This window comes from Lynx canadensis, chromosome A2, assembly GCF_007474595.2.
Source record: "Lynx canadensis isolate LIC74 chromosome A2, mLynCan4.pri.v2, whole genome shotgun sequence".
NCBI classification, from domain to species: domain Eukaryota; kingdom Metazoa; phylum Chordata; class Mammalia; order Carnivora; family Felidae; genus Lynx; species Lynx canadensis.
In genome coordinates, this window is record NC_044304.2 from 83,410,477 (window position 1) to 83,482,565 (window position 72,089).

Sequence of the window (72,089 nt, forward strand, 5' to 3'; positions counted from 1 at the left end):
TAGTCTAGAATTTAGAATGTTTTAATATATCTGCATTGAGTTTGGGAAATACTAAGAAAACTGGATGCATGAAAGCTAATGCCCATGTCATTCACCAATGTTAAAATAGTATGTCTATCCCAGCTCACATGTATGGACTTATAGTCCTTAGGTTGGCTGTTCATGAGCCTGGAGGGAGAACAATAAAAGATTAGAGACAAGAAAGTCTGGATAGTAGGCTTGTGGATGGACCAGTGGGGCTGGGCACTAAATGTGAGGCTCCATGTATCATATGCTAGGGCCTGCTAGGTTGCTTTCTCTATAGAAGAGTAATTCAATAACCAAACAGACAGAATGACTTGGCTAGTAGAACTCAGTCTGCCTCTGCCATCAGTCACTCACAATCTGACACAATGGGTTTATGAACAGAATAGCCATAGTGGCAAGCACTGGTCCAACATAATGGGTTCCCCTTTGGCAAGACTAGTTTAACTACTTCTGTGCCAAATGTTCAACATGCCAGCAAGAGACTAAAGCTGAGGCCATAATTCAGTACCATTTTCCAAGGAGTCTCAGGAAATACTTATGGAAAATTGATCACATTGAACCACTTCCACTCTTAAAAAGATAACATTCTAGCTTGATTCAGTATAGGCTTGTCTTTCCTGTCCATGGTACCTCAATCAAACCACTATTCCAGGGCTTATAGAATGTTTGAGTTATCAGTATTGGATCTTATATAGCATCACATCAAACAGGGGACTCCTTTACAGCAAAGGACAAGCAACTGTGGGTACTTGACCATTGGTTCATCCTATCCCATATAACTCTATGAGGAAGTTTCTGGGGAGACAGAGTAATGGAACACTCTTAGAAGGCACAGCCAAGGTCTTTGCTTGCATATGATAACCTGGAAAGATGTAGTGATATCTTCCAGGACACAGTATATTCACTAAATTAATTATAATACACCACAAATTAATATTGTGTCCTGTAGATGTTGAATAAATGGGTACAGGAAACAAAGGAGTAGAAGTTGGTGTAGCCCCACTTAGTGCAGTGTCTCATGGAGAGCACAAGTATGCTTTCCACCCCTGCATCTCTAGGCTCCAATGTGTATATGCATACATGTTTTTAGGGAGAAAATCTTTCTTTCTCCTAGGGCACATGGAAAGAATCTTATCAAACTTTAAGCTATAGTTGCCACCTAGTCACCAAGGAACCAGTAGGCAAGGAATGGAGTCATTATCCTGGACAGGGCAAATAACCTAGGAGAAGTAAGGCTCTTGTTATAAAATGGGACCAGGAAGGAATGTTTGTAGGGGAATCACTTTGGTATTGTCCTCACTAATTTAGACAACAGTCAACAAGTGCAGCAGTCATGACCTGAAAAGGACACAGTTATAGGGCTCGGACCCTTCATAAATGAGTGTATGGATCGTCTGCCACATATTTAACCTAGATCAATAGAGGTATGAGTGAGGGGATGGGCAGGTTATAGTGAGCAGCAGAGAAGAGAGCTGATGAGTATGAGCAACATGTGTTCTAGAGTGGATGCTCAGTGTCTTGCTCAGATCCTCTTTTAGGACTGAGGCACTCATTCCCGCCATTTTTAAGAGTGTTGGCAGTTAATGGTTCACCGCTAAATCTTTCCCAGAAAATTTCCCTGAAACAATGGACAGAGAAGTAAAAGTCTACCCTCTTGATTCAATTCAGAGCATTTCTGAGGGTCAGCTTCAGAGCTACCCAGCTGTTTTGCTGGGACTTCTTTTGTAATTGTGCATAGTTCAGCTTCTCCCTCTGCTCAGTTCTCCTTCTTTGTGACTTGTGAGTGTATTTTTCTGGGAGCATTACCTAAGAAAAAACTTGCATATAAATATTCACCTTGTAGTCTGCTTCTTGGGAACCAGACTTACTACATTAAATATTAATTATAAATTGATTTTATTAGTCAAACAAATACTATTATTTCTCAATTACTAGTCTTATTTAAAACAGGGGACTTCACAGTATATAGGAAGATATTATGATATTATGATATACTTTCACAATTTGTTAAACATTGACCTTTGAATGAAAGTGTATGTATATTTAAGTCTGTCCTACCAAATTAGCTTCATATGCTCAGTAATTCAGCTAAGAAATTAAAAGGATGTTGCAGGTGATATTTGTGTGAACAAACTTTTCTTCAGAAGACCACTGGAAGACACTGAAGATAATTGCAGAGAATCAAATGGCCATAGGGGTGCCTGGGTGGCTCAGTTAGTTAAGCGTCTGACTTGATTTCCACTCAGCGGATCTCATTGTTCATGGGATCAAGCCCCGCATAGAGTCTGCTCTGACAGGGTGGAACTTGCTTGGGATTTTCTACCTCCCTCCCTCTCTCTGCCCCTCCCCTGCTCGCTTTCTCTCTCTCTCTCTCTCTCTCTCTCTCTCTCTCTCTCTCTCTCGTGAAAAATAAATAAATAAACAACAACAACAGAAAAGAATCCAATGACTGTAAAATTGGACTTAAAAATAACGATATGAAAAAAAATTGCTTTATTTACAATGTGTCCTCTCATATGTTGAAGAAAAACTGTTTTATATGTCATAGTACTGGCAGTGCTGACAGCAGTTATCCAGTATCCAATCCTTAAGATACTTGACTTTTGACTTAAAAAACTCTGATTATGCTTCATTCTGTTATCACTTGGTTCATTCATCCAATACTCATTACATGGTGATTATGCTTCATGAGTTAAGACATTAAATAGCATATTACTCTCCAAAATGTAAATCTTTCCTTAAAATACCTACACATTGTAAATCACAGTTCAGCCTATGCACCATCATTACCAGCATCACCTAGCAGCTTGAGGAAATGCAGAATCCCTACCCCAGAACCTTGATAATAGAATCTACATTTTAGCAAGTCTTCCCTAGACGATTATACATTCCTTAAAGTCTGATGGCCATTGCACTAGAGAAGAATTAATTCAAGAGTTTTTCTATAGAAAAAGTTTTATGATTTTATTCAATGAAATTTCACTTGAAATGAGAAATTCCCTGGGGACACTGCAGGCTAACCCCAAATTAGGACACCTGGATATGCTACTTATTTCTGGAAGACTTAATGAAAACATTACTTCAACTGAGAAGTCTTCACTTCCCTTAAAAAAGTAAGAGCTCTTCCTTTTTCAGCACTATGTACTTCTAAAGATCCTATAGTTTCCTTATCACAAATTACACCACAAAAAATCATAGTCTGTCTTCCCTGAGAAATGGACACTCACTGAATAGCAGTCTTAGCCCCCTTTTCTGGTAACTTCTTCCTATTTCTATCTGTATGTTTGCAGCAGTAGCTGTGACAACCCAAATATGTGTCCCTTTCTCTGGCAGTAGAGAACTGAGTCTATGGTAAGCATCTCACTCAGACTCATAGGGCATCTTCTCTGGGAATTTTGTAACTTAGAACGGGGTGCCTGAAATATCACATATAAGCTGAGGGAACTATTTATGACACCTGTTCTCTGCTGTGAGATCTAGAAACAGCAGTCAATTTTCAACACAAGACAGAATAGATACTCACAAAGAAAAATGAGAATAAAGGTAATAGAGAAGGGTTTTGAATTTCCTAATATTAATCTGGGACTTGGATCCATTCTAAGGGTGCTGCATCCTTATTCTAGAGTCTATGGAGAATCCTAGTTTGCTGAAAAATTTCTCTCTTTTTTTACTTGATTGGCTCAAAATGGCTTTCTAGTGTTTGCAACTAAAACAATATTAATATACTGTAAAACACTGTAAGCTTTGTGAAGGAGGAATTTTGCTTATGGCTAGCTAAGTGCTCTAATCACAACAGCCAGAACAGTTCCTGGTGCAAATTAGGTGCTTGAAAAGTATCTCTTAAATATATGTTTAGTGAATAGATGATCTCTCTTGTCTGCGGTATTTATTATTAATGGTTTTATGGGTTTATAAAAGTGTGATTTACTTGAATTCTCCAAGTGAATTTTTATACTCTGGAGTGACACTCCATAATATGCCTTGTTTTAAATCTCTAACACTTTTATTGTAGTGCACACTGGTTCATTGTGTTGGCCTAGCACCCTTCCTCTGCTTTTACTAATGTGTCCCTATTTCCTGCGGGAAATCTATTTTATATGGATTAGGCTGTAATGACCCTGCCCTCTCCCCATTAGCCAGTGATGGACACAATACCCAAGGCTTGGATAACTAATTTGTATAACAGAGTATCCACTCCACATTAGACACAGCAATAAGTTAAAGAATGGGTGCAGGTCTTTGTTTGGGCCCATCAAGTCTTCCCTGATTGTTTTCCTGTAGGAACTAAAGGGAAAGATTCCCCCCCGCCCATAGGACACAAGTTAAGGGATAACACATAGATACTCTTGGTTCAAAATTTAAGCAATAGAATGATATGAGGTCAGTAAAAGCCTTGGTTCCTGGTGGGAGTGAGACCAGTATCATGGGTAATTGTGCCGGTTAGTTCCCCTTGGGCCCTAGGCTGGTTTGCATACAGCTTTGTTATCTGAAAGTATTCTGAAAAACATGTGTACTCTGCCTCACAATATTCCATTGCCAGTTCAAAGTATATGGCAGAGTTTCTGAGAGAAAAGACACAGTCTTTTATTGAATAAAACAACTTAATTTGTTTTGAAGAGATTCGTTGTGGAAATACAGTTTCAAAGGCATGATTAGGTTGGTATAAAAATGACAGGAAGATAACTTGTTTAAAATAAAGAATTTCTTATTTTGGGGAAAGTATCTACAGAAAATTTGGTAAGAGTCCAAAGGTATGAAGGGAAATGAGAGAAGATGGGAGTGGGAAAAAGTGTACAGACCCAGGAGGATGGCAAGAGGCTGTGAACCTAGGAGAGGAAGCCTTCAGGGAGAAATTCCCAGGGCAGCTGTGGCTCAGAGATTGTAAGAACAAGGGTAGCTAAATTTAAATTTCATATTTTATACTAAAAAATGTTTCACTGTAACTTTCCTCCACTTCTTCCAACCATCAAAAACAAATTCTAAACAAATATCCAGTAAAAATATCCTGGAAACAATACAGGTTGTCGATGATTTAAAAGATAATTAAAAAAAATAACAATTTGCCTGTATGCCAACAAGTAACCTGTTAGAAAATAAAATGAAAAAAAAAAATAGTGGCACAAGAATTAAATTCCAAGGAATACACTCAATAAGAAACTATCAGAAACTGTATGGATTAAACTTTAAACTCTATTAAGGAACGAAAGAAAGGGTTGACTATATAAGACAAAATGCCTCATTTTTAGAGATGTACTAGTCAAAAAGTAACAATTCTCTTGATTTAAACCGTGAAAACATCATTTAGAAATTTACAAAATGATTAATTGTTCAGTTAGAAGTGAAAACTGCAATAGTGGGGGGGGGGGGTGTAAATCTAGCGTGTTGAAGGTAAGACAACTAAAATAGTATAGATATCAGTGGAAGAATGTAGGATTGATAATTTGTTGTTAAGTATAGGATATTGGGAAATGTATCCCAATATGTGTGAGAATTTAGCAAACGGCAAAAGAGGACATTTCAAATTAGTGGTGAAAAATGGAGTACTTTATAAATGGTTTGGGATAACTAGCAAGCCTTTCTGAAGAAGACTTCGAAACAGAGGAAAAAAGGAAAGGAAAGAAAGTAGACAGGAAAGAATCTTTATAAAGTATATAATTTAATATGTAATCTGTCACATGAAAATATGTATTTATGTATTATATAGAAACAAAGCCACAGAAAATAAACCAAGAAGGTAAGATTTTGAGGATGTTTACCAACACCTGATGACAAAATGTTCATTTCCATTTATAAACAAAATTTTATTAAAAATATAGAAATAATAACTGCTGGAAAACTAAAGAATAGGAATAGGTAAGTCAACAACAAAAAATAAAAGTATTTAGTAAACATATAAAAATATGTGGCCATAGGAATTCATGATTGGTATTGCATTAGAAAATCTATTGTTGTAGCATTATTGAAGATTAGAAACACACCAGTGTCATCTCAATAGATATTGGGAAAGTATTTTATAAAATTTCCCTCTCACTTCTGATGAAAATATTTCACCAAGAATAGGAAGGAGAAAAACCTGATTTAGTCATTCTATCTAAAACCTTTAGCAAGCAAAATAAGTTGTTAAGAAACATTAGAAATGTCTCCAATAAATTTGGGGCTGTTTAAAAGAATACCACAAGATAACAGGATATGAGATCAATAAATGAAAAGCCAAAACTCTCCTATAAAACAGAAATAACTAATCCTAAATGCAAACAAAGTATATAAATCTCTTAAAACTAGCACCAAAATTTATGCATAAACTAAATCAGAAATGAACAAAACATAAGAAAATTATAAAAGAGACACTTTTAGACATTAAAGGAAAAAATTGAAATATTCTATATTTGTAGATACTAAATATGGTAACAAGATCAGTTCTCCAGTTAGCCTATAGACTTACTATAATTTTAATTGAAATTATTCTGGAGAGAAATGCCTGGGTTGCACAGCTAGTTAAGCATCCAACTCTTTTTTTCGGCTCAGGTCATGATCTAGTGGTTTGTGAGTTCAAGCACTACAGTGGGCTCCATGCTGACAGTGCAGATCCTGCTTGGGATTCTCTCTCTTTTTCTTCCCTGCTTTCTCTTCCCCTACCCTGCTAACACTCTTTCTTCTCTCAAAATAAATAAATAAACACTTTAATTTTTTTTTTTAATTTTCATGGATTTTTCATGGAGATTGGAGATTTTTCATGGAACTTGGCAAACTTATTGTAAAATTTATATGTCATCTTTGCAAGATTGGAAAAGTTCATAAAGAAAGATAGGGACTTGTCCTATTAACTATCAAATTATGTTTTAAGTCCAGAAAGTTTAGGGGCACCTGAGTGGCTCAGAAGGTCAAGCATCTGACTTCGGCTTAGGTCATGATCTCACAGTTCATGAGTTCAAGCCCTGCGTTGGGCTCTCTGCTGTCAGCACAGAGCCTTCTTCAGATCCGCTGTCCCCCTGCTCTCTGCCTCTTCCTCCCTTGTACTCTCTCTGTCTCCCTCCAAATAAATAACTAAATAAACTTTAAAAGCAACCCACAAATACTCAAAAAAATTCAGAATACCTAAAAAGTTAAATTTAAAACTTTCAAATGCTAAAATTAGGTATCTCTCTCACATCTTTCAGAATAGTGACTTTCATATATATTGGGAACATAAAAGGAAAAAAATTAAAATCAGGGAAGGCCATCCTCTGTACCACCCCACCACCACCAAAAAAAAGCAAGAGACAGGAAGTAAAATATTTTTAAATTGACAATTAAATGTAGACTTCTCTATGGTAAATTACATCACAAACAAATTTAACCGAAAAAAAAAAAAAAAAGAAAAAGAAATACAAAAAGAGAAAAGGCAAAGTAAAAATATAGGCTATACAGGAGAATTGTATTTGTAATACATGCAACAAAGGAACAGGGACTAGAATATACAGGTTTCTACAGATTGATTTTTTAAGAAAAAGGCACAGTATTCAAAAATGATATAGGACAAGGGATATTAAAAGGAAATTCATTGGAGAAGAAATTCCAGTGGTCAATAAAAAAAAAGTGCAAATGTTATTGATGTGAAATGTTGGGTTTTGGGAGTGGTCAAGAAAGAATTCTTGAGATGTCTTTCCATGCAAAAAGCGTGGTTTTATTCAAGCATGGGGACGGGACCCATGGGCAGAAAGAGCTGCATTGGGGTTGTGACAAGTGGCTGCTTAAACTTTAAAGTTGAAAAGGAAAGCAGAAATCTCCAAGGAATTTGGAAGCAAGGTTTCCAGGACCTTGAAGGAGCTAGCTGTTAGGATAAGGTCATTTACTACTGTCTAATAACACCTTAGTCATGAGGCCTTTTATTTGTATATCAGTTGCCATATGCTTGGAGGATGGTTGCTCACATATATGTTGGGGGGCAGGCAGAGATAAATGAAGTTTCCAAAGGAATTTTTACAGTATCCTGGAGGTCAGGCTACAGTTAAGCTAATATTGCTTTTTACTTCTAGCAAAGTATTAACATTGAGGCAGCTAAGCTCTTTGAGGAAGGTCACTCTGCCTGTCTCAAGTATTTGTCAATGTAAGTTCTAAGAAAATTTAGTTTTTTCTTTTGCCTATGTTCTCCACATCATTATCATTCTTTCTAACAAATAGGGAAAGACAGCAATAACCAAACCTTGAGTTTGATAACAACTGGTATATATGAAGGGGTGGTGAAGTTGATACATTCTATACTCTTATGGAGGTGCAAATTTAAAAAGGCATTTTGGCAGAAAATGTTGCAGCATGTATTTACATTTTACATATAAAAACCCAAAGGAAAATACAAAACGGAAACTAGATTTCCGTTAATGGGAGAAGTGGATACTTACAGAAGTGAATTTACTCAAGTCAGTTATGAAAAGCTAATTTACCACATGGCCAAATAGCCAAAGTCAGTCCAGAGAATAATCAATTTACCGAGTTTAAAATTTTAAAAATATTTCTAAAATTTACAACACTGTATATTACGTGGGAATTGTTAAGAAATTGTTTCAGATGGTTAATAAATGTTTTTTGTTTTGTTTTGTTTTGTTTTAACAGAATGTTAAGAAATGCCCAATCGTACTTCAGCAACTAGCAACTGTAGCTAAAGGAATTAGAACACAGAGAATATACTGCCAGGGACAAAAGGAAGAAAACAGCCCAGGGTGATGGTACATGAAAGCCAGGTGAGTGAGGGGCAGAGAGAAGAGTTGAAGGCTATATTTTCAGAATATGATCCCCAGCTTCTGAAATACAGAGTATTTGTAGTTCCTAAATTTGTCATTTTAAGTGTTGCGGAAATCTGCAAAAGCTAATGAAACTACCTATCCTCTTCACATTGTTGAAGTTAAAAATTTAGAAGGAAATATCGCAAAGTATTTATTTGACAAATTGATCATTTGGTGAAATGACTTTTCATGAATTGGCTAAATGTGCCACAACAATATGGAATAATACATTACAGTTTAAAAGACTGAGGTAGATAATATAGTGTGATATGACATATTATTTATTAAGTAAAAGCCACACTAAACAAAATGATACATTTCTGCATAAAGAGTTAGAAACATGTATTTTCAAATAATAATAGGGCTGTTCCTGGCAGAGGAAAGAGACTTTGGCCTAACATTCTAAAAGTAAAACTTATTAGTATAGTACTCAGATAATGAAAGGTGAATTAAATTTACCTTTATATGTAATAGAAATTTAATTTATATTTCCCTTTTCTCCTGGGGTTTTGGCTAAGGCCTTCATGCTGAGGACTTTGACTGATAAGGCCCCAAACATTCTATTTAAAAATATATTTTTTAACATTTATTTATAGATTTTTGAGAGACAGACACAGTGTGAGCAGGGGAGGGGCAGAGAGAGAGAGGAAGATAAATCCAAAGCAGGCTCCAGTCTCTGAGCTGTCAGCACACAGCCTGACATGGGGCTCGTACCCACAAACCACAAGATCATGACCTGAGCCTAAGTCGGAGGCTTAACTGACTGAGTCACCCATGTGCCCCAAGTCCCGAAATTCTAAAGAGAGATGTTAGAGCACAGGGCTTTCTGAGACAGAGTAGCAGGACTTGTTATCTTTGGTCCATACCCATCTGTAGGCTATACATGTCACTGAAGCATTTCAGAGGGTAATGTCTACAAATAGATTTTTGGTTCAAAACAGAAGGAAGGGAGGAGAAAGGAGGGGAGGGGAGGGGAGGAAAAATAAAAGAAAAGAGACCATAGCCATTTCCCTATGTTAGCTTCTCTTGTCTGTATCAGTCGTGAACTGTGGAAAAGCAGAGAATTTTAAATAGCTACATTTGTCTAGCCCCTTTTACATAGTATTACATATAAACACACACAGAGTTTGTTGAAGAATGAATTAGGAGGCAAGAGAGAAAAATTTTTTTACATTTTATTTCATAGAGGTAACTGTTTTAAAATGAGTTTAAGTGTATGTTCTATTTTTTAAAAAATAACATTAAAAGAAATATCTTTAGACATAGATGTCAATACTGGTGACATGAAAGAAAAGATAATTTGTTCTCCATTTCAGTCACCATGGGGCAGAGAAACCCACATGTCTATGTGAAGTGAGATGTAAAAGAAATCAATAATCCAGTTTAAGCAGGAAATGAGTAATTCAGTTTTATAAAAATTATAATGTTCTCAATATTCCCTAGTAATACTCATGTGGTATGGGTGAGGGTAATATGTTTCCTATTGAAGGAATAGCAATTTGACTCATTTTTATTTATATATTCTGGGACAAGATGACCCCAGGAACTGGAGAACTTTCTTGAATTTGAGTCTAAATTCCAGATGAAAATGTTCTGTTTGTGTGGTTTTTTATATTCGTTTCACTCTCTTCATCTGACATTCCTTCAGACTTCAGGATGTACCCAATTTCTACAGACAATTCAGCTATTCAAATGCTTAAATTATGTACTGTAGACTACCAGAGAACAAGGCTATTTAGAGTAAATCATTAATTCTGTGGCATCGACTGTAATTGCAAAGAGGTCTGCATAGGCTGAACATATGAGGGACATTTAAGCAGAGGGGAATAGTATGAGCAAATACATGACAGCTGAAATTGTGGTGTGCTTTTTGGAAGGTGAGGAGAGTAGGCTGCTGACTCCTTCATGGCGTCTTTGCCCTTGAGGATAAATGTCCTTTTCCAGATAAATCATTGAATAAAGAGAACAAAGACTTTTTATCCATCTTTGTCATTCACATTCATGTTCCAAGGCTTCACACTTGTTTGCTTCACAGAAGAAGATTTCCTTTTGTTGGAAAAATTTTTAAATTCCTAAGGCCGGGACGTATTCCCTCACAATGCTAATCTTCTATGAACCATTATTTGTGGTCACAAGGGGGTTTCTTTGTTTCTTGGATATTATAGAGAAGCCAGAATTTCAACAATCACTATGTAAGAATTGTTTAGTCTTGCTTGAGTTGAGTTGGCTACTTGGGAGGCTTAGCTCAATGCCTATCTGTTGAGGTGAAATGTGTTGCTTCTGTGATATGTCTGCAAGCTCATAGAACAGAAGACCTTCAGGGAACTAGAGATTCTGAGAACGAGGTGAGAAGATTTGTGCATGAAGACAGTAGGCTGCCATCCATGCTGGGGGCGGGTGAGATCTCCCTTTATATTATTATAAAATATAGCAACAGTAAGTATAGAACAAGTTGTCCCTTTCCAAAATGAGATTTTGGTACAAATTTTTCCCCAAGTTTTGTGTCCTGTGAAGGACTTATTTGACTTCCTTCTCTTACAGCTTATTTGGGCCAGAGAGTCTCCATTTTAGCCCCAGTGTCATGATCTTTGCTACTTAGAGACATTCCATTTTCACAACGTAGTGACATGCTTATCAAAACTAATGGACTAAATTGCTCAACAATTAATGTATATTAATTTTGAGAGATACATGTTAATTTGAATTATGTTAATAAAGACTGCTAGTTTGAGGTTGGGATATCTATCAAATGAAAAAGATTTTACTATCTTCTGCCAAAATAAAAAAACCAAAATAAAACATCATTTCCAAAAGAACAGATGATTTTGAAAGAGCCCAAGTATCTAAAAATCTTTTTAATTGAAATTCTCTTAATTGAATGGGTACTATATGGCAACACTGCTCCCAGGTGATGGTCATTCCTAAATATTATGACATTAAAACGTGGAATAAAGAATGTTTTGTGATGACTTTCCAATATACTGCATACACAAATCGAGGTAATGATAGCTAGGTATTTCGTACTAATGGATTCATTATATTGATGCATGGTATGTGAAACAGAGATCCCAGCTCTCCTTTTACTCAGTATCAAAAACTACAACTATTGTAATTACAAAAGGATACATTGAAATAAAAAGTTGGTGAGACTGTTTACTCTCCATGGTAACATTTGCATTCAAATAAAGTCAAATATTTCATTGAAATTCAAAATGAGAATAGACATGTTTGTGTGATTATAAATATGAGAGAATCAGAATTGAAATTCTGGCTTTGTCTCAGAAACTTTCAGACTCTCAATTTTCTCATTGACCCAAATGAAGACTACAGCACCTCTCCCCTGTGGTACTGCAAAGAGTAAATAAGTATTGTAAAGACTTATCCATAGTGTTTGGCGTTTGGTCATTATGGAATGGTGATTGGTATTAGCATTAATATTATTTTCATTATTATTATGTTTCCAATAGGCTCCATATATTACTATAGGGTTTTTTGTGTGTTATCTTTCAATGGAAATTGAAATGTATCTGTTAGCTATTGCTATATGATTAATCATTCCAAAACTCAGTAGCTTTAAACAGCAGTACTTACTATTGCTTACACACTGAGTGGAGGCTTGGATTTGGCTGATTTTGTCTGGCCTTGTCAGAGAGACTCTGCTTCTTACTGCCTATTTTTTGGGTCCCCAGATTACTGTTCTCCTCCTGGGGATAATGGGCTATGTGAGCATGTATTTCCCATGGAGAAGGCAGATTTGCAAGGGAGTGAGTGAAATAGCTCAGGCCTTTTAAGCCTGAGAGTCAGAATTGGCTCAATGTCACTGTTACCTAGCTTGTCATTGGTCAGACATGGCCAAACCCAACATCAAGGAGCAGTGAAGAGCACTCTGTACACAAATGAGGCCATAGCACTGTTGGGTGAGTGTTGAAGCCAAAAATTCAATTCACTTCAATTCATCCTCTTCAAGGAAAAAAAAAAAAAGCCCAGATGAAAGTGAGACCTCTGTATGTCTTACTGAACTTCCCAAGGCATCCAGTGGGTATTGTCCTAGTGTCATATAGAGTTTACTGTCTCTGCCTAAGAGGACCTAAGCCATGGTATTTGCCAAATTCCATACCCCTGGTCTTTGTCTATCTAATCTTGAAGCGTAAGAGGAAACATATCAGTATTTACTCAGAAGGCTCTAGGAATAAAAATAACATCTTCTGAAACTCTCTCTTGCCATGTTGTTCATGTGCATTAATTCTTGTCACTTTATTCATGTCACTATGGTTTTCACTTATGGTGTTTTAAATTATTGTTTTGTGTCATTTTTTCTCCATTTACTAATATATTAATTCATTCGTATGAATGAATTTATTTATTGGCTGTCTGCCATACATCAGAACTTTCCCTATGTATTATTAAAGGAGTTGAATGGTTGAAGGAGTTACACCAGCACCAACCCCCTTGAAGCTTGCATTTTAGCAGTGAGGAGAGACATTGGAAAATAAAAATTTGCACAAATAATGCTAAACTACAACTGGAAAGAAAAAGTGCTACAATTAAGAAGTAAAGAGCACAATGAAAGAAATGACAGAAGGAACTGAAGTAGTCTGGATATTTATAAAATACATTAGCAAGATTGACAGTTGAACAAATCCTCAAGCACTGCTTTCTAACAGAAATATAATTCAGGCCACATATTAAATATAAAATTTTTAGTAGCTATATTGAAGAAAGAAAACATTAAAATTGATTTTAATCTTGCATTTAACCCAAGATGTCTAAACTATTATCATTTGTACATATAATAATTATAAAAATTAGTAAGAAGATATTTTATGTAATTTTTTATATTAAGTGTTTGAAATTCATTGCATATTTTAGCACAATTCAAAGCACATCTCAATTCTCACTGGCCACATATCAAGTGCTCAATAGCCGTATCACTAGTGGCTACCTTGCCAGCCAGAACAGCTTTACAGTGTTAACCAGGCAAACTAAGGAAGAAAAATTTTGCAGAAAGAGAGAAGATTCTAGTAAATGCAAAATCTCTGAAGCAAAATATCAAAATGTATTAGAGAAACTAAAATAGCCAATCTTGCATAGAGTATGGGTTTCAGGCAAAGTAGCCCAAAATGGAGTTAAATCATATGGAGGCCATGGTAATGTTGTGTTTTTTATACTAAGTGTTATGAGAGGTGACTGAAAGACTTAAGCAGGGTATACTTGCTCTTATTTGCATTTTAAAGTGATTGTTTTTGCTGCAGTAAGGAGAATGAATTGCAGGGTACTGGAGACATGGAGAAAAACCAGGAGTGATAGCACTTGCTGTAGTATGGGCAAAAGCACATGACAGCATGGACTGAGGAATGTCAGTAAAGAGATGTGGATGGACAAGTTACTTAGGGGATAAAATCAATTAGCCTTTTTTGTTTGTTTGTTTGTTTAGAAAGAGATGACTTAGAAGGAAGAGAGAAAGATGAAAGGTATTTGTTTCTGGCATTTGCAGAGAGATAAACGTTACACCACGTTTGAGGAACAAAATTGGTTAACTCAGAATTGGTCCTACAAAGTTTTACGTGCCCCTTAAATTATGTAGTTGGGTAACTAGAGATACCTAGTGGGGAATTAGATATGTAGGACCCAGGGCTTAAGACCAAACAAGTGGTCTGGGCTACACTTTTGAATTTGAAAGGAACAAGCACCGTGCATTGCAGATTCTCAGTACCCGGAGGCAGCTCAGCTTTGCATCTTCCGGAGTTAGGGCCTTGTATGTAACTAATGCTCAGTAAATTTTTATTCAGTGTACTTTCTTATCCCCTCTCTTCCCATGATGGGATGGTAGATAAGACTGAGCAGCCAGACAAGCAGACTGTCAGCAGTATCAGATTGGTGAGCCTGTCATGTTACCCCCATTCTTACACAAAATTTTGTGATAATTAAAAATTCTGAGGCCTGGGCCATGGCCTCTGCATAAACTTTCCTGAGTCTAAATATGGGATAGTGAATTCACATTCCTCTTTGTGGTTATTAAAGTCATCAATACTTTTAACAAATAATTTTGACCTAGAGAACAACAAACTGGGATAAATACCACTAAAACTGAAATTACAAATTATATGTATAGGGAGAATAAAATCAATCCCAATTAATTCAGTCAGTGAAATTGGATCAATACAAATTTTGATCTTGGTCATTATGGTTTTAATCTTAATAACATTCACAACTGGTAAGATTTTACAAAAAAGCCTGTTTAGAACTAGCTGCCTCACCCGATCAAATTCTTCTTATGCCAGTCACAGACACAGTTTCTTTCTTTGTGCACATAACATTAATAGAATATGAAATCTCAGATATTCAGTAAAACTGGATTTATCTAAATAAAATAAAATAAATAAATTTAAATAAAATTTCAACTTTGCCAAGCAGTTTAGGGCACCTGCATATCACAATGATATGAAAGTCTTGACTCCCTGCTTGTAATTGTATTTTAATATGAGAGCATCAGTGAATTAAATGTGCCTAAATTTCAGGAGTTAATAAAACAACATTTTTTTAAAGCACCTATCATGCTGTGCCTTATATATTTCAATGAATGTTGAAAATTAAGTCTTATACCCTCAATCAACTGGCATTATGGTTGAGAAACCAAAACAAACTAAATAGAGAATTGTTTTGACCAAATGTGTGATATTAGCTAGGGAAGTTGAGGATGTTTGGAATTGTCAGACAAAGAAAAATTTTGAATGGAATAATTTATCATGTTCTCTTCGACTGAAGTAAGACTTGAGAAATATAGAAAAATGAAACAGAGTTAACTTTTCCTCTTTGAGGCATTTGTGCCATAAAGATGGTGGAATCAGAATAAAGAGTCCTGTGGTGGGGAGGTGGTCTGTGAAGGCTCCACAAACAGGTTGATTATAACAATGCTCTCAGAGGCATGCAATTGTGTTCTATTGAATTAATAAACCAGGAGATGTGACAGTAATTTATGTTTTTGTCTCATTTTGATACTAGTCACTTTTTCTTTCCCGGTTCGAAACTGAGGATCGTAGGTGACAGGTGCTATGCTAGGTGTTGAGGGCACAAGAAAAGAACAGGAAATAGTCCCTAGTTCTCAAAGAACTCATTTTTGGTGCCATTTTCTTGAGGCCATCATCATCTTCCATTTGGACTTCCAGACTAAGTTCTCTAGCCTCTCTCCTCATTCAGTCAATCATCCACATGACAAGGATAGTTTCCTAAAGCATAAATCTAATTGAATCATTGTTCTGCCTAAAACTCTTCAATGATGTCACTTTGGATACTGGATAAAATCTAGGTCCTGTAATGTGACACAGAAGTTTCTTAACAGTTTGATTTTTTTCCTGGCCATGTTGTTTATGCTGAAACCACATAGAAATACTTATTGTTTCCCAAATATGCTTTGTTCTTTCATGGCTCTGGGTCAAGGGGGGCGGGTGTCTTAAACCTATTTTCGTTAGGATATAAACATTTTTTTAAATAAATTTGACTCATCTCCTCATTTATTTTCCTTTATTTTGGAAATGAGCCTTAGGCATCATTTTGGAAATGAGCCTGAGACATCATAGATTCAGGTTTCACACTGTGTTTCACAGTGTGGACATGTGGGTGTGATATGTATGGTACAAGGGCCTTGAAAGCTGAGCATTTGGACTTTAGTTTGCTAGCAATAGACCACATTTGTATCTAGTAGTTTACTTAGAAGGGTGTTTCATAGCTGTAGCATCAATTGGACCAATGTAAGACTGAGATGGAAGAACGATTTGGGAGTGTATTGCAATAATCTAGAAACAAGTGATTATATCCTATGCTGGGGTGGACTTATTAAGAAATAAGCAAAGACAGTAAAGCTTATTGTGGTCATTTATCTGGGCATCTAAATACAAGAGTATAAAACCAATAAAATTATTGAAATGATTTTTTTTTACATAACCAACCATTATATTTTTAATTTAATTTAAATTCCAGTATAGTATATATTAGTTTTAGGTGTACAATATAGTGATTCAACAATTCTCTACATTACTCAATGCTCATCAAGATAAGTGTATTCTTCCCTTCACCTATTTCATCCATCTCCCCAGCCACCACCCCTCTGGTAATCATCTGTTTATTCTTTATAGCTAAGAGTCTGATTTTTGGTATGTCTCTTTTTTTTTGTTTTTTACTTTGTTCATTTGTTTTGTTTCTTAAATTCCATATATGAGTGAAATCATATGGTATTTTTCTTCCTCTGATTGATTTGTTTTGCTTAGCATTATACTGTCTAGCTCCAACCATATTGTTGAAAATAGCAACATTCCATTCGTTTTATGGCTGAATAATATTCCGTTGTATGTATATATACCACATCTTCTTTCTTTATGCATTCATCTATCAGTGGACACTTAGGCTGCTTTAATAGTTTGGCTATTGTAAATAATGATACAATAAACATAGGGGTGCACGTGTTCCTTTGAATTAGTGTTTTTGTATTCTTTGGACAAATACCCAGTAGTTTGCTGGATCATATGGAGTTCTATTTTTATTTTTTTTAGGAATCTCTATATTGTTTTCCACTATTATAGCTTTTAAAATACAGTAATAAGTGAATTGTCATAAGGTGATACTGTGATACTACAGCTTCTACAAAGAGTTGGTTCAAGCTTCCAGAGATGACTGATCCAAACAGTATAGATGGGAGATCCCAAACATAATAAACAGATAGAAAGTGCATATCTCAGATTATTTCTTGATGTTAAAGTCTAATAAATTTAATGGAACAAAGTTAATTACTGAGCAGGAAATATTTTTGTATCCCCATCTTATAAAAAACTAAAAAGAAATTGGGAAAGAAAATACATATAACCAACATTATTTTTACATAAATGTTACTTTATTAATTAATAATCAAATCACTATGGAAGACCATGAAAAATACCTATTTATGTTATTTAATCTATTTTTTTTTTTGCCAGTAGCTAGGAAAACACAAAATGGAAGTAGAAAAATGGAAATATTTTCTTTTTATTAAGAATTGTGGGTTCAAAATAGTTTAATTAAGTAAAAAATGTAAGGGTGATTAAAGATGATTTGATAGAATAAGTATCAAGAAGTATTCACTTTTATAGGGTAGTATAATATTATAGTATCTTAGAGCTTAAGTTTGAAGTCAATTAATATTCTTAACATTCTGGTATTCTGTTCCCCTAGTTTTTCAGTAGTTTTCAAATCTATAATCTTGAACTCAATTTAGGGGTTGGTCTTTTGGGTTATATTTGTGAGTCTCTGGGAACCAGTAACTTGGTTCTGTGGTCCTATGTTAATGACATGGAAGTCTCAGGTAAGGAGAGAGATTGACAGAGTAGGAGATAATTTGAGGTAAAGGGGAAAGACGTGAAAAAATGAGGAACTTTGTGATGAAAAAAATTTCATAAATTTAATGTCAAGGTGGCTATGATGTTATAGTTATCTGGGGGTGGCTTAGAGGCATCTCTCAAAGTTTTAAAAATAAACTACTGCTTCCTTGGAAAAAAGTTCTATTATTATATTATAGTCATGGTACCACATAGTTTAAATGATGACAGATTAAATAAAATGAACATTTTAAGGAAATGACTCAATATACCATATATCTTTATTAATAAAGTGCTCATTATTTAAATGGATGGCAATGTCAAACCTGACTTTGTTATCACAAGTGTGTTGTGATGCCAACCACTTTGTAGATCACAAACTCAGGGTCATCCAATGAAGGCTTAGGTTCTCAGGCTAGAGTTGTGTAGCTATATATTACCACAAAAATATGTTATTATTTCACTTTCAATAAAATGAATTAATAATCCACAAATCTGATTTTCTTCTCACATAACCCAAAAAGAGAACAAAAAGAGTGGAATTAATAGAGATTCCTCAATTATTAAAAATGTACATGAAATTATTATTTCAATAAGTTATATCCATATAAATTCTATTTAATTTAACTTACCTTTGTATTTTAATGGAGAGAGGAGAATGGTTTACATATATAGTACTTTGTTGTATGAAATGAGTCTTTTATTAGATATTATGTAAAACAGTTATTAATGCTTACTATGTGTTGCTCTGTGCAACAATGAGCTATAGTGGGATTCTATGTTAAAATTTAAGGAGGAATGGGTTTCCTTTTCAAATACTCAGCTTTAGACATCAGTGAAGAAATGACATGCAGTATCAAAAATTGATAAGCTAGGCAGTCATAAGATGTTTTTGTATTAACATTTTGTTTCTATCAAATGACTGGCCAACTGGGGGTGAATTTCTATTTTCTGTTTTGGGGGTAACTCACTGCTTATAGGGGCATGGAACTTAAAACTGGTAATATGAATTCTATTACAGAATTCAGATGAGAATATAAATGTCTTGTTTAATGTTCTGGAGGTATGCAATAAAATTTTTACATCACCTCTACCAGAGCATCTATAAATGGAGGGAAGCAGGAAAACTCAATTTTATGTGTAAGAGAATATAAAATGTGGGTCTGTATAGGAGAGATTGCTAGATGAGTTAGCAATATTCATTCTTCCTACCTCTACAAGAATAGAAATTTTAGCCAGGCACACAGATACCAAACTGAAAATCACATTCTTGGGCACCCTCATAATTAGATGTGACCATGGGATTATTTTTGGGCCAATGAAATGTGGAAAGTAGCAAAATATGCGATACTAGAGTTATGCACTTACAAGGAAAGGAATAATGCCGTTTCTTCTCTTTCCCGATTGCCAATTTGTTGGAGTGTGGATATGAAGGTAGGGGTTGGAATAGCCATCTCAGAACATGAGGTAGAACCTGTATGAGCAAACTAGCAGAGGCTTGGATTATCTGGTGTCATGGGAAAAATTGCTTCCATTTGTACTGTTTTCAGGACAGTACAATATTTACATCTTGTTTGAGCCACTGTTATTGGTTCCTTGTTTATAGCAGTCACACCACACTCTAAATAATGCAATGAAGCATCTAACTCATTTTAAGAAAATACCCCAATGTTGAAAAATGAAGTTTTATAAACTAAATTACCTAAAGAAATTGTCTGACTTGAATATAATGTAAATCAACACCATGCAACAGAACTTCTGTAATGATGGAAATATTCTCCACAATTGAATTCAGTAGCTACTAACAAAGTCTAGATATTAGGAATTTGATATATGGGTAATTTTACTGAGAAATTAAATTTCTAATTTTAGTAAATTTTAGTCCACTTAAATTTAAATAATCACACATGGTTGGTGGATACCTAACTATTAGACTTCATAGTTATAATAACTTATTTAGTCATTATTTTGTCTGGTGACACAACTTATAAATTATGCCTTTTATCCTCTCTAATTAGAGGGATGTTAAAAACAGGTCAGAGAAAATGCCCAAGAAATGTACAATTAACAGGTAGATTAGCACAAACCTTCATTCCTTTCATTTATGTGTCTCAATAATTATTTAACTAAAGTTTTTAATGTTCAAACTGTCATGTGTGTGTGTCAATGGAAACACAAAATAAGTGGATGTTTTCTTACATCTGCTATTTGTATAGCCATTCATCCAGCTGACTCCTATCTCTTTTATCTTTCAAGAAGATGGCAAGCTTAAGCATTTTACTCCTGGCTAGGGTTTCTGTGCAGAATTCCTCTCTTACCGTGGTGATTTATGTTGGAATTGGATTTGTTTAAAGGATCTTCTTGTACCCTTTTTCATTAAAATTTGTAAAACATCCTCACTGAGGTACACAATTCCTTAGATCATTTTCCTTGGGGTCCCCAAATGGTTTCTATTGACTTTTTGGAGTTCCAAGGAATCAAGCAGAAGACCTCATTCTAAATGAAAGGAAAAGAAAGGTCTTATACATTCTAAGCTTCTCTTTGAAATATTTCTACCCTGCAGTCCCAGAGGCTAGGGATGAGAAAGGGTTCTACCTGATCCATGATACACATCTGTAGTTTTGGTTCTTTGTACAGCAAGAGTCACCACTTCTTGAGTTGGCTAGAGTTAATAGAGAGGGCCTGGCCAAAGACAAAGTAGAGGCCAGAATACCTGTGGAATGATACTCATACAGAAACATCTTACAATAAAGTACTTATAAAATTCTTCAGAATTATAATCATGCCAAGCTTTGTTTTAATTCCACTCTTTTTAAATAATAGAGTTTGAATCTTTCTTTCAATGTCTTTATTAGGAATTCTATAAAAATATTAATGAAGTAAAATGCAGGGTACATTTCAAAATAAATTTCCAAAATCATTAAAAATCTAATTTTTTCATGTAATTTTCAGTTTTAAAACATGTTCTTAATATACAAATGATGACTCATAATTTCTTAATTTCACATGAATAAGATAATTTTATTGGGAGAAACATATTGAAGAAAGAGAAGAGGCATTCATTGAGTTCCTAAATTTTGTCAAATCCTGTGCTTGGCCACTTGTAGTTTTTATCTCAGTTTATATATGTGCTTCTGTGCCACATACATCATTCTCCCCAGTGCATGGGTGAAGAAACAGAGACTCATAAAATTTAAACACTTTGCCCAGACCCCATTGATCCTATGCAGTAGAAAAAAATAATTTAATCCCAGATTTCTCTTCTTCCTAAACTTGTGGTATTTATATTATATGATCATGTCTTATCTTTATATTAATTTTCCTTTTGATTGATTCTTTTTACCTGTCCTCTCTTTTATTTGTCTACTGAAATCATTCTTGCCTAAGTGCTTACAATTTTGGGATAGACAATTGCCATAGTCCCCTAACTTGATTAATGCCTCCAGAATCTATTTGCTCATTTCCCATTGATTATTTTTCTAGTGCTGACCTTTTTTTTTATATTATTCAATATCCATAGAGATAAGAGTAAAGAAAAAACATGCATCTCAATTTATCACAAGGCAATACTCATGTAACTAACACCCAGGTCTAGAAAAAAGACATTGCTAGCCCCTCCTAAAACCTATCTTTTGGCCACTCTCCTACCTCCTACAAAAGGTAAACACTTCCATACTTTACTTGATAGTTTAACAACCTAATCATAAACACATAAATAAAATAGTTTAAATTATTTTTGAACTTAATGTGTTTTGAATAATTTGCATATATTCTTCCTTGTTTATCTTTAACATTATGATGTGAGATTTACCTGTAGTATAGTAGCGATAGTTGAGCTATACTATAGCATAGTAGCTATATTTACCTGTAGCTATAGTATTCCATTATATATACACATCCTGTTAATGAATAGTGTAGTTATTTTCCAAAAAATGGCCTTAAAATGCTATTATGGACATGCTTGTGAATGTCTTTGTTGCACAATGCATGCAGTTCTGTTTGGTATATATCTGGGTGGTAAGTTGTTAGGTCATGGGGTATGTATATGATAAACTATAAAAGATACCACCATATAGTTTTCCAAACTGTGCAAATTTATTTTCCTATGTTCAGTTTATGCACATTCCCATTGATTTTCTTCCACTCCAATTCCTAGTCAGTACTTTTCATTTTAGCTATTTTGGTAAATGTGTAGTGATTTTAACTTGCATTTCTCTTGTTACTAATAAGTATGACTACCTTTTCTTACGTTTATTGGCCATTTGGTTCTCCTCTTTTTGAATTGATTGCTAGGGTCCCTTGCTAATTTTTTTTCTTTTTTTTTCCTCATGATTTTTTTAAGTTTATTTATTTTAAGAGAGAGAGCATGAACATGAGTGGGGGAGGGGCAGAGAGAGAGAGAGAGAGAGGTAGAGAGAGAGAATCCCAAGCAGGCTCCATTCTGTCAGCACAGATCCTGAGGCAGGGCTCAATCTTATGAACCCTGAGATCATGCATGACCTGAACCAAATTCAAGAGTTGGACACAACTGACTGAGCCGCCCATGCATCCCCCTTGCTCATTTTTTCTATTGTTTACCTTTTGCTCATTCATTTATAGAATTTTATTTTTATTTATTTTTTAAATGTTTGTTTATTTTTGAGAGAGAGAGAAAATGAGGAGGGGAGAGGAAGAGAGAGAGACACACACAGAATCTGAAGCAGTCTCCAGGCTCTGACCTGTCAGCACAGAGGCCAAGTGGGGCTCAAACCCATGAACCATGATATCATGACCTGAGACGAAGTCAGCCGCTTAACCCACTGAGCCACACAGGCACTGCTCGTCTATAGAATATTAAAACTAAGATCTGAATATGATTTTGTTGTCATGTTTGTTTGTTACAAATTTATTGACCCAGTCCATTGCTTGTCTCTTAATGGTGTCTTGATGGACAGAAATTCTTAATTTTACCAATTTTCCCTTTATACTTAGTGCATCTTATATCTTATTTAAGACTTATGATGTTAGGAGCACCTGGGTGGCTCAGTAGGTTGAGGGTCTGACTCTTGATTTAAGCTCATGTCATGATCTTCCAGTTGCTGAATTCGAGCCCCTGAGTCAGGCACTGTGCTGACAGTGCAGATCCTACTTTGGATTCTCTGTCTCCCTCTCTCTCTGTCCCCGCCCCACTCATGCTCCCTCTCTCTCTTCAAAATAAATGAATAAACCTTTAAAAAAAGAATTCTGATGTTAATAAAGCCTTCTATGTTATCTTCTAGTGATTTTATTGTTTTTCCAATCATCCTTAGATTGAACATCTACCCCAATATTACTTTTTGTTATCTATGACATAAAATAACATTCAAATTTCACTTTTTTCCCAGATGGATATCCAATCTACCACCTGTTGTTAAGAAGACTGCCCTCTCTCTGGTTTCTCTGGAGTGCAACCTTTGCTGTAACTCAGTTGTCCATATTACGCCTAGCTCTAGATGCTCTTATTGTCTATTTTTTTTAATTGAGATAAAACTAACTTATAACACTATTAGTTGTAGGTGTGCAACATAATGATTTGCTATATGTTGATACATGATATATTTCAAAATGATTATCGTAGTAATTTAACATCCATCACCACATATAGCTATAAAATTTTTTTTCTTGTGATTGGAACTTTTAAGATACACCCTCTTACGAAATTTCAAATGTACAGAACAGTATTGTTAACTATATTTATTACCCTCCATAATACATCCCAGGACTCTTTGTCTATTATTAAGCCTTACTTTAATTACTTTAGATCTATATCTTGCTATGTTTTGGTACAAAGCTATCCACTGTTCTCACTCTTGATTATTCTTGGTCTTAGGAATTTTTGTATGAATTTAAAAGCATCTTGTCACTCTCCAGAAAATTCTGCTAGTATTTTCAATGGGATTGAATGAATTTGTAGAGCAATTTAGAGAGAACTAACATATTTTCATTAACAAATCTTCCAATTCATGAAATTGTTTCAGCCTTCCTTTGGGAAGCCTTCCTTTTATGTGTCTCAACAATACTTCCTGGTTTTCTGCCTTATGTTCTTGCATATCCTTGTTATGTTTATTCTTAAATATTGTGATTTTATGGTTTTATAGAAGATATTTTATTTAAAAGTGCATTTCCTAATTCTTGTAGCTGGTATGTAGAAATACAGGTTTTTATATTGAATTTATATCTAGTAATCTTGCTAGACTGTTTCATTAGTCTAATAATGTATCTGTAGATACTTTTAGATTTTCTTCTTCAGTCTTAGTATAACCTATACATTATGATAGTTTTATTTCTTTCTCTCAAATCATTACATTGCTTATTTTCCTTACCTTTGATCGTTGTCTAGGACTTCCAGTACAAAGTTGCATAAAGACATGATAAAAGTTTCCATATTTTGTTTTTGTTGTCAGAGACAAACCTTTCAACATGTCACCAATATGTGTGATGATTGTTCTTACGTTTGTTTTACTTAATACTCTTTATCATATTAAAAAATAGCCTTCTGTAACTACTTGCTAAAGAACTTTTTTATTGTGAGTGGATAGTGACTTTTATTAAGTATTTTTTAAATTTGCATCACTTGAGAGGACTACTTTGTGTTCATGTAATAATTGCACTGATATTCAAATCCTGAAACCAATCTTGTATCCTAAATAAATCCAATCTGCTCGTATATTTTGGTTAATATTCTTTTTAGGAGTTTTAAAAACCTAGGATCGTAAATGAGGCCTGCCTGTATTTTTCTAATTTCATACTATCTTCAACAGTATTTGATATCAATGTCAGTATTTGATATCCTAAAACAATGCAGATGGTTATCTTTCTTTTTCTCTCATTTGGAAGATATTGTATATGATTAGAATTATTTCTTCCTTAAAAGATTTTCCAGAATTCATTGGCGAAGCCATTAAGTTCTGGGGTTTCATTTTCTAAGAAAAAAAACATTATGTTTTATTTAGATTTACATTATTATTCAGGTTACCCTTTTTTGTTGTTTTCTGGTTGTTAGCTCACCAATTTTTTTTCCCACCAATCTTGGAATTTTTCTATTTCCATCTAAATGTTCAAGTTTATTATCATAAAATTATTATCTTGTTAATGTCTGTAGGATAGTGACATTCCCTTTTTTATTCTTGTTATCATATGACTTCTCTTTGTTGCTAAGTCCCTTAAAGCGTTTGTCAATTTTATCAGTTTGTTCAAAACATGGACTTTCAATTGGATATTTGTTTTATAGTTTATCAGTTTTGTTCTTTATTATTCCCTTCCCTCAATGTTCTTTGATGTTAATTTCTTGGTCATTTAAACACTTCTTAGGATGAGTGCTTAGCTCACTTATTTGTATTCTTCTTTTACTTATAATGCATGCATTTAAAACCATAGATTTCCTATAAACAGAGCTTTAGCTGCATCTCACAAAATTTTCTTATCATTTAGTATTTTCATTATGTTTGACCCAAAGTAGGTCCTCATTATTATTGAGATTTCATCATCCACCAATGGAATATTTAGAAATAGTTAGAAATAATTTTCAATGTGAGGATTCTCTTTGATTCTATTATTGACATCTAGCTTAATGAATTTTGTCCAGAAAACATTAGTATGACTTCAATTTTGAAACTTGTTGAGATTGCTTCTTGTCTGTAAAGTAGTCAATGTTTGTAAATGTCTGGCGTGCAATTTCAATAAAAAGTGTGTTTTCTGCAGTAATTGGTGGAGTGTCCTAGACCTCATCATCATTATAAGTCTACTAATGATTTTTAGGACTTCTTTATTTTTACTAGTGTTTGTCTCCTTGCTATATCAGTTATTAAAAGCAATATTAAACTCCTTCACTATATATTTGGATTTCATTTCTCCTTTTGCTTTTGTTAATTTTAAAAGTTCTCATATTTTCTTACTGCTTTCCACTTTAAATCATCATCTCTTGTAATTATTTTCCCTCATAGTTATTGTATAGCATATGTCAGCTTTTTTTAGTTAGTTTTGTCTGGTATACTTTTTTCAATCTTTTCACCATACATATGTGTTGATATGTTTTATATTATTTATAATATAATTAATTTCAGTTTTATTATAACCTTTTCATAACCTTAAAACCTTTTTTGTTTAAGTATAGCATTTAGCCCACTAACATTTAATAAACATAACTTTAATTCAAAATTACCATATTATCAAGGGCTATTTGACACACTCCTCTGTGATAATTTTCTTACCTTGCTTTTGTTTAAGTATTTTAAATTTATTTCATTGTCTTAATTAGTTTGGGAGCTATGTATTCTTGATCTATGCTTGGTATGTTTCTTTAATTCATTAAATCTAAAATGAATTAATTTCGGCCTCTGTCCAAGCATTCTATAGACCTTAAATGATTTTAATTTTACCTTTTCTTCTTACATGCCATAGTTATCATATATGTTAATTTTCCTTATATTTTAAACCTCCAAATCAACTATTTTGCTGGAAATATCTACTATTCTTTTAAATTTTCTGACATATTTATTATTTTCTTTGTTATTTAATCCCTTTAGTTGTCTCTGACAATCCCATAGTTGTCTCTATGATTTGGGATTATGTTTTCTTCTGTTTACAGAATACCCTTGAGTATTTATATACACATATGTATATTGATGTATACATGTATTCATTTATGTATATTGCCATATTACAATATACTGTATATATGTTATATAAATAGTATATTAATGTGTGCCTCATAGTGTTTGGTAGTTCTTTACCATGTTATTGGCTGCTCCATCTCTTCAAGCAGGTTAAAAATATTTTGCCTAACTTTTTAAACCATCCTAAAAATAGAGGATTATCCAATGTTACCTACTCTGCTACTCACAGAACTGAAAATATTTTTATATAGCTCCCAGTTCATACTCTTTTCCTTTAAAAACCATTTCTACACCCAAATATCTGTTTCCACCATGCATTACTTCTAAATCTTACATAAATTCCAAGGGCCAGTTAGACACTATAAACACAAAAGTAAATGGAACAAACAAAAATTGTCTCCTTCATAGAACATGTCTTCTGCATGCTAATTCAGGGAAGCAAATATATAAGCAAAACATTACATATATTTAATTAACTTATTTATTTAACATTTACTTATTTTTGAAGACATAGAGACATAGTGTGAGCAAGGGAGAGGCAGAGAGGGAGACACAGAATCTGAAGTAGGCTCCAGGCTCTGAGTTGTCAGTGCAGAGCTCCATGTAGGGCTCAAACTCATGAATCACGTGAGATCATGACCTGAGCCAAAATCAAGGGTCTGACACTTAACCAACTGTGCCACCCAGGCACCCCTATTACATATATTTTATAAAATATATCAGGTATGGGCAGTAGAGAATATTGACCAGGAATATATGGGTATTGTGATCCCAAAATTTAGAAAGCACAACATATCCTCAGTGTGATAAATACAAAAAAATCCATATCTAGATATGCCAGTGTGAAACTGCACATTACTAAAGACAAAAAGTACTTACAAGCAGGCAGAATGAAAGGCAAATCACCTATAAAAGAAGGACAACTGGTCTGACAGCAGATGGATATCTTATGAGCAAAAAGAAAGCCAGAACACCTAGCAATAATAACTGCATAGTATTGTAGGAAAAAATATCCTGCTAATTTACAATTGTGTTCCCAGCAAAATTATATTTTAAGGAGAGTGGAATAAAGGCTTTTCTAAATAATAGAAAACTGAGAAAGTTTACCAGTAATACATCTTCATTAACAAAATTGTAAGAAATATACTTCAGGAATCAAAAGATACAAAAAAAAAAAAAAAGAATGGTGAGGAAAGAAAAAGGTAAGCATTTAAGTAAAATATAAATAAGAATGGTCTAGGGGTGCCTGGAGCCTGCTTTGGATCCTGTGTCTCCCTCTCTCTCTGCCCCTTCCCCGCTTGCACTTGGTCTCTCTCAGAAATTAAAAAAAACAAAAAACAAACAAAAAAACATTAAAAAAAGAATGGTCTATATAAAATGATTTTTTAATTTTTTTTAAAAATTTTTTAACGTTTATTTATTTTTGAGACAGAGAGAGACAGAGCATGAACGGGGGAGGGGCAGAGAGAGAGGGAGACACAGAATCGGAAACAGGCTCCAGGCTCCGAGCCATCAGCCCAGAGCCCGACTCGGGGCTCGAACTCACGGACTGCAAGATGGTGACCTGAGCTGAAGTCAGACGCTTAACCACTGAGCCACCCAGTCGCCCCTATAAAATAATTTTTTTAAATCTACTTTATGAGTTACAAAGAGATACAGACCTAGAATATTAAAAAACAATATGTGCATCTTAGAAGAGTGGTTTTAGATTTAAAATATTCTAATAACAGTATCATATGAAGATAGTAAAATATTAACTTTAGACTTTGTTAAAATTCCATAAAAGTTTTGAAATTATCAAAATTATTAGGATTATTAAAAGGATAGAAAGTAGAGTGTATAACTTTTAAATAAGTTGGTTGAAAATATGTAATAAGGAAATAATCAATTCAGTACAAGCAAAAAAGGAGAAAAGAAGATGTATAGAAAAATACGCATCTACAAAAATCATGACACTATTTTATTTTATTTTTTTTTAATTTTTTTTTCAACATTTATTTATTTTTGGGACAGAGAGAGACAGAGCATGAACGGGGGAGGGGCAGAGAGAGAGGGAGACACAGAATCGGAAACAGGCTCCAGGCTCTGAGCCATCAGCCCAGAGCCCGACGCGGGGCTCGAACTCCCGGACCGCGAGATCATGACCTGGCTGAAGTCGGACGCTTAACCGACTGCGCCACCCAGGCGCCCCGGCACTATTTTAAATACATGAAAAAGCAAGAAACAAAATTATATTGATTATAGGCATGGGGGTAGGCAATGGATGAAATTAATGAGGAATGCACTAATATTTGTAAATGATATGATTGTGTCCTATTCCTGATACTGGATAGTGGATCATGAGAAGTAATTTTTTTTTCATATTTTACACATGGGAATCATATTTTTCATACCAAAATATCACACATTTTAGAAATTCTAAAAAAAATCATGTAGTAGTACTATCTATCGTTCAAATTAGAGGAAAATACAACTAATATGTTTCCCCCTTCCTTCCTTACATGTATTTAACATAAAAATTCTGCTTGCTGACATTTTAAGTTACTATATTCAGATCTTTTTGAAAGTATAGCTCCTTCCTTGTACTTTTTTTTCCCTCTTATTTTGTGTGGTTCTGCCTGAAATGAACTGCTGGAATTTAAATTGATGGCAAATGTGCTTCACTCTACAAAGGCAGAAGCTATCAGTCTTCATTACATCAAATAGTCTCTACTGTCCTGTCATCTGTCTTTTCCAAGTGGACATCAGTTAACCAAGACACAGATAAACTGGAAGGTCATTGATAATGTTTGTCATCAATTTGATTTATAATTTTAAATAGATGGAGTGTACCTTGAAAGCTAAGCATTGATTTAAATAAATCAGATCTGCCTGTGAGCTTATAAAAATAAAGCAAGGATCTACGCATTAAATTCTGTGCTACTGGGCCATTACAATGCGGTGTAGATGTACTACTATTCTTCTAAATTGAACAAATCAGCTCATACTCCTCAATTCCCTGAATTCATTTTTGGAGATACTTCATTTTCAGTTCAAAATCTGAAAATGGGAGCATTTTTTTTGCCTGAGCTAAACTTAATCTTTAAAAAGATTCAGCCTGAGTAATGAACATATACAAATAAGAGTTTACTCTTTTACCAGTCCAGGTTTACAAGTAGAATTTTGTTGAGATACTGCTTTATGGTACCTTACTGAAGGTTCAAATCCAGATAGAAATATGAAGAATTCACTCAATGGGGTTATGGAAAATATGTCATATCTTAACTCTAGGAGGGCACCAAAGTTTGAATTAATTATTTTAACTCGAATGAAGTTATTATGCAAAGATAAGTATCACAATAGTCTCAGAGATTTCTCTTTATAATTATTTCTATATTTTATATTCCTTTTTTTATTATAATGAAATATTTTCAGCACACTAAAAATAGAATACTAAATGTATTTCTAAGTGCCCACTTTTCTTAAGAAGTAAAACTACAAATATAATTATTTCTATTTCTCAATTCCATTCTCCTCACTACTTTACTCCCTGGAGATAACCACTTACCCCAATTTTAAGTTTATCATTATATTTTATATTTCTATTAAATATCGTATCACACCAAAGTACATAATTTTGTTTTGTATCATTTTAAATTTTATATAAAACATATCACTCTGTAGCAAAATTATATCTCAATGTAATTTTGAGATTTATTTATGTTGATGTGATTTTCTCTACCATTTTAATTTTCTTTCTTTAAAAAAATACTTATTTTTGAGAGAGAGAGAGAGAAAGAGAGAAAATTCCAAGCAGGCTTGGCGCTGTTTTTGCCGAGCCTGACATGGGGCTCAATCTCACAAACCATGAGATCATGACCTGAGCTAAAATCAAGAGTCTGACACTTAACCAACTGAGCCACCCAGACACCCATAATGGAAAATATTTATACTGGAAAAAATATGTGTGAAAAGGATTGCAATATGGTTTGTTTTGTTTTTTTTTTTTTACTGTGGATGGTGTTTAATGGTTTTTAAAGTATGGCTCTGAAAAAAACCCTACTTAGTATTGTATGAGTTAGCTCTTAAAATTGTAATTTTTAGAGATTATCAGTGTAGAAATAAATATAGAATTTATAAAAATAGTATGAAAATTTATTGTTCCTCCAGCAATCTTCCTAATTTCCAAACCTTACTGGCTAACTATCCTTTCTTCTAGCAAAATGATAAGAAAAAGAATGGCTGATGTTTATTGAACAGTTACCATATGCTAGGCATAACATACCAGGTGCTTTTCATGAATCAACACAATTACTCTAAGGAGTGACTTTAGCACTGAGGAAGGTAAGGCTTTTATTGGTTTAGTTATACATCAAGGACCCATAGATAGTGAAGGTCAAAGTGAAGATCAAACCAGATGTGTCTAATTTCACAGCTTTGGCTTCAAAAGATACATGCAGATCCCATATGACTCAGGATTTGGGGTGTTCAACACTCAAATTGTTGTAGCCAGGGCCCTTTTTGTTATCAGGTACAGAGATCCTCATGGATTTGCTTAAGACCAGAAAATGTCCTTGAACCAAAGTCATCATGGGGATCATATAGTCTCTTTGTCTTTTTTCTGGACAATATGATCTCAGTTTAATTGTGTCTTGTTTTCTGAGTATCTGCTTCATTTATCTCTGTCCATTTTTTTTTTCCTGGTGCCTCATAAATCTTGGACCTTATAACTTGCTTATACTTGTGGCTTCTCTTGCTACATGATCTTTCTTCCCCTTTTACATATAAAATCATCTTATTTTCTTGTAAATTCTCAGCGACATGTTCCTGAGATACATATATCACTATCTTCTCACACTTTTCTATTCCAGGCCTTGGGACACCTAGAGATTGGCTGCATTTGTACATTGTGCCCATTTCTGGTCCAATAATCTGTTGAAAATTTAGAGGGAGGGTAGAGATAAAATCCTATGATAGAAAATATCTTCATCAGTAATTGGAGAACAGAGTCCATTAGATGCAGGGCAATTTTTGAGGCAACTTTGGGCAGTATAGGTTTAGCTTTCTGGACTTCCAAGAAATCATTTCTTTGTTAAATGTATATTGATGTTTGAAAATGACAGTCTTTACAGAAAATTCATTTCCTTGCTATTTCTAACACTTAGAGCTATATTCCTTTCATTCCTTGGTCCATGACCTCTTCCTCACTCTCCAAAGATAGCAGTGTAGCATCTTTATATCTCTGTCTGATTTCGCTATCATGTGAGATTTTCTTACATTTGTAGTCAAATCTCCCTTTGCCTCCCTCTTACGTGTATACATGTAATTGGGTTTAGAGCCTCCCTGGATAATCCAAGATTATTTCCCCTTCTCAAACTCTTTAACCATGTCTGTAAAGTCCCTTTGCCATATAAGGTAACAATTCACAAACCCAGAGATTAGAACATGAATATCTTTGAAGGGCATTATTCAATTTACTAAAACCACAACAAAGGCAACTTTTATGCCTGTGTGTGTTGTATGAGACTATGGACCATAGACTATGTATAAAATGCAATGATATTAATGCAAAATATATGGCAAGTGAGAGAGACATAGGCAGAGTGAGAGAGACAGAAGAAGATGAAGAAGGAGGAGGAGGAGAAAGGAGAGGAGAGGAAAAGACAGTTCTTGGCATCCAAGGTTTATTTTTTTTTTCTCTCAGATTAAAAGTTCTATGAGAACTTCATATTGAACAAGATCTTCTGATATATAATTAAGGGCTCATAAACTTTTTCTTTGATTTCAGAAGTTCTTGGAGGTGAGGAATCTGGTCTTTCATATATTTAAGTCAAATAAGCACATTTAAGGATTTTAAGGGTTTCATTGAGCCTGACCTCGTCTCCATACTTGAGAAAGGTTGAGAGGCCCACTAGACTAGCTTCCTGCTCAGTCCCTGAGAAGGAGTAGTTGTGCAGTGTGGAACTCCAAGAGGGCCACATTTTGGAAGGGGGTAAAAGATAGTGGACAAAACTTCTTCTGTGTTCAAGGTCCTCTGCATCTTTATAGCCATTGTATATATCATATTTTATATAATATTTTCTGGTTCACAGGCATACAACTCATATATTTCAAAACATCGTAATGTTTACTCATTGCAGGATGTAAGAAAATTTCCCAGCTAAAGCTCAAAACACTATGAAAGTCTGGATTGATGGTATTGTTTTACTTAAGCTAGACATACCTCTCAAATTCTAATGCGATGCATTGTGGACAGAATACTCTCTTGAATTTAATTAACCCTGGAGGAATCCAAATAAACAGAATGGATATTAGCTATTGCACACAAGCTGGATATCTATTCCAAGTCCCTAAATACAATCAGGCTTCTAGGATTTCAGGTTTAGATTAACCTTTGAGTTAAGAGATTTGAATGACCACTAAATTATTTTGGGTGCCCAGTAGAGTTCTTCCCTATATATTCAGTGTTTCACCTTCAGAATGCCCAAGTCAGAGAGAAACTTCACCCACTAAGAGGACTTTCTATAGTCTGGAAGGCATTTGCTGTGGGATGAATTTTCTATTATACTTTTCATTTCTATTCCATCAAACTAACTTCCCCTACAGCAGTCAGGCAGCATCCTCAGCATGTAAGACCATTGGTTTATGACAAATGACTGCAAATGGTCACCTACTGGAAAACTGAAGGTTGCTATAAAAGATCAGGGAAAACTTGTATATGACATAATCTTAATTTATTTTATACATCACAAGATTCACCTTCTGAAGAATAATAGATTTTTATTACTTTTATTATAATGCATAGTTAGAAGCTGAAAGATAAAAGTCGATGATGCCTACTAGTATTTTCTACTTTTTTAATATGTTCAAAAGGCTATGAATCTAAATTACATATAATGATGCTAATAGTGTGTTGTCCATCATGAAAATAGTTATATACCTGACTTTCAAAATTATTTTAGTAATATAGATGATGACTTTACACTAACTTATCCTTGGTCTCATGAGTAATTCCCTTTGTGACCAAGGGTGCATGGTCATGAATGGTGAATTAAAATTTTGCTGCAGCCTATTGGCCATTACAAGAGCAAAGTTAGAGGTCACAAATGGGAATTGATACCAGGATACAATTTTAATATCACAAAATTAAACAAATGAAACAAATTAGTTACAGAGGCAGAAGTAAAATCATGATATAATGATTCACATTATACCTAGAGGATATTTAAACATAATAACAATTGTAGCACTCAGGTTTTTTTTCTGTTTTTGATAAATGTTGTTAATAATACTTTATATTTCCAATTTTTAAACTTTTTCATGTATAATAGTAAGTATTAATCCTGACATTTCAAAATGTAGGAGTATTTGAAGCATTACTGAAGTGAAATAATGGAAATTATTTCATAATGTAAAATATTTTGATATTTTACATTTATTGGATTTATTTATATATGCTTGGGTATAATTTTTAATGAAAAGAGTGATGTCTAGTTCACTAATTGTGACTATCTAATCTGGATTATTAAAGAGTAATACTTGAGAGTTTTTTTTTTTTTGAGCCATAGAACTATTCCATTATTAAAGCCTCACTGTAAAAAAAAAAAAAAAAAGTATTTGACTTCAATTTCCACTTCTTTCCGGTGGAATAAAATAGATTCCTCAGAAGCTAAAAAATTTTTTGGAAGCATAATTGCATCTTAAAAGTCAGAGATCATATTTGCAACTTAAAAGACCTAAGGCAGTTGAAAGAGTAGAAATTTAAATCTGGCAAAATGGAAGATTTAAATGGAGTATACTTCCCTTTTCATTTGTGTATAGTTCTTTTTCTTTACGGCACCCAAACTGAATTGATATAAGTGCTCCAATTTTTTCTTTCGATATATATAATATATGGCTATTACTGATTGAAGAGTTTTATTGCTCTTATTGTTGTAATACCATGCCTGCTGGAGCCTTGCCTTACTCATAGCAACCTCAATCTGATTCTTCATAAATGACCAGTAAGTAATAATACCCACACTACATTGTAATTCACTTTGAAGAACTTTCTCAAATGATCTCATAATGATTTTCCCTAGATATTTCTTGTAATTGTAGAAGGATGCACCACAGTCCAATTCTTACAATATTGCCCTCTGACATCTTCTCTTTTATGGATCTTAGAAGTTCTATGATAAGCTATGTTATCATAGATTTGTAACGACTTGTCATTTGTAGGATGACGTGTCACAAGCAGAAAACTTAGAATGCATTTTTATTTACTATATTCAACTAAATTTTAATGGGTTGAGAGAGTAATAACATGAATTTTTAGTGGCTACATAGTCATACAAATATTACCTTTTTTCATTATTACTAGCATATTGATTTTCTTTATACTATGAGAAAGGGCATTGCTGATATGAGATAGAAGTCTTGCCTTCATGGTATTTTATAATTCGAGCTTGACACTGAGCTATTCAAGAGACATTTTGATTTACTAAGTTGTATTTTATTCCAAGATGAAAGTCCTCATTTTTAAAGATAACTTTGTAGGTGTATCACTTTTTTGTTGTGTCAACACTAAATTGCAAGTAACACAGAAGTACAGCAATTCTAGGTATCTACATATGTTTCTAGAGATAAAAAGTTGAATGGGGGAGGACAGACTTCCACCCAATTCTCCTAAGGGTGCTGGTTTTACTCAGCCTCTCTAGAGTAGGATGGTTCAGATACCCTATCTTTGAATATTCATTCAGGCAGTTATTTGACAGCATAAATGTAGCATCTCCTTTCAAATGCCAAGAAACCAAACACAAAATACATTTTAATATTTCGCAAATAATTTATAATTTCATTTTATTTCATCTAACTTGTCTGCATATGCAGTGTTGAACCAAACTGGAGTAATGAAAATTCTATACTAAATAGCATAGGGGCAGTATACTCCTTGATGTCTCTGGATGTGTGAGATCATTTTCTTCAGTTACTTCATATTGGTGGTACCAGTAATAATAATAAATTTAAGAGTGATACTGATAATTTTATTGAATGTATTCTCTATAAGATATACAATGTTAATCTATTTTTCAAGAATCATCTTTCTTAATCATATCAATCCTAGGAGGTGGGTACTATTATCTCTATTTTACATAAAAAAGACAAACACAGAAAGCTTAAGTGAATGGTGTCATGTCACCTAGTGCAAAGAAGTGTCACAGATAGATCTTGAATCCTGCATCATTGCTGGATGTGATGTTGTCATTTATAATAAGAAATATATATTTGATCTTCATTCCAGTTTCTAACATACAGCTTCTCAAACCCTTGGAACTTTCTAAATCGGTGAGAGGGATCAAAGTCTTTTGTTATTTAGGCGACTTTTGAAATGCCATTAAGTCACCTAAGGATGAAGGCTTCTTGCCTGGGGGAACCAATCCAGTGATTGGAGGGCAGGAATTTTCAGCTCCACTCCTTCATCTTCCTGAGGAGAGAAGGACTGGAGGATAAACTGACTCTCAATGGCCAATGATTTAATCAATCATGGCTATGTAATGAAGCCTCCATAAAAACCCAAAAGGATAAGGTTCTAAGAGCTTCTGGGTTGGTGAATGCATGGAAATTTGGGGGATGTGGTGAGCTTAGAGAAAGCAGGAAAGCTTTGTGCCTTTTCCTCACTTTGCCCTATGCCTCTCTTCAATCTGGCTATTCCTGAGTGATCTAATGGGTAAATGGGTTTCCTGAGCTCTATGAGCACTGTAGCAAATTAATAAAACCTAAAAAGGAGTTGTGGTTACTTCTGAAGTACAACCAGCACTAGTGATTGGTATCCTGAGTTGGAGGAAGTTGTTTAACCTCCACTTTATACCCATTGGTCAAAAGGACTAGTTACAATTTTAACTTGCAATTGGCGTCTGAAGTGAAGGGCAGTCTTGTGGGACTGAGCTCCTTACCTGTGGTCTGACGCTATCTCTGGGGAGACAGTATCAGAATTGAGTTGAATTTTAGGACACCTAACTGGTGTCTGGAGTATTGCCTGGAGGTGGGAAGCCCCCATTCCTCCCACCCCCATCCCCCACCCTACACACAAACTGAAATGGGATATAGAACTTAAATACTGTACTGGAGTATATGGAATAGCCGTGACATTTGGTTTTAGGTTAAGTTCCCATGCTTTAAAAGTATTGTTAATGTCTTAGATTATGTATGAAATATAAAATATGTCACTTTTGGGGACTAAGTAGACACCCAGTCATCAGTGGACTTTGCAAATACTGAAAAGTAATGGAATCGTAAAGGCAGCAAAGACAAATGTCATGGAGAATACACATTTTGCACTTGCCTTTCCTTCTGCTTTTTTAAAAAATTATTTTTATGGTGCTAAATACTACAGAGATCTTGAAGTCAGGATATGAAGACAGGCTGACTTCCTTGAAGATATGTCCTGAAGAGAAATTGAAACTGGGTGACAGTTGATGAAATATGCAATCTGTGATTCATGTCACCCTTTAAATTCTAGAGTTAATTTTTCATTCATGTTGTCAGCACTCAGAAATCTCAAAGGACTCAAAACTTAGCCAAAGACACTAAAAGCGTGGCACAGATGAAATGCAAGGGTACACATACACACTTTTCTCTCATCAATGAGTTGCAGACAATGGTGAGATAAGTGTATGTCTCTAATACAGTAGCTGAAAAGTAGGGAATTAGGGCAGTATTTCTTTTCTCATCTACTTTCTCTTCCTCTATATCCTTTTTTTTTTTTTCAGCTGTACTATTCTTTCTACTATTTTCCTTATTTCTCTGCTTATTTTCTTTTTCTTTGTCTCTGGACCTCAGAATGCAGATGTTGAAAACTGATTTTTGATGAGTTTGAGAGACATGCAAGGGTCACTGAAGTAGTTCCAGCTTGAGTTTCTGCTTTATGTTAAGTTTAAATTGGACGGGTTTGGTGGGGGAACCGGGGGGAGGTGTCATAGCAGTTTTGAAGGATTCTTCCTGGTTCTCTGAATTTCAGAAAGACCTTTCTGGTTAATAGACTATAAAAGGGAACTGGTGTAATATGTTGCTTCAGAAATATTTTAATAATTAGTGTAATATATCCCTGATTGATTTTTATTACTGTTGTTGTTTATTTTGTAAGAGAGTCTCTCCAGACAAGTTTTAACGTCTAATTTCATTACAAAATGGAGGAGTTTATAAAACTGGATGAATCCCATGCAATACTTTGGATTGGGTTATATTAATCATTCCTTACCAGCAGAGATATTTTCCACCAGACCAGTGAATGGTTCCTTTATGGATTAGCTAGTTGTGGTTGTGCCAGATATGGAGCTGGAAATTGGGATGACCAGGCATAGTGTGTTAATTAGTCTGCCTTAATCAAGCATCACCTTTGCAGTTCAAGAGTCCATTTTCCATATCTGAATGTCCCCCTTTGAGCTAAAACTCACTTTAATTTTAAACATTCTACATTCCACAAATGTGACCAAAATGTTTTGCATATTGCATGCTTTTCTGACTTCTTAAATAGCAGATTTAGAGGTATAGAATGAAAGATTTTGAAAGATTCTAGTAATGCAGTAGTACAATGAATCATTCAGTAGCTGCTGAGGAGTGCCACATGGTTATGTTAGAGTTCATATATCAACTTTTAATAAACATTCATCTCATACCTCTAAGCCACAGTTCCATCTGCCATTGCTTATTGCTATCTATTTAGATATTTGATGCAACACCCACCTTTAATTAATACATTTAGTTTTAATGGAATGAAATAAAGGACTTCAATGGAATATTTGAGGGGTTTCTTACATTTTCATGTATTGATCTGAAAATGAGTGAATTTTGCTTGTAGAATTGTTTATACATCAAGAGTGAATAGACTTCAAATGCAAGACCAAGGGATGTCCAGCCCACCTGGGTGCATGCATTTAGGATATACAAGAGCAATGCTCAGAGATATCTTTACACTGATGGACAAGACAAATGTTCTAACATTTTAATGTGCAGGATGAGTTTGAAAAACAGAGCATGTGAAGTCAGAAAATTTGACACTGTGTAAATATAGTGAAAATCTCATGGTTTAGTTTCCTCAGGTTGTTGCAATAAGGTAGCAAAATCTGGTATCTTAAAAAAATCAGAAATTTAATCTCTCATAGTTCTAGAGGCTAGAAGCTCAGAATCAAAGTGTCATTAGGGCCATGCTTATGTCTCTGATGTTCCAGGGGAAAATTCTCTTTTGCTGCTGGCATTCCTTGGCTTGTGATTGCATCATGCCAGTCACATGGCTGTCTTCTCCCTGTTTGTCTTCCTGTGGTCTTCCCTTTAGGCAAATTTGTGTCAAATTTCACCTTTTTATAAGGACACCAGTCATATTGGATAGGGACCAACATAATGACCTTATTTTAACATGATTACTCTGTAAAGACCCCATTTCCAAATAGGGTCATATACTGCAGTGTAGGGGGCTAAGACTTCAAAATCTCTTTTCTGGTGACACAGTTCAACCCAGAACACTTCATGAAATGACAGCCAGACTAAGGGGAAATCGAAAAATATTTAAATTCTGTTGACCAAAAACTTGAGATGAACCAAAAACAATGTGAAAGTTTGATTGTGTATGGCTTAGATTCCAGTAGACAACACTTCCATAACCTTCAGAAAGAAGCACCCTCATGTGCTAATACTATTATGATGAGAAAAAAAAATGAACTATGTTTGAAGCAAACCAACGTATTATAGGAAGATCTGAGGGAGAAGTTTAAAATGGTTTATGTCAAAGACCAAAGAAAATTTGGGAGGAGAATTCTGTCCCAAAGTACTAAATAGCTTATGGTGTAAGTTCTTTCAGCCTACTGCTGTTATAGTATTCTTCTCCATGATGTTGGTAAGTGAATGCCAGTCAGAATTTTCTAGTTTTAACTATCAACATTGTTTCCTGGGTACAGAAAAGTGGCCTAAATTCATTCTTCTGATGGCCGTGTAAGTTGTCTTGGGACGTGAGCAGTTATGAAATTTTATCTTAGATTGTACTCCCTGACCTTAATACTCCAGGTTTGCTAGCATTTGATTGGTCTGTCCAAAGGGTATTAAGGATGTTCAATAGAACTTCAATTAAGTAGAACAGGGATTCAGCCTTCGCTTGGTAGAACTTTGATTGGTGCACCAGATAAAAATAATTAGAATTTATGAGCACTTAAATATTTTTAACGTTCTATATAAAATAATATATTTTAAAATCAGAGATGCTGACTATATTTGTTAAGACCTTAATATAACTAAGAAGCATAGAAGTATCCGGTAAATGATTGAATGCCACAGAGTGAAAAGGCGCAAGTATATAGGTAGGGAATTCTTCTTATGAATTTGATTTAATATTGTAGAGGAGTAAATCCTCGTGTCCAATATATTTGTCTATGTTGTTAGCAAGTACAGACATTGTTAGGCTTCCATACTAGAAAAAGTTCAATTGTATATACTGTGTGAATAATTTAGGGTTATTAAAAATAGAATTTCATAAGAACATTTTTCTTTACCAAATTCAAGAGGTTAAATAACAGCTCATCTTAAAATAATTATTTCTCCTTTTTCTGCTAATCTTTTCATTCACCTATCCCACCCCACCTACAAATGATTCTAGCACTGAAAATTAAAGCCATAGAATAGAAAATATTTATTACTAAATCAATCACTGAAACAAAAATATGATACATCAAGATACTTCCAAATTTATTTAAAACTAGATGCATTACTTGTTCAGACTCATCTAATAGAAAATATTGCTTGCTAAAATGCAACTTGGAAAGAATGATTTTATTTTTTTTTTATTTTTTTATTTTATTTTTTCCATGTTTTCTGAGAACTTTCTTCTCTTTTTTTTTTTATGAAATTTATTGTCAAATTGGTTTCCATACAACACCCAGTGCTCATCCCAAAAGGTGCCCTCCTCAATACCCATCACCCACCCTCCCCTCCCTCCCACCCCCCATCAACCCTCAGTTTGTTCTCAGTTTTTAAGAGTCTCTTATGCTTTGGCTCTCTTCCACTCTAACCTCTTTTTTTTTCCTTCCCCTCCCCATGGGTTTCTGTTAAGTTTCTCAGGATCCACATAAGAGTGAAAACATATGGTATCTGTCTTTCTCTGTATGGCTTATTTCACTTAGCATCACACTCTCCAGTTCCATCCACGTTGCTACAAAGGGCCATATTTCATTCTTTCTCATTGCCACGTAGTACTCCATTGTGTATATAAACCACAATTTCTTTCTCCATTCATCAGTTGATGGACATTTAGGCTCTTTCCATAATTTGGCTATTGTCGAGAATACTGCTATAAACATTTGGGTACAAGTGCCCCTATGCATCAGTACTCCTGTATCCCTTGGGTAAATTCCTAGCAGTGCTATTGCTGGGTCATAGGGTAGGTCTATTTTTAATTTTCTGAGGAACCTCCACACTGTCTTCCAGAGTGGCTGCACCAATTTGCATTCCCACCAACAGTGCGAGAGGGTTCCCGTTTCTCCACATCCTCTCCAGCATCTATAGTCTCCTGATTTGTTCATTTTGGCCACTCTGACTGGCGTGAGGTGATATCTGAGTGCGGTTTTGATTTGTATTTCCCTGATAAGGAGCGATGTTGAGCATCTTTTCATGTGCCTGTTGGCCATCTGGATGTCTTCTTTAGAGAAATGTCTATTCATGTTTTCTGCCCATTTCTTCACTGGGTTATTTGTTTTTGGGGTGTGGAGTTTGGTGAGCTCTTTATAGATTTTGGATACTAGCCCTTTGTCCGATATGTCATTTGCAAACATCTTTTCCCATGCCGTTGGTTGCCTTCTAGTTTTGTTGGTTGTTTCCTTTGCTGTGCAGAAGCTTTTTACCTTCATAAGGTCCCAGTAGTTCATTTTTGCTTTTAATTCCCTTGCCTTTGGGGATGTGTCGAGTAAGAGATTGCTACGGCTGAGGTCAGAGAGGTCTTTTCCTGCTTTCTCCTCTAGGGTTTTGATGGTTTCCTGTCTCACATTCAGGTCCTTTATCCATTTTGAGTTTATTTTTGTGAATGGTGTGAGAAAGTGGTCTAGTTTCAACCTTCTGCATGTTGCTGTCCAGTTCTCCCAGCACCATTTGTTAAAGAGACTGTCTTTTTTCCATTGGATGTTCTTTCCTGCTTTGTCAAAGATGAGTTGGCCATACGTTTGTGGGTCTAGTTCTGGGGTTTCTATTCTATTCCATTGGTCTATGTGTCTGTTTTTGTGCCAATACCATGCTGTCTTGAGGATGACAGCTTTGTAGTATAGGCTAAAGTCTGATATTGTGATGCCTCCTGCTTTGGTCTTCTTCTTCAAAATTACTTTGGCTATTCGGGGCCTTTTGTGGTTCCATATGAATTTTAGGATTGCTTGTTCTAGTTTCAAGAAGAATGCTGGTGCAATTTTGATTGGGATTGCATTGAATGTGTAGATAGCTTTGGGTAGTTTTGACATTTTGACAATATTTATTCTTCCAATCCATGAGCAGGGAATGTGGAAAGAATGATTTTAAAATGAGTTCTATTTTAAACACTATTTCAGTATTTTTTAATGAATCCCTTTTGATTATGAAAATCACCTAATAACACAATAATATGCTTGAAAGAGACAGTGTAATTTGTTGCTTGTAAAACATCTTAACTTGTTTTCAGTTACTCCTGAGTTGACACTATATAACTATATAACTAATATATATATATATATATATATATATATATATATATATATGCATATGCAAAGCAGAAAATATCTTAAGGAACCAGCACTGAGCAGTAATATCCTTAGATGCAGCACTTATTTTCTCTCGACCACTGCAAGGTCAAGGCTAAAATAAAGAAAAACAATATATCATGACATCTCAGGTTTCACCCTACTCATTTTTCAGTCTGCTTTTGGATTTTTCATGTTGGCTGAACTTTCTTTCTTCCAGATCTGCACCTGACCTTCTTCACAACCTCCTAATCATCTTCTCCGCCCTTACCCTTTCCCCCCTTTCTTCTGAGTTTGGTCAGAGACTCTGAATTTCTACTCCAGCCTTTGTATATAGCTCATCTTCTATAGAATCTTTCATAGTAAAACACTCAGCCTGATAGAAAGATAATTAATTTATTAGACAATGTCATACTTTTATGAGAATGAAAAGATATTTTAATTCCAAAATATTCTGTCCTTTTCTCTGAACAATTAAAGTCTTCTAAAGCATATTCTCTATGAATAGTTAAGATGCTTTGGTCATCAATTTCCTTGTAGTCCAACAATTTATGAAAATTATTTCCAAATTTCCAGACAAATGCTTTTTTCTTTCTTTTCTACAGCTTCTTGTTATCATCATAAAACATGCAGTAGAGAATTTAGTCCAAAGTTTTCAACCCTGGTTTACTTTGGAACAACTTGGGAAACTTCGAAAAATCCCAGAGGCCTGGTGTCACTCCTAAAAATGTGATATTGATTTGTATAGATGTAGACATCAATGATGTTTAAAGATTGTAGGTGTTTCTAATGTTCAGGCAGAGCTGATAAATACTTAACTTGATAAATTTCTAAAATCCACAGAAAACGTGCACACTCTTCAATTCTTTAGGTATTATAAACTGTCCCACAGCAAATTAGATAACTAAAAATTTATAAACTGAAACAAGAAACAGAGCTGTGGCTTGTATTTAAGGCATTTATATACATAAAAACCATAATAAGATACCACTTTTTCTTGCTTATTCTGAAGAAATATTGCCATGGAATGCTTTGGTTATTTTTTTTTTGTTCTCTCTATATTTTATTTTGTAAAAATTTGTTAAGTTTATTTATTTATTTTGAGGGAGTATAGAGAGCACAAGCAGGGAAAGGGCAGAAAAAAGGAGAGACAGAATCCCAAGCAGTCTCCACGTCATCAGCCCAGAGCCCCATGCTGGGCTCCAACTCATGAACCATGAGATCATGACCTGAACTGAGATTAAGAGTCAGACACTTAACCAACTGAGCCACCCAAGTGCCCTTATTTTGTAAAAATTTTAATATTTTAATCATGCCATCCAAGGCCAAGTCCTTTGTACAGGTTAGGCCCTCTAGTAGTTTTATACTTTAAACATGTAGGTCCTGCACATTATATGGTAGACTAACTTCTACATATACCAGAAATTCATGGCTGTTATGAATGTGTTAGGGGATGTTTTTAAAAAAAGAAACTTCTACAATTTCTAATCAGCTATTGCTTATGTGTAAGAAAGTAATTTTCTAGTGCTGCTCTTGAACCAAGTCATTTTCCTCAGTAGTCTAGATTCTCAGCTCTATTTTATTTTTTGCAAGATATTATAAAATGACAACTTTGCATCCTCTTCCAATTATTCCTCTCCAATATTTATATCTCCTACTTCTTTTTTTATTATTCTTTTGAATTATTAGTATAATTTAAAATATTTATGGTGATGATGATTGTCGTAGCCATTGTTGGTAGCTATTTACCTGTTCTTTCTTTTAATCGATGACTTTGTTTTTTATATAATTTTTTAATGTTTATTTATTTTATATTATTTTTATAATTTTTAATGTTTATTTTTTATTTTATTATTTTATTATTTTTTTAGATTTACATCCAAATTAGGTAGCATGTAGTGGAACAATGATTTCAGGAGTAGATTCCTTAATGCCCCTTACCCATTTAGCCCATCCACCCTCCCACAACCCCTCCAGCAACCCTCAGTTTGTTCTCCATATTTATGAGTCTCTTCCGTTTTGTCCCCCTCCCTGTTTTTATATTATTTTTGTTTCCCTTCCCTTATGTTCATCTGTTTTGTCTCTTAAAATCCTCATATGACTGAAGTCATATATTTGTCTTTCTCTGACTAACTTCACTTAGTGTAATACCCTCCAGTTCCATACACGTAGTTGCAAATGGCAAGATTTCATTCTTTTTGATTGCCGAGTAATACTCCGTTGTATATTTATACCACATCTTCTTTATCCATTCATCCATCGATGGACATTTGGGCTCTTTCCATACTTTGGCTATTGTTGATAGTGCTGCCATAAACATTGGGGTGCATGTGTACCTTCAAAACAGCATATCTGCATCCCTTGGATGAATACCTAGTAGTGCAATTACTGGGTCATAGGGTAGTTCTATATTTAGTATTTTTGAGGAACCTCCATACTCTTTTCCAGAGTGGCTGCACCAGCTTGCATTCCCACCAACAGTGCAAAAGAGATCCTCTTTCTCTGCATCCTCGTCAACATCCATTGTTGTTAATGTTAGCCATTCTGACAGGTGTAAGGTGGTATCTCATTGTGGTTTTGATTTGTATTTCCCTGATGATGAGTGATGTTGAACATTTTTTCATGTGATGGTTGGCCATCTGGATGTCTTCTTTGGAGAAGTGTCTATTCATGTATTTTGCCCATTTCTTCACTGGATTATTTGTTTTTTGTGTGTTGAGTTTGATAAGTTCTTATAGATTTTGGATACTAACCCTTTATCTGCTATGTCGTTTGCAAATATCTTCTCCCATTTTGTCAGTTGCCTTTTAGCTTTGCTGATTGTTTCCTTTGCTCTGCAGAAGCTTTTTATTTTGATGAGATCCCAGTAGTTCGTTCTTGCTTTTGTTTCCCTTGCCTCCAGAGACATGTTGAGTGAGAAGTTGCTGCAGGCAAGATCAAAGACGTTTTTGCCTGCTTTCTCCTCGAGGATTTTGATGGCTTCCTGTCTTACATTGAGGTCTTTCATACATTTTGAGTTTATTTTTGTGTATGGTGTAAGAAAGTGGTCCAGGTTCATTCTTCTGCATGTCACTGTCCAGTTTTCCCAGTACCACTTGCTGAAGAGACTGTCTTTATTCCATTGGATATTCTTTACTGCTTTGTCAAAGATTAGTTAGCCATATGTTTGTGGGTCCATTTCTGGGCTCTCTATTCTGGTCCATTGATCTGAGTGTCTGTTCTTGGCCCAGTACCATACTGTCTTGATGATTATAGCTTTGTAGTATAGCTTGAAGTCTGGGATTGTGATGTCTCCTGCTTTGGTTTTCTTTTTCAAGATCACTTTGGTTATTCAGGGTCTTTTCTGGTTCCATACAAATTTTAGGATTGTTTGTTCTAGCTCTGTGAAGAATGCTGTTGTTATTTTGATAGGGATTGCATTGAATGTGTAAATTGCTTTGGGTAGTATCGACATTTTTAACAATATTTGTTCTTCCAATCCAGGAGTATGGAATGTTTTTCCATTTTTTTGTGTGTCTTCTTTAATTTCTTTCATAAGCTTTCTATAGTTTTCAGTATATAGATTTTTCACCTCTTTGGTTAGATTTATTCCTAGGTATTTTGTGTTTTTCTGTGCAACTGTAAATGGGATTGATTCCTTGATTTCTCTTTCTGTCACTTCATTGTTGGTGCATAGGAATGCAACCGATTTCTGTGTGTTGATTTTATATCCTGAAACTTTGTTGAATTCATGAATCAATTCTAGCAGTTTTTTGGTGGAATCTATTGGGTTTTCTATATAGAGTAGCATGTCATCTGTGAAGCGTGAAAGTTTGACCTCCTCCTGGCTGATTTGGATCCCTTTTATTTCTTTGTGTTGTCTGATTGCAGAGGCTAAGACTTCCAATACTATGTTCAATAACGGTGGCGAGAGTGGACATCCCTGTCTTGTTCTGACCTTAGGGGAAAAGCTCTCAGTTTTTCCCCATTGAGGATGATATTAGTGTTGGTTCATTCATATATGGTTTTATGGTCTTGAAGTATGCTCCTTCTATCCCTACTTTCTTGAAGGTTTTTATCAAGAAAGGATGCTGTATTTTGTCAAATGCTTTCTCTGCATCTATTGAGAGGATCATATGGTTCTTGCCCTTTCTTTTATTGATGTGATGAATCATGTTAATTGTTTTGTGGATATTGAACCAGCGCTGCATCCCAGGTATAAATCCCACTTGGTCGTGGTGAATAATTGTTTTTAATGTATTGTTGGATCTGGTTGGCTAATATCTTGTTGAGGATTTTTGCATCCATGTTCATCAGGGAAATTGGTCTGTAGTTCTCCTTTTTCGTGGGGTCTCTGTCTGGTTTTGGAATCAAGGTAATGCTGGCTTCATAGAAAGAGTTTGGAAGTTTTCCTTCCATTTCCATTTTTTGGAATAGCTTCAAGAGAATAGGTGTTAACTCTTCCTTAAATGTTTGGTAGAATTCCCCTGGAAAGCCATCTGGCCCTGGACTCTTGTGTTTTGGGAGATTTTTGATTACTAATTTAATTTCCTTACTGGTTATGGGTCTGTTCAAATTTTCTATTTTTTCCTGTTTCAGTTTTGGTAGTGTATATGTTTCTAGGAATTTGTCCATTTCTTCCAGTTTGCCCATTTTATTGGCGTATAATTGCTGATAATATTCTCTTATTATTGTTTTTATTTCAGCTGTGTTGGTTGTGATCTCTCCTCTTTCATTCTTGATTTTATTTATTTGGGTCCTTTCCCTTTTCTTTTAGATCAAACTGGCTAGTGGTTTATCAATTTTGTTAATTCTTTCAAAGAACCAGCTTCTGGTTTCATTGATCTGTTCTAGTGGTTTTTTGGTTTCAATAGCATTGATTTCTGCTCTAATCTTTCTTATTTCATGTGTTCTGCTGGTTTGGGGTTTTATTTGCTGTTCTTTTTCCAGCTCCTTAAGGCATAAGGTTAGGTTGTGTATCTGAGATCTTTCTTCCTTCTTTAGGAAGGCCTGGATTGCTATATACTTTCCTCTTATGACTGCCTTTGCTGCGTTAATGACTTGATTTTGAAAATTAGGTATCTAAAATTCTCCAAAGCACCCCATTTGCTTCAGAGACAATTGACTTGGCCCCTGCATCAGAGGTAAATTTTATTGCTCAAGAGTAATCCAATACACTTGCCACAATGCCACAACTGAATTATACTAACTTAAGCCAAAGCCAAATATCATAAGACATTACTGTTAACAAACATGGAAGATAGAAGTGGAGCAGTTTGGGGTCAACAGACCTGGATACTGACTTGCTAGAGAATTCTGTGTGTGAAGTTTCTTCTCTCTTTAAAAGATATCCACTAGAAGAGACACATTCTCTCTTTAGGACATCCTGGTCTGGGGGGCAGATGTCTGAAAAATGCTGCATCCACTTTCCCACCATGAGATATATTGAGCCTGAGCGTGAAGCAAACACAGATATCACATATGAGTGAATTATAGAGACACAGCTACTGGATCAAGCTAATTCTGAAGCTTACTTATATCTGGTCTTCTAGTTTTGCAAGTCAATAAATTTCTTTATCATTTCAGCAGGTTTAGTTTCCATTTTATTATTTGCAGCTGAAACTATCTTAGATGATACATGAATATACTTGTCTAGAGTCTGGTTTTAATGTGGACAATTCTCATGTTTTTCATGTTTTTTTTTTGTAGGTTTCTGGTGGATAACATTATTAACAATGTTAAGTAATTTGATTTTCTGATCCTAGCCTAATAAGGAACATTATTAGCTATTCATTTTGAATTTTACAATTTTTTTTCATAATCCAATGGCCAATTAGATATTTACTTTTATAATGTTAATGAAATGAATAAGCTTAAGAGATTAGTAGTGTTGAAAATGTCTTGAAAATCTCAAGTAAAGTTTATTGGATCATGATATTCTTCCTTGAATACACTGGCTTTTGGATGGGTATATTGTTATTTTAATACATTTAGAAACACATTTAAGAAGAAATTTCAAAAGATTAAAGACCAAGAAAATAATTCTAAAATCTTCTAAAGAGAAAGGTCAGGTTAGTCCTAACAAAACAAAATCAGATTGACACCAAACTTTTCAATGTCAGCTCCAGTAGTAAGAACACAATGGAATAATATTTTCAAAATACTAAAGAACAAAATTTGAACCAAGAATATCATGTGCCTGTAAACATTTTCAATATGAGTTGGGAATAAAGATATTTATGGGTATAAAAAGCCTCAATAGTGTTATAGCCAAGAACCTCCTTGAAAGCACTTTTCATGGAACGAGTCCAAAATTCAGCAAGACCCATGAAAAATAAGAGGAACAAATCACTTATCAAAATGTATCATTGTCTAAAAAAAAATCAGTGACAACATATTTTAAACTCTCCTTAAAATTCAGAACACACTTTCATATTTGGGCATAAGTTAGGATGTCAAGAGCAAAGGAATAAAAACCAAAGTAATGGTTTTATTTGTGGAAAAATATGTAGGTATTAATAAGAAGTTTCAGAAATGTATAAAACAGAATACATAGGGGCATAGGTCTTAATAAGGTAGAATTAAAACATTAATTTGAAAAAATAATATGTACCCCTATGTTTACTGCAGCATTATTTACAGTGGCCAAAATATGGAAGCAACCCAAGTGTCCATTAATAGATGAATGGATAAAGATGATGTGATATATATGTATGATGGACTATGACTTAGTTATAAAAAAGAAAGAGATCTTACCATTTGCAACAACATAGATGGGCCTAGAGGGTATTAGGCCAAATTAAATAAGTAAGGCAAAGAAAGAAAAATACCATATGAGTTCACTCATATATGGACTCTAAAGAACAAATAAACAAACAAAAGTACACAGAGACCCATAAATACAGAGAAAAAACTGATGGTTGCAGGGGGAAATGGGCAAAATGAGTGAAAGATAGGGGGAGATACAGCCTTCCAGTTACAGAATGAAAGGGAATAAAGGGTGCCACATAAGGAATATATATAATGGTACTGTAATAGCTCTCTGGTGATACTGTAATACTATACAGTGACAGATGGTAGTTACACTCCTGGTGAGCATTGCATACTGTATACACCATTGAACCACTATTTTGTTTACCTGAAACTAATGTAACATTGTTTGTCAACTATAATCCAACAACAAAAAATAAGTTAGAATTAATTATTCAGATAGAAAAACAGAACGAAAAAAAGACCTAACTAGGTGGGTGGGGAGTGGGAAAAGAAGTATGTAGTAAAAGAAAAAACAAAAATATGAAATGTTCTCTCATTAAATTTTGGTAGAAGTAAATTAGTTCAGAACTCAACAGTTTGAACAGATTCTAAAGAACTCAAGATGTGTTTACTGATACTTATTAAAATTCTGAAGTTGTTTTACAAGCTGAAAGACCATTGGTGATTTTTATTTTTTGAGATTAGAGTGTGGCTTCTTTTCTGCATGGTAGATTAATATCACACTCACTATTTAATGCACACAGACCTACTTACCAACACAAAATGATATTTTTCACTTTGACAAAGGCATTTTTCATTATGTACTTCTTAAAGAAAACTATTATTTTCTTATACTTTCATAGTCATTTCACACTCAACAACAAAAAAAGAGGCAAATAAAACACTTAGCCATTTTTGAGTACTTTTTGTTTTATTCTATTATATCAGGAAAAAAGAACTCTTTTACATTACACTTATCTGCGTCTTCCTGTTGTGTATTCTGTTCTGAATGCTCTGTTCTTGAATATACATGTATGTGTTAAGGTAACAAATGTTCACCAGAATTTGTTTTATATTATAGTTTAAACATGATATATATTTAATATTTTAAATATATAAAATACACACAATATGTAAGTATATAGTATATATAGTATATATGCTGTCTAGCCAATGGTTGAGAGATACAAATACCATAGTTCCAAAATTTTACAGGAAAAAAACTCTAAAATCACATATTATTATAATATTCTCTAATGGAGATAGCTTATTGACATTTGAAGACTTTTTTTTTTTTTTTGCATTTCTGTGGTAAACTTTGTTAATTGTTACCTTAATCCTTGCCCCTCATTCCTTCTCCCTGATTTTGTTTAGGGCAACAATATGCCTAACAATATATAGTTTATTATCATTATTCACATATTCCATATTTACAAATTTCAGGTGAATGTGTAATAGTCCAAGCCTTTGAATTTGTTTTCTTTGGCCCCCAATCATCTAGAATTTGCCAGGTTCTATTAGTACTCCAAAGTAGGTGAGACAGAAGTCACTCCCTGGTACAGCTCACTGAAAGGCTGAAATATTGGACCCAGGCTCCAATCTTTCCTTCCCCAAAAAGGAGGTGGGATTTGGAAGTTTTCATCCTCTTCTTCTGTGCTGAACCTGAAGGAAGGGTATGGCAAGTGAATATATACTAGTCCAAACTCTCATTTTTGTTCTCACTGGCTTCCAACTTGGGGTCCTCTCTTATCAGGTCTTCAACTCAGGCAAGACAGATATCAGTCCCTTAAGCAGTAATCTGAAATGTCAGAACTTTGTATATATGGCATAGTCATCTCCTTCCTTACCCAGGGAGAAGGTGGAAGCTGGGAGTGGTTTCTGTTGATCATGCACCAAAAAGAGGGATTATGGTGAGGGGGTGCCATGAATTTTCCTACCAGCTTTGATGTATCTGTTTTTGCCATTTGCATGGGGTGCAGGGACCTTTCAACTGGTCTGTAGATTTCTCTCAAAGAGAAATAGTCTGTGTATTGCTGTTGAGTTGGGAAACTCTGGGACGTCCTGTTCTACCATTTTGCTGCTATCCAACATCAACTATTTTATTTATTTTTTTATTTTAACTTGTTTTATTTTTTATTTTTTAAAATTTACATCCAAATTAGGTAGTACATAGTGCAACAATGATTTCAGGAGTAGATTCCTTAGTGTCCCTTACCCATTTAGCCCATCCCCCCTCCCACAACCCCTCCAGCAACCCTCAGTTTGTTCTCCATATTTATGAGTCTCTTCTGTTTTGTCCCCCTCCCTATTTTTATATTATTTTTGTTTCCCTTCCCTTATGTTCATCTGTTTTGTCTCTTAAAGTCCTCATATGAGTGAAATTATATGATTTTTGTCTTCCTGTGACTGACTAATTTCACTTAGCATAATACCCTCCAGTTCCATCCATGTAGTTGCAAATGGCAAGATTTCATTCTTTTTGATTGCCGAGTAATACTCCACTGTATATATAACATCAACTATCTTTTGAATAATACTACTGATCTCACTAAGGGACCAAGTAATATGTGAAGCATATGCTTATTATCAGATATGTCTGTAGTGGATGTGTACTGGGGTTTTCTATTTGTGAAAACCAGAAGTGAACTATGACTAATCACCAATCTAGAATTTATGAAAGGATGCAAGGTAGCAAAAGGTATTGAAGGAAAAGCTGAACAATGATACTTTAGGAAGAACAAGAATAAAGCAGCTCTTCAGATATAGGTTTATAAACAAATAAATAATCTCTGCAAGGTACATACAGTCTTTGGGGGTAGAGAGAATTACCAGCTTCAACTGAGGACACAAGATTCATATTCAAGGGGGAACTTCTTCATTCTTTGGCTTAGGTTGTTTGTCCACCTTAACTGACAATCATGCCAAGACTGTTTGTAGGTGAGAAAAAGTGATTATTTTATTTTATTATTTTATTTTATTCATTTTTGAGAGAGAGAGAGACAGAGTATGAGTGGGGGAGGGGCATTCAAAGAGGGAGACACAGAATCTAAAGCAGGCTCTAGGCTCTGTGCTGTGAGCACAAAGCCCAATGCGGGGCTCGAACTCGTGAACCACAAGATCATGACCTGATCTGAAGTCGGACGCTCAACTGACTGAACCATCCAGGTGTCCCAAAGAAGTGGTTCTAAAAGAAAGAGGAGGTACTTTTAGCAAGAAAAGGAAAAATACTTTGTGCGCAAAAATACCAGAAGCACACCAGGTATCATATATGATCTTATGTAATTTTGTGAATTATAGTATCTTCACTTCATTCTTTCAAAACTCTCACATATCTTTCTTACTCCAAAATGTCTGTTGTATTTCATCAGCTTATAGAATAAATCTAAAACTCCTAAACATTATATTTGAGGATTTTGTTAATCTGAACTCAATTCATACTTTCCATCTCATCTCTTGCCTATTTTGACTTCTCTTCCTACCAATGCACTCCTGCCACTATTCATTCTGGTTGTGCAGGCCTATTTCACATTGTTCAAATACATGAATTACTTTTAGAGCTTTGTACATGCTGTCCATTAGCCTGGAATACATTTATCCCCCCAATCCTTCTTCATCTTAATATCTACCCCAGCTAAGAATTTAGTTTACTATCTCAGGGGGCAAGGAACTTAGAGAAGCAAAGTATATCTGCCAAACACCCCATCACAGATGTTGACTTCCTACCACAATATTGTGCTTAAGCTTTGATCAGTGGGGGCTCTATCATCTTCAGTGATATAAAATGTGCCACTTTTTGAAGCAGCTCATTTCATAAATAAATTTGTGATAAATTTGAATTTTGAAACTCCTGAAAGGACAAAGGCTGGAACAATACAACTCATTCTCTAAGGTCTAGCTCATATATCACTTTTTCTAAGAAACGTATTCTGACTTCTGGAAGAAAATTAACCACTTACCCATATGTGCTCCCAAAGTACTTTCTTCATACTAATATTATTGCACTTATTATGATCTATCACAGTTAGTTTTGCTTGTTCCTGAACTCAATTCTGAGTTTCTTAAACATGGGAATTGTGCATTAACTTTTGCTTTCTACTGCCTAGTAGAAGACCAAATAGGAGGCAGTCAATAAATTCTTGTTGAAGATAGATTAAATTTTACAATCTTCTAGACAAATCAGAGACATTTTTATATTAGTGTTTTATATGAGAAAATTTGAACAAAATAGGCAACAAAATACAATAGATTTTATCTGTAAGCACAAACTCACTGAGTGAATGGTACAAACTCAGTCCTATGCAATCTCAAAATATTTTGCTCACACAAATATAATTATACTTGTGATCTATCAGTTAGTTATGCCTGCCTTGGCTTCTCCAACTTGAGTGCTTACACTCAGCATGCAAAATCTATTGAATTGTATTGCATATTTTATTCAAATTTTCTTATATATATGTTCACAGAAGTTTTTGAGTGTGCTCCTAACAAGGCTTATTTATCTATTTAAAATTTAGAAACAAGTATTTTACTATGCAACTCTATTTAGTATATCCATAGTGCTCAATCCTATTGTCACAGTCACAAACTGTAAGAAAACATTAATTCATTATTCTTACTTATCTTACCCCATTTACATTTGTTTTGTTTGTGTTTAGTTGGTTGATTAATTGAGTAAAGTTTTGGTTGCAATAACAAGGGACAAAGTAAAAATGGATTAATCCACATCAAAATTTAATTCTCCTTTATATACAGTCAGAACAAAAGTACCCCAGGTGTGATATGGTGGCTGTAGGTTGCCAGGGCCCAGCCTCCTATCTTGCTGGTCGGCTATACTCAATGTACAGTTTCCACCTGAGATAGCTGCTCCTTTTTTCTCTCTGCATTCCAGCTAACAAGACTGAAACAAGCAAAAATGTACCACGCGCACTTTGCCTTTCAGGGCATGGCCTGAATGTTATTTACATCACATCCTTTCACACCCCAGAACTTAGTCACATTGACTAGAAGTTGGTCATGTGGCTGTACCTAGATGCAGGGACAAAGGAAATAACATCGTCAGTTGTTGTTAAACTTAGCATTGAAAGGATGAGAATGGAAATTTTGGACAACTGGCAGTGTGTGCTGCAGCTGCATTTATTCTCATTTTGTTACCATCCTAATGTCAAACGATAAGACACAGCAAATATACTGTCTGATTACTTTCCCTATTGGAGGAAGGGAACACTAATCTTTTTAGTTGATGATACGATCTTCTAAGAGCTTGTTAGAGTTAGAAGTTATAGGAAGTCTGAAATACTAACATTGCTGATGTATTGTCATTTAGTTATTTGCAAGACAACATTCAGATGCAGTACTAACATTTTATTTTTTCCATTGACTCATGTAATAACAATAAAAATATAGTATAGTTTCTATTATGAATGGGCCATTAACACTGGTATTTTCCAAAATGCAAAACTTCCTTCCTTAACCCTGCCCCTGTTTTTTGTCTTGCTACTTGTACATTTTTCTTTTTTTTTAATTTTTTAAAATACTTATTTATTTATTTTTGAGAGAGAGGGAGACAGAGACAGTGAGTGGGGGAGGGGCAGAGAGACAGGGAGAGAGAGAATCCCAAGGACACTCCACACTGTCAGCATGGAGCCCGATGTGGGGCTCAAGCTCACCAACCGTGAGATCATGACCTGAGCTGAAACCAAGAGTCCTGAGGCTTAACCACCTGAGCCACCCAGATGCTCGACTTCTTTTACATTTCTATTATTACAGTTTTAACACATGCCTGCTACATAAAATAGCAGTTTTGGTTGTGGATGACATTTTTAAAATTCAAAAGAAAACTTATATATCAACACTATTATAGTTATTATAGTCAACAACTGTACAACTATAATTATTAATGTCAACAGCTTTTCATATATTCTTTGAATAAAAGTAAAGTAATCTCATGTGAATTTGTTCTCACTGAATCCATTAGTAAGCAAGAAAAAATTTATTTTTAATATTTTTAAAAATTTTTTAATGTTTATTTATTTTTGAGAGAGAGAGACAGAGCATGAGTGGGGAGGGACAGAGAAAGAGGGAAATACAGAGTCCAAAGCAGGCCCCAGGCTCTGAGCTGACAGCACAGAGCCTGACACAGGGCTCAAACCCATGAACCATGAGATCATGACCTTAGCCAAAGTCAGATGCTTAACCAACTGAGCCACCCAGGTACCCCAAGGAACAAAATATTTCAGAAGACATTTGGGAGTATACTTAAAACAGGGTAAATTAGCTTGAGAAAATTTGAAAAGCATGAGCAACACGAGTATAGCAGAACATAACGACCCCAAACCCTTCCTGCCTCCAATGAAATAAAATGCTTCTAACTTGTTTTCATGACCTATCTTTCTTCTTAGATAAATGACACTCAAATACACCCCTTCGAAACCATTTCTCTATCATCACTACATTCCTCCCATTTCTGTGACCAACTGGAAGAGATGATTTTCCCCTTTCTAATATTTAGCTTGAAAGAATAAGTGCACAAAGACTACTCAAGCAATAAAATATAAACTCATTAATAATGTAATAATGTAGCTACACATTAATAAGACTGGTTTTCCTGAGGGATATTGAAAAGCAGCTTCACAGTATACAGTCCCACTACATGGCTATATGAGGAAGCCTTGGTGAGAGACCAAGAAGTGTTAAGAAAGAGGATGATTCAAGAGATCTCTTGGTATCAGCATTTGGCCTCTGTATTAGACAGGCCAAGTCGGACCCGCCACATTTTGTAAAAAAAAAAAAAAAAATTGGAACATAGAATGCTCATATGTTTATCTGTCTATTGCTACTTTTTTTTTCAACGTTTACTTATTTTTGGGACAGAGAGAAACAGAGCATGAACAGGGGAGGGGCAGAGAGAGGGAGACACAGAATCGGAAACGGGCTCCAGGCTCTGAGCCATCAGCCCAGAGCCTGACGCGGGGCTCGAACTCACGGACCGCGAGATCGTGACCTGGCTGAAGTCGGACGCTTAACCGACTGCGCCACCCAGGCGCCCCTGTCTATTGCTACTTTTATGCTACAACAAAGGAGCTGAATATTTGTGAGGGTATGCTCCCAAAGCTGAAAATTTTTACTATGTTCCTTTAGAGACAGAAAAAGTTTGCCAACTCCTGACCAAAATATGCTGTGGTCATGAAAACAAATCAACAAAAAACCAAACAAGTAAATAAAACTCTCAGAGGGTATGGCAAATGTTACTATTCCCCACCAATATTTCTGGTTCTCTGGTCCATTCAGGCATTCAGAAATATTTCACCTTCTTGGTCCCTTGAACTTAGGTAAGGCCATAAGACTTGCCCTGGCAATAAAATGTGAACAGAAGTGTCATAAATCACTTCTAGGTTGAAATATTACCCAGAAGATGTGTGCACTTCTGTGCTCTCTCTCACTATGCTACTGTACTTATTATGAGCTAATGGTGTGAAGATGTAACCTGGGATTCTGGGAAGATGTAACCCCACCACCTAGGACAGGTACCTGGGAAGCTGCCTAAACCTAGCAGAAACTGTATGAGAGAGAGTAAATCTTTGATGCTTTAAGCCACTAAGATTTGGGACTCTTTATTACCATGCATAATATTTACCCGGTTATAACAATTGAAACAGAGAGTAACCTTTTTTTTTTTTTTTTTTTTTTTTTACCATGCATTAATAGTTAATACATTCACAGTAAAATAGCAGGAAACTATCTCTTCAACTGCCTACAGAGCATGAGTATGGCAGGTACAGAATAGACTTTTTCAATGGAATATATCAATTATTGTATTCTTCACCTCTTATTGGTTCTTTTCTATATTTTCTATCTCTTTGTTGAAAGTGTCACTAGTTTTTTCCACTCCTCTCTCCAGCCCTGTGAGTATCTTTGGAATCATTGCATTAAAGTCTTTACCAAGCAAATTGATGATCTCCCTTTCATTTAGCTATTTTTCAGAGGTGTGTCTTATTCTTTCTTTTGGAGGATAATCCTCTGTCTTCCCATTTTGCTTGCCTTTTTATGTTTGTTTCTACTGATTAAGTGGAACAACTACTTATCCTAAACATGAAGGAATGGTCTTGTGTGTGGTCATCTGTATATGGACTGTGTGTGCTTGGTAATTTGCTGGCTGACTGGAGCACTGCCTGGTAAGGGCTGAGGGTCCCTGGGCTGTCCATGCATGCACATTCTGGAAGGACAGCTAAGCCTAAAGTGGGTGCAAAACTGGAGTGTCCTGAGGCTCTACATGCAGAGGGTACCTTGGCCAGATAGCTAAAGTTGAAGTGGTTATGAATCATGGTGTTCCAGGACTCTCTACATGGAGAGTACTCTGAAGAAATGGCTGGAGCTGAGGAAGAATACAGTCTAGGAAGTCCTGGTATTCTCCACACTAAGCACAGCCTGGCAGGACAGCTAAGCTGAAGTCATTGCAAGCTTGTGAGTGTTATCTTAAACGAAGCTAAAATTTTTAAGGACAAAGAAAGCATATACATTTTTAGTAATACTGCCATATCAACGCATTTTATAGTGGCAAATCATTATAGAATTAAGACAGTGTGTCAAAGACTTATAATTATAAGAAGGAAAATAGAATTAAAGTTAGATGAGTATCATCAAAAATAAAGGTTTGATCTAATGCAGTTTAAATTACCAGCTATTTATTCCTATCTTAGGTTTAAGATAAAACCCTAGTTTTCATAATTCTGTAATTTTTATTCTTTCACCATTACCATTTGTACTAGATAAAACAGCAAATTGACCATTATTTTAACAATGATAAAGTTTCAATATGTCTGTTTCTTTGGAACTGTAACATAAAAGAAAATGGGTTTTAAAAACTGAAGTTTGAATTAGTGGAATTTTTATTTTCAAAGAAAAAGAAGAAATTAAAATGCTTAGATTTTTTTTCCCCTTCCTGAGTTTGCTAGTGTTGGGGCTGGGTTAATAAAGCTTACAAGGTTGGGTCTTCCCTGGAAGTAATTACTTTTCCATGAGGTAGACATTGAGATAGCGTGGAAGATAGCTTTGTCATGTCACTCTGGATGTTTGAATGTGGTTTGACCAGATTTCTCCAGTGTATAATCTTCTTATTTGCCCCAAACAGCTAAACCATCATTTGTGAATCTGGCAAATTTCTCAGCTATTTAAATTCAGGCTTCATACTTATCATTTCAACTAAGTTTCTAGATTCTCTTGAATAAATGTAAATGGTAACAGTTGACAAAAGTTAAAAACTTAAATTCTGACACTTGAAAAGTCTTGAGGAAACATCTCCTGCATCTCTTTTCCTGTTTATAGAGAGGATTATAGTGTGCTTTACATTTCAAAATTATTAAAACCACACATATTTTTAAAAATCACAGGAAAAGGAGTAAGTTATACATGTATACACATATATGCACATCCATACATTGTAATCTATAGATAATTAATAACTATTTTAAAGAGTGTATAGTAATTGAATTTTAAAACAAATGTAGCTAAGAAAATAAATTTGACCAGAGCACACTTCACAGGAAATAACTTCATCATAAAATTTCTATTATATCTTCATTAATATTCTCCCCGAACTGTTGTAGCACATTTATTTTATAAATCGAGTCACAAAGGGATTTTTTTTTCAAACTCAAATTGGTAAAACTATTTGGAGCATGAAAGGAAAGATCAAAAGGGCCAACTGGGAACAAAGCACAGTGATCAGAATTCAGGATAAGCCACAACACATAATAATCCTAATTACCAATCTTTAATTAAACCACAGGGAGATTTTATGCCCTGAATAAACTTGTCTCACAGTTTTTTCTGACTTCAAGATAGAATGTTTTGATGTTTCTAAATATCAGCCAAAGAGGAAGCTTATTATTTAATATCTTATGACCTATAGAAATCTAAAGTCAAGAACATATGTGATATGCAATGTTCAAGACAAGATCTGGTCTTCAAGGGGTGTTGTTGCAAAATATTTGAATTTAGCAAGCTAATTAATTCTGACGTAATTGACAAATTTATGAATGACCAAGTGATGAATTAAAGAACAGAGAATACTGGCAATATGTTTAATGGATTCATAAAAAAAATAGCCTGTTGTTGCAAAGTAGATTTTCTCTGGAGGGAAAAACAAAAGCCTAATGGGTTTATGTAGTTGGCTATGGTGGGTTAGCCTATACTTGGAGGAATAGCCTATTCAAAATGCATTGAATAAATTTCTTATTTCTCATCTTCCTAGGCATTGGACTGGCAGAGTTTTGATTTTTTCTAACCCAAGAAGTTATTTCTTTGAGAGCCTATATTTAGGTAAACCACACCAGAGTTTAGTCAAGGCAGCAGTTGCATTGAGTGATTTTTCCATAATTGAAGATTCAATATTAATTTCCACTTGTGTTAAACTTAGTCAACATTACACACTGTAACAGTTTGCCCAATAGCTGAAAGTTTCTTTTAAATCAGTCTTAGGTATGTGTGTATAAACAGACCCAGATTTTTAGTAGCACTTTTTAGTTCTAGGCTTTAATTTTTTTTCCTTTGCTTGAAAATTTCAGAAATTTCTAGAAAATTATACATTGTGGTATATAGTGCCTGACATCTCTTTGCTAGGTCTCATCTCACTCTCACAGAGATGGTGCCCCTGTGTTTGAGTCCATTTGGGCTGCTATAATAGGATATCATAGATGGCTGTCTTTTTCCTGTGTCCTCACAGGGCAAAAAGGTCAAGGGAGCTCTGTGGGATCTTTTTTCTAAAGGCACTAATCCACCCTCATGACTTAATTACCTATCATAGGTCCAGTGGGAGGGCCCAGTGGGGCCAAATATTACCACTTTACATTTTAAGATAGGATCACCCAAGTCATGCAGACGCCAGTAGGCAGTGGGCCTTTCCTTTGAAACCACTGGGTCCCCCTACCCCCTCCCCAGACCTTGCACTCTGGGCCTGTGGGAGGAGTGGCAGCTCTGATGATCTCTGAATTGTCTTCAGGGTCATTCTTCCATTGTCTTAGATAGGAGCTCAAATTTCTCTTGAGATGACTAATTCATACTAATCTTTTCAAACACTTGCCTGGCCACACTTTAGTGTTCTCTCTCTTTATCCTTCTCTATCTTTGCAATATGGATAGGTTGAGGATTTACCAAATCTTTAAGTTCTGCTTTCTTTTCTGCTTACCAATTCTATCTTCAAATCACTTCATTCTTCTCTCATTTTGCTATAAGCAATCAGGAGGAGCCAAGCCACTTCTTCAACACTTTTTCTTAGAAGTAGCTTCAGCTAAATATCCAGTTTCATCACTTGCAAGATCTACCTTCCACAGAACAGTAGAGCATGAATACAATTCAGCCAAGTTTTTGTCAATTCAGACCAAGGATCACCTTTTCTCCATTGTCCAATAAGAAGTTCCTCATTTCTTTCTGAGATCTCATCAGAATGATCCTTACTGTCTATATTTCTTTTTTTTAAGTTTACTTATTTATTTTGAGACAGAGAAAGAGAGAGCGGGTGGAGAGGCAGAGAGAAAGGGAGAGAGAAAGAATCCCAAGCAGGCTCTACATCCCAAGCAGAGTTGACATGGGGCTCGAACTCGGAATCGTGAGCTCATGACCTGAGCCTGAAACCAGGAGTCAGGTGCTTAACCAACTGAGCCACCCAGGTGTCCCTTTACTGTCTATATTTCTACTAACATTCTGTTAAGGATTACTTAGGTATTTTCTAAGATCGAGGCTTTCTCTATACATCTCATATTTTCTGTCAAAGCCCTCACCAGAATTGACTTTAAAGATCCGACTATAAAAGAATAGTCTTTTTCTAGCATTCATTTCAAAACTCTTGTAGCCTGTATTCATTACACAGCTCCAAAGCTTTAGGCTGTTGTTTGTTTGTTTGTTTGTTTGTTTGTTTGTTTGTTTGTTTTTACCATGCACCCACTCCTGGTACCAATTTCTGTCACAGTCTATTCTGCTATAACAGAACACCATAGAATTGGTGGCTTATCAACAACAGAATTTTTTTCTTATACAGTTTTGGAAGCTGTAGGAAGTCCAAGATCAGGAGTTAGTAGATTCAGTGTCCAGTGAGAACCCACTTCCTGCTTCATAGACACCATCATCTTGCTGTTTCCTCACATGACATAAGGGATGAAGAAGCTCTATGGGGTTACTTTTAAAAAGGAACTAATCCTGATGACTAATTGTTTCCTAAAGGCTTCACCTCCAGATACCATCACACTGGGGATTAGATTTCAACATGAATTTTGGGAGAACATAGCATTCAGTCTATAGCACCCTATAGCTATGTTTGTGCCTCTGATCCTAATTATATTTCTTCAGCATTGGCATGTTGATCTAACATATGGAAATGTTGACTGGAGTTGGGAGATTAGTCTCAGTAACAGTTGAGCTTTTTAGGAAGAGTTGGCTAAACCCTACCATTGAGATTTCAGAAGATCTTCTTGCTAAAAAAATAACTTTGTTAAGGCATTTTTTTAAAATCTTGGATACTGTGAGACTACCAGTGTCCCACATAAAAAGAGTTTTTGTTGTTGTTGTTGTTGTTTTTAAGTCAATCCAAAGTAATGTCTGTTCTTTAAGAAATTCTGATATCAAACTAATACCAAAAGATTGCCATTGGCCGTCCAAATACGTATCATCAGTATTGAAATTGCCATATATCATTTAAAAACAAAAACCCATTTATTGTTAAACATGAGACACAATGTTTTATCTGAGGAACTATACGTTTTGCTTTTGTTACCTTTGTCTAAACAGTCTTCTTACTAATGCCTCAAACTGTCAATCTATTTTATTTTAAATGGCACAGACTTTAGGGAATAAAACTAACTTTAATGAAAATATTACAAGTAGCCTGTGTCCATTGCAGAAATAATTAGTGCCTTTTTACAAATATTGTGGTATCATTGTTCCTCCATGTGACTGTAGGAAACTGGCTAAAATGTGACAGCTGCTACTGAACTCATTCAGAATGACAATACTTTTGAGGAGCTGTCTCTTCTGGTATAGAGAAGATAACTGGGAAAACAATCTTTTTCCATTTTAATTCTGAGAACTTGATGACTTGGCTTGTGCCCAAGTCTGATTTAAAAAAAGAAAATTAGATCCAAACCAGGTTACTGTATGCCAGTCTTCCTTGTTACTTATTTATAAGAGCAAGAAAGAACCAATCCCTGATCTCCTCAGGAACATTAACACATGGGAAACCACAGCCTTATGAAAGAAAATGGGAGTTTGAGAGGACTCATACTTATTACTAGTGACTTCTGGGAACACAAAGTATTTTAAAAACTAAAAATAGATCCAATATGACAAAGTTGAGACCCCAGTAATTTACCTCTGGTCCAAGAGTGTGTTATACATTTTCCTCCGTGACAGAGACAAGTTATCCTTTATGCCAGGAAACTTCTATTTTTTTTTTCCTTCCTAAAAATCTAATACGATCATGGTGAATATTGTGTGAACTAAGGATTCTTTATCTAATATAAACATGGCTTTTAAGGATTCCATGAATTGATTTGAGGTAAAATTGTAAACAGAAAATAAAATCAGCCACTGCCCTATCTAGTTTCAAGTCTCTTATTTCTTCTTTAGGACACCAACTGGTAGCCTCTGATGCCTTGAGGAAGCCCATAGAGGCCAGCAACTACTTCTTATCATTTTCATGTTTATTTGAGTACACTTTCTCATGAGTATTTTTCAAATGATGAATAGAAATTAAAAATCATTTCTTCGGTTGAGGGAGGGAGAGCTTGCTGGCAGAGTGCCAGCAAAGGAGGCACGTTAAAGTGAATTAATGCTCACATACTTCCTTTCCACACAGACTTTTAACCTCTAAGCATGACTGTATCTCAGGATTTGAGAACACATCTCCTTATTTTTGATAGCAAAAATAAGAAAACAAATAAAAGAAGTGCAATTTAATTAAAATAAAATAATAACTATGGAAAAATGAAGAGGAGTGAATCTAATTTCATTAAGTTGCTAATATTTATTTAAAGTTACTTCGGAGAGGATGTGAGACATAACCACTGACTTCAACAGCTCAAGCCAACTGCAAATGCTTTTATAAATCACTTCCTCTGTAGTATGTTGGCCTGAATATGCGTTATATTCAGCTATGTTTTAGTGAGCCTAATGACTTTGGTGGAACGATGTAAGCATGACAAATGTTGTATAATGGTGGAAGACGCTGATCAAATCTTGGAGCAAACTCATGAGAATAATTCAAAAGGGGGAAAATGGTGATAATTCCTCTTTCTATAGCTTTTGGAACCTATCCTTTCTGTACTTTGAGATTTCCAGATATTAAAATAAGGCCTTAATATTAAAACTGATAGAAATGTACCTGAACTTGTAATTATAGGGTGATGAAGAACTATTTTTAAAGGTTTAATTTTTGGAAGTCAGACAAAAAGAAGACAGCTGAAAGGAAGTCGTATAACAACTATTATATCTGCTAATAAATGTTTTATAGAAAACAATTCAGGAAAATAAAGTAGTTGTTTAAATTTATTACAGTATGTAAGGAAAGAGATAAATGTAGACATTAGCTCATTAGTGACGACATCAGCAGGGGAGCACAGCAACAATAAAACACAAATAGTTTTTAACCAAATGAATTTCTGCTTTTAAATCTTGCCAAGGGTGCTAAAAGAAAATTACCTGGTGTAAGTGTGTAAATGCGTATGTTATTGTTAGGAAAATCATATGGCAGTGGTATAAATGTGCACCTGATTACATGATTATATTTCTAACCTAAAAAATATTTTTATAATTTTAGAAAAGGCAGAAAAATATAAGGAAGTACCCTCCTAAGATTTTGGTCTCTATTTAAATCTATTCTAAAGGAGGCCTAATACCCTAGATAGACTATATAAGGCTACTTTGACATGAAGGAGAAGTCAGAGCTTTCTTTTTAGACAGTTAGTGTTATCATTACTTTTCTAATATTCATATCATCCCTAATTTACATTATAAGCATTAATATCAACATAGATGGAAAATATAATTAATGCAAACATTTTTAACATGTGATGTTTGAAAATATTCTAAATTCAAAATGTTATTGGCAGTAATTTACTATTTTCTAGACAGACTTTTCATTGAGAAGGGGAGATTAAAAGGGTACAACACAATTTCTCCAAGAGTTATTTATAATCATTGGTTAGCATCAAAATTGAATTACTTAAATCTTGGTTTTTCTTCATTGGAACTAAATTAAATCTTCAGTAATACAAAAGTTTGTAGTTTAATTATATACATTCTTTCAAATTCAATTTAGACCACATAAATGTACTTTTCCATATTAACTTTTTCATGAAGTGTACAATTTTCACTTGAAGAAAAAAAAGGATAGTTCAGTGTACAAATTGAAGAAGCTTTATTTATGGCCTGAATTATGAAAAAATAAATTTAGGAGAGCTGACTGCTGATTAAATCATTATAACTATACAAGATTAGAGTAGGATTCTCTGAAAATAAAAACTACTGATCAATAATAATTTTGAAAACACAATGCTAAAGGCAGGTTCATCCATATGTATGAGTAAAGGTAAAAAGAGTTTGAAATTCACCTCTTATTCCTCAGTGAGGTATAAAGGACACCCAGAAAGTTTATTCATAATATTTGCAAGTACATTTTTAAAGTTAAGATTTGAAATACAATCTTAAATAAAATACTTTCAATCTTATGCTTAACCTTGTGCCATACAGTGAAAATGAATGTTAGCACTACCCTGGAAATATTTTAGGATCATTTGTTGTATAAATCACTAAAATTGAAAATGCTCTATATCTAATAACTCTTGCTTTCTCACTGCACTCTTTCCCCCACCATATTCTTGATATTCATTCATTCATTCATTCATTCATTCACTTAGCATTTTGTCTTCTTGTCTGATTCTCCCTAAAAATGGCAGTTTTATAAGAACAAGGACCTTTTTGTCTCTTTCAGTCCATGTGTATCTACTTTCTGGAAATTATCCTGGTTTCATAACTGGTGCTTGATTACTATTTGTTCAAAGACACACACAAAAATTAATTCACAACTCTTTTAAAGTCTTGACCTATAATTTTCTTGGTTTCACCTAAGAGTCTTACATATATTTAAATGATTTAGTGACTATGGTATGCTTGTCAATATTTAAAAACTATCTCAGAAAAAAAGAAAATAAAAGAAACACCCTCATATGTAGCATTTGCTGATTTTTATGGTGGAATGTTCCTACCATTGATGATGCAATCAGCTTGTAAAATTCTTGAAAATATATATAACAAGCAAGTCTTTTGAGTTGGTACAAGCTAGCTCCAGCATACTACTTTATATGCACTGATTTTAAAGGGAAAAATTTCCTTTGGAGAATTTTGCAAAAAACTTCAAAAAGTTAAGAAGAGTTTTTGACTCCAGGATGCAAAGAACAGGATGGGGTGTTCCTTGGATCATATAGCAAAAAAAGAGAGTAGAATAAACTTTACTTATTAATATAAAAATTCCAAATAATTATACAGATACTAATAATTGTATAAATAATGAAATAAATAAAAGTCAGCAGCAGATCACAAAATTATTATACTACAACCATGTAAAATCTGTTGCGATTTATCAGAAAACTGGTGAATAAAACACCGAAAAAAGTAAATGTGCCTATCTCTAGCATTATACAAATAGTTTCTGTTTCTGTTCATCCTATTGTGCTGGATCTTCTAATTCTGCTAGATGAAATTTAGGGAAAGTCTCGTGAATTTTCAGGTCATTTTAGTTAATGAATGTTCAGTATTTTTATGCCCAATCTAGTGTAATCTTCCTCATTTCCCTAGAGTATTAAGAAGTTTCAGGGTCATTTCTTCTCTCCCTTTAAGCTTCTCCTCTTTCCCATTCCTGGACTCCTGACAGACAGTCACCTGAAATAGAAAGAGGTCGAATGAATTGCTCCTTCTCCTTCCCCCATCTTCTAATTTTCCTGTCTCCAATCCTTGTTTTGTTAACCAAGTGTGTTCCCCTTACCGGATCAGTGGAAGTGGAGGGAAAAAAGGACACAGTGAAGATCTGACTTGACTAGTGCTATTATCAAGTGGCAGAACCATCTCCGGGTTTGGCAGGTGTTTAAAGCTGTCCCTTTCTTCATGGGACATATGAGTGGCTTTTTCAGAGATTTAACTATTGCTCCTACTATCTTGCTCACAGTTCTCTTCATATAGATGCTTGCATCTCCTGGCTGTTTGGGGATCCCAGCAGTTCTTCTCCCGGCAGGGATTAAATTATGTCTATAAGTGGCTTTTAACAACATCCAAGAGGGCCCTTTCCTGTCTTGCTCTTTCTTTCTAAACTCAGAAGGTTTGTAGGTATAAGTTTATGGTCTTTAACAAAAATAGTAATGTTCAGGGATGCCTGGGTGTCTCAGTTGGTTAAGTGTCTGACTCTTAATTTTGGCTCAGGTCATGATCTCTCTTAGTTGTGAGATCGAGCCCTGCATCAAGCCCCATGCTGAGTATGGAGCCTGCTTAAGACCATCTCTCTCTCCTTTTGCCCTTTCCCTGCTCATGTTCTCTCTCTCTCAAAAACGAACAAATAAATAAATGAAAGAATGAATGAATGAATCAATCAATCAATAAATAGTACTATTCAAATTGTCTATTTCTTCTTGAGTGAGTTTTGCTAGTTTGTGTTTTTCAAGGAATTTGTCCATATCATCTAAGTTATCAAATGTATTGCCATAAAGTGTTCAGAATATTTCATTACCAGATTTAAAGTCTGTAAACTAGTATACATTGTTTCTTTTTATTACCTTATTAGGACCTCTGTTACAAATTTGAATACAAGTGGCAAGAGCAGGCATTGTAGTTTTGTTACAGATTTTTGGTAGAGTATAAACACAGAAATTGGGACTCATTTCCCTGTAGCTCACTCCTTTCCAAGATGTTTTCATTCAATGATCAGCTGCTATGACAGCCCATAACTGTATCCTTTGATGCCCCAAGCTAGTAAAATTATGGATCTTTGTTTGAATTTCAACTATTTTTGCCTTGTGGAGTATTAAATATGCTCAGGAAGGAGTTTCATATCAACACAAATAACAAATAGAATTGTGAGCTATTCAAGGCTCTACCTATCTGCAGTTTCTGCCCATTTTTGGCTACTTATCAGAACTTCAAATAGTTGTTTTTACATATTTTGAATTGAATTTATAATTGCTATCCGTGGGTGTGTATGCATTCATTACCAAAAGAGTAACTACATATATTACTTTTTTTTAACATTTATTTATTATTGAGAGACAGAGAGATATACAGCATGAACATGGGAGGGGCAGAGAGAGAAGGAGACTCAGAATCCCAAGCAGGCTCCAGGCTCTGAGCCGTCAGCACAGAGCCCCACATGGGGCTTGAACTCACAAACCACGAGATCATGACCTGAGTCATGATATAAATACATTAGTTGGCTAAACTCACTGAGCCACCCAGGCACCCCCATATATTACTTTGAAATCTGGAAAGCACCACATCAAAATAGAAAAAATATAAAATAAACTACATCTTATTGCATATTGTGGTACTCAGTGCCAGTAGCAATCTATGAATTTAATTACTTAAAGCAAATATGTGGAAATTTTTCAGTATGTGAATGTGTTAATTTGTAGATATATTTTCATATTACAAAAAGAAGAAAAAAATTCAGATACATTCAAGTATTTTTACCTTCAATCACTATAGTTGCCTCTGAAAGTCAAGAAAAACCATAAAATGACCCAAACACAATATACACTACAAGCTATTTTGTTCTGCCATGAAAACTGGGTCTTTGTATATAAAATTATAAGATATGTTATTCTTTATGAGGAAATAATTGACAATTTTAAAAGAAAGATGACCTCCTCTGTACTAGTTGAAACTATAATTTGAAAATGCATATTCCTGTTAAGGCTTGCTTTATTTTTTCACAAACTAAGTTGAAGTTAGAAACAGAAACTCTCTAAGTAACTAGGTTCCCAAGAGCTGAATTGTTGTGATTCAATTATTTGAGTTACTTAATAATAAATGGTTCCATAGAAAATTTTCATTTCTACAACATAGATGGTAAAGCAAAGGCACATTGATAACAGTTTTCTCCAGTGAGAAGACAAAAGAGAAGTCACAATAACTTATCCAACAAGAACTTGATGGTATTCATAGTGCCCATTTGCAAATTACATATAACCATTCTGTGCTATCTTTCTGAAGCATGTAATTTAAATTTTTTAAATATTTTGTAGGTGAATATAATCTTGTTGAAATTGAGGGTTTAATAATAAGTACAGAACATTTGAGATAATGTGAAGGTCCAGGGAGATTTAAAAAATGACTTTTCTTCAGAACTTGCTGTTAAATAACTCACTTCCCTTAACATCTGTGGATATCTAAATTGTTCACAGTGAATGATCAGAGCAAATATTTCAGCTGCAGCACTTCCATAAAAGCAATTATTTGTATAGCTTTATATTCCTATAAGTTCTTATATATCTGTTTTTTAGAATGCATTATAGGTTTCCCATCTAGAGCCATCTAAGCCATTATTTTAAAGCAGAATACTGTAATTTTCAAGTAAGTATTATTCTATGTACAACATCTCTTCAAGTATACTTCACAAATTATCACTTTAAATAGAGAATATTTCACATGATCCAACTTAACCATAAGACATCTAATAGCACCCTTTTAATCCCAACATCATAATGAATTTGTTATATTTTTCACACTGGTGAATAAATTGAAAAAAGTTCAGAGTTTAGTTATATTAGTTGTAATAAATTATCTTTTTCCATGTGAATGTCATTGAATTTTTAAATTAAGCAAATATCTAAGATAATCACAGTATTTTTTTAGAAGTTAAGTGTTATAGAAACAAAGATTTGGCAAAAAATGGCAAGTTTGAAATTTAAAAAAGTACCCAGTAATGTGTTTAGGACGTATTAGAGACTTAAAAGCTACCATGAAAGTGCAAAGTGATATATTGTGTCTAGAATGAGATCTTTAGATTCAAACATACTTTGGGTTTCAGTATCAATTATATTTATTTGCTGGTAGTGTGACATTAGGAATATTGCATATTTGCTATAGATTTCCTAATCTGTGAAATAGAGTGAGAATTTACTTCATAGAATTATTGTATAATTTAAATGAGGTAAATCATAATCTGGTATAGTGGATGGTACTAGAAAATAATGATTCCTTTGCTTTGTATTGAAGTTTGCTCTCTCTTCTCTTTTTAAATTAGTGATACCAGGGCTAAAAACTTGTGTATCTGTGATTCTCATGTTCCCAATGAAGATGTGTGTAAATTTCATAAATACGCTGTTTGTAGGATATGTATTGCATATAAACATACTCATTAAAATTCAAATTAGTTTAGACAGAAAAGTAATTTTTATTTATTTATTTATTTAAATTCAAGTTAGTTAATGTACAGTGCAATATTAGTTGCAGGAGTAGAACCCAGTGATTCATCACTTATATGTAATATCCAGTGCTCATCCCAACAAGTGCCCTACTTAATGCCCATCACCCATTTAGCCCATCCCCCCCACCTCCTCTCCAGCAACCCTCAGTTTGTTCTCTGTATTTAAGAGTCTCTTAAGGTTTAGCTCCTTAAGGTTTAGCTCCATAAAAAAATTTTTGACAATTTAATCCACATAACTTTTCATTCACCCATGTTATACAACAGCATATATCTGTGTCATGTGTACACACAAACATGCACACACACACCCGGGAACTTTTAGCAAACTGTAAGAATATATAGATGCCTTGACATAGTCATGATTAGAAGGATAAGATAAAGCATTTGATATGGGCTATATGTTCTTCATTATTCAGATATCTCTCTGAAAATATTATTGTTCTCCTTAGTCTCTAAATATTGTTAACTTCAAAAATAAAGTCCTAACAACCAGATGCCATAATTCAATTAAACAAGCTCTAAATTGCCCCAAATTATAACAATTTCAAAAAGTAGTGTGTTAAAGGAAGTTTCTTAGAATATAGGAAACATCTTGCTGAATTAAGTTTATTGTACTTCAAGCTCAGAATTTTTCTGCAACAAAGAGTATGTTGATGAAACTCATATTAAAAGTATAAGTTTGTGGGCACTCGACTGGTTAAGTGCCTGACTTGATTTCAGCTCAGGTCATGATACCAGGGTCATGGGATCGAGCCCTGTGTCGTGCTCTGTGCTGAGTGCAGAGCATGCTTAAGATCCTCTCTCTCTGCCCTTCCCTTCTGTGCTCTCTCTCTCTCTCTCAAAAAAAAAGTGGGGGGGGGAAGTTTAAAAAAACGTGTAGGTTTGCAAAACAATGTCTTTGGTTTCTTTCACTACATTCCATAGATTAAATGAACTCTAGCTTTTTTAAAACTTTCTTTTGAACTATGTGAAGAAAATTGCATGGTGTATATATATTCAGAAATATATTCATCAATGCTGCACTTACTAAGGGAAAATAGAAAAGAGATACTTTATAGGATTTTTAAAAGTTTCTTGGAATAAGGATGAAATAAGAAATTATTTGCATTTCAAGACTAACATAATAAAATCTTTGCATGGCCTGAAAAGATATTTTAGTCTGTAGCCTTTCAATTACCAAAAACAAAACAAAGCAAAACTCTGATTACAAGTCTTTGAGGCACATTCCCTATAGAACTGCAGGCAGAAGGACTTGTGCTTAGAAAGGTATCAAGCACATTTGTATTTTCAGCATACACCATATCTTCAGTGTATGTCATAACACAAAATTATAAATCTTTTACAAAATTTCTTATGACCTGGTGGTGACTGAGTTGCTCAGTCGGTTTAGCCACCCACTCTTGATATTGGCTCAGGTCATAGTCTCCCGGTTCTTGAGATTGAGTCCCATGTTGGGCTTCATGTTGACAGTGCAGAGCCTGCTTGGGATTCACTCTCTCTCCCTCCCTCTCTGCCCCTCCACCACTCATGAACTTGTACTGTCTCTCTCAAAATAAATAAACATTTAACAAAATTTATGACTTATTCCTTTATTCTTCTGCAATTTGATTAATGTATATTTTCCATGCATTGAACAACTTTCATTGTTGAATTATCCCTGCTCATATTTTCCTCTTTGTCTTTACCTGTTCCAGAAACTTTGTACTTATGGATATACTAATGAGGCCAATTCCTTCTTGAGTTTCTTTATTTACTTGAATACAAATTACAAGAGTATGTTGCTCTCTGTACTATTGTTCCTACATAAATTCAACATTGATAATATTATGAAAGTATCTGATATGCCTGAAATTATTTGAAGTGCAGTCAATTCCCTTACCATTTTTGCATTATTTAATTAAAATGGTATATTCTGCATATCATCAAGTTTATTTTAACAGAGCCATTTATATCACATGCTATCTTAAGAATATTAAAATTTTCCAACATATTCATTTTATAAATATAGTCATATTTTATTCATTCAACACTGTTAGGCCTAGAGAAATACATAAAAAGAAATTATCAAATTTTACCCTTACCCTTAACCTAAGAAAGTTAAGGACAAACTTTTAGTGCTGTGTCTTTCGATTATGTTTCGGCTTCCTAAAACATTTTGTTTTTGTTTAGTGAAATGGGGTAACTTTCTTCTGACTTCATTAAAAGATTATGAATATTTCCAGTTTCTAGATAATTAACTTTAGATACGTGAGATTTGCTAAAATTTGTCTGAACTAAAGTAATTTTGAAGAAGACCACCAAAGCAGGAGGCATCACAATCCCAGACTTTAGCCTCTACTACAAAGCTGTAATCACCAAGACAGCATGGTATTGGCATAAAAACAGACACATAGACCAATGGAATAGAATAGAAACCCCAGAACTAGACCACAAACAAA